The sequence below is a fragment of the Punica granatum genome, chromosome 8 (assembly GCF_007655135.1).
Source record: "Punica granatum isolate Tunisia-2019 chromosome 8, ASM765513v2, whole genome shotgun sequence".
NCBI classification, from domain to species: domain Eukaryota; kingdom Viridiplantae; phylum Streptophyta; class Magnoliopsida; order Myrtales; family Lythraceae; genus Punica; species Punica granatum.
In genome coordinates this window covers 19,987,896-20,058,023 of record NC_045134.1, presented here as the reverse complement: position 1 = coordinate 20,058,023, position 70,128 = coordinate 19,987,896, and the positions used below count along the sequence as shown (strand labels likewise).

At 39.5% G+C, this 70,128-nt stretch overlaps 5 protein-coding genes and 2 pseudogenes across 6 annotated transcripts; 6 read left to right on the top strand and 1 right to left on the bottom strand.

Moving 5' to 3' along the window:
* Window positions 1–20,132: 20,132 nt before the first annotated feature.
* On the top strand, window positions 20,133–21,079 carry LOC116188825. The gene is made up of 2 exons (XM_031518291.1): window positions 20,133–20,432; window positions 20,951–21,079. Exons 1-2 carry the CDS (start codon window positions 20,133–20,135, stop codon window positions 21,077–21,079), a joined length of 429 nt encoding a protein of 142 aa, XP_031374151.1.
* A 5,695-nt stretch (window positions 21,080–26,774) lies between these two features.
* LOC116186995 (GDSL esterase/lipase 1-like) lies at window positions 26,775–28,945 on the top strand. Its single transcript, XM_031515566.1, has 5 exons — window positions 26,775–27,161; window positions 27,262–27,383; window positions 27,655–27,885; window positions 27,990–28,239; window positions 28,537–28,945. The coding sequence occupies exons 1-5, from the start codon at window positions 26,891–26,893 to the stop codon at window positions 28,791–28,793; spliced, it is 1,131 nt and encodes a 376-aa protein (XP_031371426.1). The 5' UTR covers window positions 26,775–26,890; the 3' UTR covers window positions 28,794–28,945.
* A 7,034-nt stretch (window positions 28,946–35,979) lies between these two features.
* LOC116215827 (GDSL esterase/lipase 1-like) lies at window positions 35,980–38,107 on the top strand. Its single transcript, XM_031551600.1, has 5 exons — window positions 35,980–36,313; window positions 36,418–36,539; window positions 36,811–37,041; window positions 37,146–37,395; window positions 37,700–38,107. Exons 1-5 carry the CDS (start codon window positions 36,043–36,045, stop codon window positions 37,951–37,953), a joined length of 1,128 nt encoding a protein of 375 aa, XP_031407460.1. The 5' UTR covers window positions 35,980–36,042; the 3' UTR covers window positions 37,954–38,107.
* Window positions 38,108–40,305: 2,198 nt separating this feature from the next.
* Window positions 40,306–43,665, top strand: LOC116188824 (annotated as a pseudogene).
* A 17,838-nt stretch (window positions 43,666–61,503) lies between these two features.
* Window positions 61,504–64,798, top strand: LOC116188651 (pre-mRNA-splicing factor 18). Its single transcript, XM_031518138.1, has 2 exons — window positions 61,504–62,412; window positions 64,172–64,798. The coding sequence occupies exons 1-2, from the start codon at window positions 61,567–61,569 to the stop codon at window positions 64,565–64,567; spliced, it is 1,242 nt and encodes a 413-aa protein (XP_031373998.1). The 5' UTR covers window positions 61,504–61,566; the 3' UTR covers window positions 64,568–64,798.
* A 1,381-nt stretch (window positions 64,799–66,179) lies between these two features.
* LOC116188507 (COMPASS-like H3K4 histone methylase component WDR5B) lies at window positions 66,180–69,167 on the top strand. Of its 2 annotated transcripts, none has more exons than XM_031517918.1 (3): window positions 66,180–67,004; window positions 67,724–68,040; window positions 68,713–69,167. In XM_031517918.1, exons 1-2 carry the CDS (start codon window positions 66,330–66,332, stop codon window positions 68,015–68,017), a joined length of 969 nt encoding a protein of 322 aa, XP_031373778.1. In that variant the 5' UTR covers window positions 66,180–66,329; the 3' UTR covers window positions 68,018–68,040; window positions 68,713–69,167. The 2 variants fall into 2 exon arrangements, with proteins under 2 accessions (XP_031373778.1, XP_031373779.1); XM_031517919.1 differs by having other exon boundaries at window positions 66,186–67,004; window positions 67,727–68,040.
* A 592-nt stretch (window positions 69,168–69,759) lies between these two features.
* LOC116188508 overlaps window positions 69,760–70,128 on the bottom strand; it is a 3,460-nt pseudogene continuing 3,091 nt past the window's right edge.

Here is a 70,128-nt window from a genome sequence, read left to right as displayed (position 1 = left end):
CTCACGTGCGTCCGTCGCGCGTCCCCGGGAAGGTGGACACTCCCAAGCCGCGTTGCATTTAGGTCCGCGCATGCGTGCCCCGACGAGACGAAATTCGGGTGCGCACATCGATAATTTTCCCGAGTTTCAGAAAATATCTGGTCGGACTGATTAGAGGAATGGAGATGGGCCGTGTTGGATTTGTGCTCCAAGTGTTAAGCCAAGTTATGAGGAATCCAATTGCAGAAAGTCCAGCAAGGTGAGCCATGGTGGAAATTAAATGCATATATGCAGGTGTGTGGGCGTGGCTTCCTGCCCAGAGGCGGTGGGAAATTTTATTTGGCAGCCAAGCAATCTTAGTGATCAAGCATGTAATCTTCATGCAATATCTCGTGTTATCTCGTGGCCGTGTAGACTCGAATTTCGTCTCGTCTGGACCTGCATGCGCGCGCGCTAATCACACGGCCTGGAAGTGTCTACCTTTCCGAGAGATGCGCGACAGACACTCATGAGAAGAAGTCATCACTACCTGCTTACGATCCGAAGGTCGAGGGTCGGTGAGTTGCCCGGGACTAGAGGTAATAGAGACACCTAGTTTGCTAAGGCATATGGTCTTGCGGAACTAGGAGTTCCGAATTCGGGAGTTTTGTTACATGCGGGCCTATATTCCACATACCCTATCGGTATTCTAGTTTGTCTAAGGTTTGTCATTTTTAATTTATTTACTGCGTTGATTAGGTATCGCTCATTTCACTCATTTTGACATCGTAAATTTCTGGAAATAATCGATTCGGTTTGAGGGAACAAAAGAGAAGCAGATCCTTGGGTCAGAGGGTTGGTCCACCGTTCTCACATCTCGGCTAACCAGACTGTGATGGTCGGCTCGCTGTGTGGACCGTACCTGCGATTCGTGTGGCCACGCTTGTCCCAGGGACACATAAACCGACTCGATTGATTCCGGCTCTCAGACTCCACGCTTGTTTACCAAAATCGTTACATAAATAAATGCACAAATAAATACCTCACAATGTACTCTCAAATAATAAATACAAATTACAACAAATGGATCATGGTTGTCTCATGTCGACCAATATTTCGCTCGCACTCACTATGAGTTTTAGAAAGACCGAAATCGAAATTAACGCGACGTAGGCTCATGAGAGCCGAGGGTCGGGGTCCAACGGAACTAGCGAATCCCAGCGAAACCAGTAGATTTCAAGATAGCCGTGGGACCGATCAAGCTCTCGAATGATTGTCTAATCCCATTTCACACATCCCGACCTGAGTCGTCCTCCGTTTGGATGCCACTAGAGTTGGAACGGTGACTCAAAGATAGACCCCCACGCATTCGGTGTGTGGGGGCGTTGGATCCCATGATCGATGATTAGGGCATTAAGCCCCCTGTAAACCGTATCCTATGAGTTCAGGCTTGAACCATTATAAAATAAACAAAAACAAAAGAAAATAGATAAAAACAGATAAAAACAAATGAAAACAGATAAAAACAAACAACTTGCGTGTTAATTGTCAGGTTTGCGTGATTATCAATTTATGAATTAAGGTTGCTTAACAATCGTGTTTTCACTCTAAATAGACAAAAATAGAGCAATTTTATGTATGGTGATAATCGGTCATGGACTATCCTGAAAAGGGTATCTAGCATTCGACTTTTGCTCAAGAAGGGCTTAATAAGGTTTTGACCCGCCTGTTTCCCTGTGTTTGACTATGCTGAGTGCCTGATTCGTACAATTTTGTGTATTATGAAAAACAAACTCATTCTAAGCACAAACTTAGGAAAGTGGGAACATGAAACACCACGGAGGTGCCAAGGTCTCTGCTCATGCCCATTGGAGGACCAAACAACCTTTCACGGGCCGTCCCTAATCGCATCTCTCGTCCACATTCCTAAGCGTCCGAATCTATGCTAGAATGACATAAACATGTCGGTCAGACAAGTATGGCCAAGCAGATAAAACCTGCGTCTGCACGGGCTGCCTTTCTTTACCCATTGCCCGGAGTGTTTCAATCACTCTAACCCTAGGATTGTCACTAAATCATAAACCGATAATCTTGCCCTTGAGACATAAAAATTGATTTGCAAAAATGAGACTGCGTGATGCAGGCCATCTTGGTATATAGCCGGTGTTGACCAATCCCCTGAATCCACCAAGGCCATATGTAAACTCTGAGGGAGCCGAAAGACCGATTGGTCTGTCTGGAAGTAGTCTAAGAAAGAACTCATGTGCTCTGACCTAAGCCGCCTAAAATCGGGCCCATACTCGAGTCGGGACACGTGGGTCCTTCCAAGGTATCCATGATACACAAACCACACATCTTGATAATTATTGGTTTGAAAGGGACACGATTATCAGTTCGTGATTTATCGACTCGATTACAAGTTATTCACTAATTCTTGTAATTCATTTAAAAGTCGAGTGGATTAATTAGCCAAGTGAATCATTCTAAATACTACATGTGTGGAATCAATTAAATTAAGTGGATCACTGAACACTTTTGTTTGCGGGTTTCAAGCCATCAAGTCGACCATTGATGGACCGCTCGATGGGAGCTCTAGTTCCCAACCGTCCCAGATTTAAATCCAATTTTAATCCAACTTTACGTGATTAATCTGAATTTGGGCGAGGTTTTAATTAAAATGACAAGTAATACATCCAAACACACAAATCACAAGAATACAAAATCACATCAGCATTTAATATATCGATTTTATGCTCAAGTGGGTCAGTTAAGCCGGTTTTGACGTGCTTGGTCAATATTATTCTTTAGTCCCGAATGTGCATGGGATCCATTCATGTCGGTTCATTCTCATTTCAAACAACCGATTTTATGTCCGATCCTTTTAAAATATTCAAATTCGTGCCCATATCGATTTTTATCACGCATCCTGTTATCAAGAGTCGTATTTAATTATTAAACCAAATCATGCCATTTTCATTTAAGGCATGCATTTCACGATATCGTCATCAAAATCCTCGAGTCAATAAATAAGAAGAGCCCTAGACATACAACTAGGTTCGGGAAATCATACTTCTCCCGAGCTAATGTCTGAAGGAACTCGAGAAGCTTCAAAACTCCCTCAAACCCAAGCTTAAACGGACCGCTTGGCTCACCACAGAAACTGGACAGTGCAGCCACAGCGGGAGGAGACCCGTGACATGGGGTAAGCAGCTCATCAGCAGCTTGGAGAATACGGTAACCCGGGAAACAAATCAGCAACAACTGAGTCGAAGTGTGTCTGAGAAGCTTGGACCTGAAAAAGAGAGTGAAAGAGCAACAAAACAGAGGTAAATGGGCAAAGCACGGATAGCAAAGGAGAAAAATTAAACTGGTACCGGAGGCTTAGCTCAGGTGCAGGGTTATTGTTGTTAGCATAACGACATGTATGGAGAATGCCGCATCGTTTACAGCCAGTGGTATCATCTGTCCATAGCCATACTTGTCATAATGTTGCCCCAAAATAGCAGCACAAGAAACTAAAGCTGTCCATCCCTGAACTTAATATGTGATCTCCAATGGAGTCGAGTTCCATGAAGCAGCCATCTCTCTCTCTTCCTGCCTCCTGCTTCTACGTTAAGCGGAAAGATGAAGAAGAGCAGCAGAAATTGGACATTAACAAGCATTCGTGTTTTGTCCCTGTATTTAGCCAAGAGAAAAAAAATAGAAAAAAGAGGGAGAGATAGATGGTTTGGTGATTGCTGGTGAAGAATTAAGAAAGAAAATGAGAAGATGTCGAAAACTGGTCAGAATTGAAAGCGAAAAGACGTGAGGAAGGATCATTTGGTGTCTGATGGTTCTTGTTTTGTGGTGGGTATGTGCTGTGTAAGTGAAAGGAAGGAGCTAAGAGAATGAGTGAGATTGAGAGTGAGCTAGCGAACTGAGGGAGAGTCCGTGAGGTCAAGAGGTCGAGAGGGAGCTAAGGGAGAAATGAGATCAAGAATGAGCTGGGAGTTGAAGTCGAGAGTAAGCTAGAGCTGAGGGGCAAGAAAAGAGCTGGACCGAGATAGAGAGAGTTAAGGGAAAGTTGAGAGTGAGTGAGTGAATAAATGAGCCGAGAATGAGTCGAGAGAGTTGAGGGAACGTGAGGGAAATGATCGAGGTGATCGAGAGAAAAAAGGGGGTCGTAATGGAGATGCTAGGAAGTTGAGATGTAGGGAATTGACCGAAATGGTGATGGTGAAGTTAAAGATCAATAGAGACCTCCTAGAGCCGAAAGGGTGCGCAAGCTACACTGAGATGAGCTCCAAGGGAGTCAGGGTGAGTGAGCTTGAAAATAAAAAAACTAAGTCCAGAGAACGCGGGAGCAGCCGAGATCATTTCTGCAGAAATGGTGACAACTCAGGATAAAGCAGTGTACCCAAGAGAGAGAGAGAGAGAGAGAGAGGAAGATGATGAACATGGCGTGAGCTTTCGAACTTGCAGGTTGGCGCTGAAGTTCTTGGTAGGCGGCTAGTTCAAATTGCCTAATTGCAAGAACGAAGAGAAGAAAAAAGAAAAGAGGAAGAAGAAGAAGAAGCAGGCAACAGAAAATGGGCCGACCTTTCTGCCACATGGCACCCTTTTCTTTTTTTACTCATACTCACTTCTTCGGGTGAAATTCGATTTCTTAGGATCCGCCGAAAATTTCGGAACAAAAACTTTGAAATTGAGAAATTCGAAAAATAATCGGCTTCATGAGAATTCCAATTTGCATTTACAGAGATCAAATCTCAATAAAAATCGACATCAAACCTCTAACACGTGTCAATCGTAATTGCTTGATTATTTTCAAAATCCAATCTTTCCAACCGAATATCTGAAAAATATTTCGCGACCCCCATTGTGTTAAAAAAAATTCGAGAATCGATATTATGCTGAAAAATATTCTCGAATTTTGAAAAAAAATTGAAACTGATGCTCGAAATGCCTAAAATTCTTGTCTTTTTGAACCGGATATCCAAAAAATAATCTGGGATCACAGTTGTGTTCATAAAAATTCGATGATCAACATTGTGTGGAAAAATATTTTCAATCACAAGTATCATCTCGAATTTTTTGAAAAAATCGAAATTAACGCAAGGCCTGTAATTCTTGTCTTTTCAACCGGACATCCGAAAAATAATATAAGACCACCATTGTGTTCGGAAAAATTCAAGGATCGATGTTACGCAAAAAAATATTTTTTAATCCCGAGTTTTATTTTGGATTATGAAAATCGAATTTGGCGCCCGTAAGGCCTGAAAACGTCCTTTAGAGTATTTTTCTGAAAATGTAAAATCAAAGTTAAATTGAAAAAATGGCCTGATTTCAAAGTAGTGAGTGGACCAAAACGTTAGTGGACCAAAACGAAGGACTGACAATGACATATGAGTCGGATATGTTTTCGATTTTCGATGTATTTTACTTTTAGGTGGGCTATGAGTTAAATTCCTATTTGAATTTTATCTCGATATCGTATATTATGGCGTATCCAATTTAGAGATATTTTCTAGGGTTTCATTGTAAACGCCTATATATATATATATATATGCCGTCTTGTTCGATGTTAAGTTACAAACATCAATCAATCAAACCCCCACTTGTCATTATATCTTTTGTTTATCGCATTTTACTTTATTGCACTTTATCTTACTTGCACTTTCATTTATCACACTTCGTTTACCATACTTTTCAATTCTCATTCGTTTATCCTTCAAACGATTGCCTGTGAATCAAAATTATCATCATATTTGGAGTTTCCGATCATCAAGACAGGATTTTATCATCCTTCGGTACCACTTGCCGAAGTCTACTTAAGTTCGGGTTCACTTGCATAGGTGAACTTGATCGATCTTTGGCTCGGCTTTCTAAGGTTGACTTGCCGGCCGAATATTGGTTAAGTGGGCTGCATATCTGCTTGATCGTTTTCGGACTCGTGCTCATGTTTGTGCGTAAATTGGTGGAGAACCCTAATGATGCGGACCTCACGAAGGATTGTGAAACCCGATGACCAACTTGAATCGATTCCCAGATCGCCAAACTCAGATTTAGATAAAGAGGATTATTGACCCGTTGTTTATAGAGAAACAAGAACCAACAATATCAAGACAAGGATTATTGACCCGTTGTTTATGAAGAAACAAGAACCCATAATATCAAAGTGTACCGAACAATCACAAGCTGTCACACTTGTTCGTTCGAAGGAGTTCAATGAAGAACAAAGGAGAAAAATCTCACCAAAATACCAGAATAGTCTGCCCTGATCAGCTACTCAGCCTCCTTTATATAAGTTTAGGAGAAACTGGAAACTAACAAACTAGGCAACTGGAATATCCTTAGTTTCCTAAAGCCAGAAATAACAGATGAAACTAAATAAAGGCTATCTAGAATAGTTGGCAGTCTTTTATTCCATTTTCAGCATCTCATGGCAAGTCAAGTGAATAAAGGCCTTTGAAGACCCAATTGAATTAGACTCCTCTTGGCTCAAAAAGCCTATCAGCAAGCTCTCCATAGCTTGTTGGATTTGTTTGGCCTTCGCCCGTGTGATTGGCCCACTCGAAACATGCAAGCCTCCAAGATCTTGTGCTTCAGCTCCCTCTTCAAGAGTCCGACTTCCAAGCTCATGTGCATCAGCCTCATTGTCATGCCCATGATCCTCATCATTCTCCCGCTCTTCAAAAGGATTCGTCCTCGAATCGAAACCTACATCAATCGGAGAAAGATCAGAAACATTAAAAGTTGGGCTAACATTATACTCACCTGGTAAATCTATTTTGTAGGCATTATCATTTATCTTGGCCACGACTTGGAATGGTCCAATTCCTCATGGACTCAATTTGGATTTCCGTTGGTTTGGAAATCTTTCCTTCCTCATATGAACCCACACCCAATCTCCTGGTTCAAAAATCACTTTCTTCCGTCCCTTGTTGGCACGTTCAGCATATTGTTTATTTTTCTTCAAGATATGTTGCCTCGCTTCTTCATGAATCTTTTTCACCATATCTGCCTTTTTCTTCCCGTCAAGACTAGAAATCTCACTTATAGGCAAAGGGATTAGATTCAAAGGTGTTAATGGATTAAAACCATACACAATTTGAAATGGTGAGAAGTTAGTAGAAGAGTGTACTGTACGATTATAAGCAAACTCAATAAACGGTATGCAATCTTCCCAAGATTTCAAATTCCTTTTTATGACTGTACGAAGAAGAGTGGACAATGTCCTATTAACCACCTCGGTTTGCCCATCCGTTTGGGGATGACAAGTAGTTGAAAATAACAATTAAGTTCCTAACTTTCCCCACAGGACGAGCCAAAAATGACTCAAGAACTTAGCATCCCGATCACTAACTATGGTCTTAGGTATCCCATGCAATCGCACTACCTCCCTAAAGAATAAATCAGCAATATGTGTGGCATCATCAGTTTTGCAACATGGAATAAAATGAGCCATCTTAGAAAATCGATCAACAACTACGAAAATGGAATCTCGTCCTTTATTAGACCTAGGCAATTCTAAGATGAAATCCATGGATATATCAGTCCAAGGCTCATTAGGAACAGGTAAAGGCATATACATTCCATGAGGTTTGACTGTTGATTTCGCCTTCTTACAAGTAATACATTTAGAGCAAATTCTCTCCACATCTCTCTTCATATGCGGCCAAAAGAAATGTTCTCTCAAAATATCCAAAGTCTTAACCACCCCGAAATGACCCATAAGACCTCCCCCATGCGACTCAAGCACAAGTAATTCACGCATAGAAGAATTAGGAATGCAGAGCTTATTCTCCCTAAATAAGAATTCGTCATGCTTATAAAACTTACCAAATGCAGCCTTTTCACATGCACTATATATAGCACCAAAGTCAGAATCTTGCATGTACAACTCCTTAAGATGTTCAAACCCAAGAAATTTAGCATTTAGAGTAGAGATAAGTACATACCTCCGTGATAATGCATCAGCTACCACGTTTTCCTTTCCTTGCTTGTACTGAATCACGTAGGGAAACATCTCTATGAATTCGACCCATTTGGCATGTCTCCGATTCAGCTTGTTTTGCCCTTTCAAATGCTTCAATGATTCGTGGTCCGTGTGTATGACAAATTCCTTCGACCACAAGTAGTGCTGCCATGTCTCTAAAGCGCGGATCAAAGCATAGAGTTCCTTGTCATATGTAGAATAATTCAAAGCGGCTCCACTTAGTTTCTCACTAAAGAAGGCAATCGGCCGTTTTTCCTGCATCAAAACAGCACCTATACCAATCCCGGAAGCATCACATTCAATCTCGAAAGTTTTCGAAAAATTAGGTAAAACCAATAAAAGTGCAGAACAAAGCATTTCCTTAATCAAATTAAATGCTTGCTCTTGCTCTACTCCCCATTTGAAACCTATATCTTTCTTAACCACTTCCGTCAATGGAGCAGCCAAAGTACTAAAATCCCGCACAAATCGCCTATAAAAACTGGCTAGACCATGAAAACTTCTTACCTCGATTACGGATTTCGGCGTCGGCCAATCCTTAATTGCTTTCACCTTTTCCTCATCAACCTGAATACCCTTGGAACTAACAACAAATCCCAAAAACACCACTCGATCCATGCAAAATGTACATTTCTTCAGGTTAGCATATAATTCTTCATGTCTCAATGCCTGAAGCACGCATCGCAAATGATGAATATGATCCTTCAAGCTCTTACTATACACCAAGATATCATCAAAATATACAACCACGAATTTTCCAATGAAAGCACGCAAAACATGATTCATGAGCCTCATGAAAGTACTAGGCGCATTAGTTAACCCGAATGGCATAACTAACCACTCATACAAGCCATGTTTTGTTTTGAAAGCCGTTTTCCACTCATCACCCTCTTTCATCCTAATTTGATGGTATCCACTTTTCAAGTCTATTTTTGTAAATAACGTGGAACCATGCAATTCATCCAACATGTCATCTAATCGAGGAATGGGATGTCGATACTTTACCGTGATTTTGTTTACAGCGCGGCAATCAACACACATTCGCCAAGTACCATCTTTCTTTGGCACCAGCAACACCGGGACCGCACAAGGACTCATGCTCTCACGGACATGCCCTTTAGCTAAAAGTTCGTCCACTTGCCTTTGAAGTTCCTTTGTCTCCTCCGGATTACTTCGATATGCTGGCCGGTTCGGAATTGCGGCTCCTGGCACAAAGTCGATTTGATGCTCTATTCCCCTTATTGGTGGCAAACGATTGGGTAACTCCATGGGAAAGACATCCCCAAACTCCTACAAAAGAGAGGTAACACAACTTGGCAAAGAAGAATTAAGGTTAGAGAAATAAGCCTCCTTGTAAACAAATAAGATCATTGGGCGATTAGCTTTGAATGCACTCTTGATCTCTCTTTCTTTTGCATAGAAACTCATTTTTTTCTCTTTTCTCTCAACTAACTCTTTCCTCTCATCTATAGCTAAACTCTCTTTCTTTTTACTATCCCGAATTTCTTCCTCTCTAGTCTTACCAGTTTCCTCTCTCACTTGCTCACTCTCTTTTTTTTCTTTCAATCTCATCTTCTACCCCACTTTTCTCACAAATTGATCTCTTGATTCGGAGCTGATCCTCATACACCTGATAAGGTGTCAATGGAACAAGTGTCACCTTTCTACCATCCTTGACAAAAGAGTATCGATTCTTATATCCATCATGTATTGCCTGTCTATCGAACTGCCATGGCCTCCCAAGCAACATATGACTAGCATGCATGGGCACTACATCACAAAGAACTTTGTCGTTGTATCTCCCAATTGTAAAGGAAACCAGAACTTGCTTGTTCACCTTCACTTCTCCACTTTCATTCAACCATTGCAGCTTATATGGCCTAGAATGCTTCAACGTACGCAATCCTAACTTATCAACAAGTAACTTACTAGCCACATTCACACAGCTACCCCCGTCAATGTTCAAACTACATACCCGATCCTTCACTTGGCATCTAGTGTGGAATATATTTTCCCTTTGCACATCATCTATCTCTTCTTCCTTAATTTGTACATTCAGTGCTAGCATGATTACTAAGGCATTCCCCTCAGCAGCATATTCATAATCACTACTAGAATAATCTTGTGTTGGCATTGAATCACTTTCCTCCTCTTCGGTTTCAATTTCCTCACTATCCAGCATGATCATTGCCCTTTTATTTGGACATTGAGAAGCAATATGCCCAGACCCCAAACACCGAAAACATTTGATATCTCTATTCTTTTGAGGTTGGGATGTAGAGTTACCTCTCTCCTTGTTGTCCCCTTGGCCCTTGCTCATGCTCCTTTCAGCATTCGATTTGGGTTTCTCTGTTGGTCTTGAGCTGGCACCCCATTTTGACTTCCAATTTGAAGATCCCGAATAAGAACCACCCTCATGCTTGGCTGGTCTCCCTCTCTTGAGTTGCCGTTCTACTTTCGTGGCCATGCTAACCATCTCTTCTATCTCCACATAATATTGCAACTCCACCACATTAGCAATTTCTCGGTTCAAACCACATAAAAACTTGGCCATAGTTACCTCTTCATCTTCTTCAATGTTTGCCCGAATCAGAGCTATTTCCATCTCCTTGTGGTAGTCTTCCACGCTCCTCGTCCCTTGCATTAGACTTTGCAATTTTAAATGCAAGTCCCGATAGTAATACGAGGGAACAAATCGCCTCCGCATGACAGTCTTCATCTCCTCCCAGGTCTCAATAGGTCTTTCATGGTTCCTTCTTCTTTCCTTAACCAATTTGTCCCACCAAACGATGGCATAATCAATGAATTCCACCGCTGCAAGCTTCACTTTCTTCTCTTCCGAGTAATTGTGGCAATCAAATACAAGCTCCACCTTCCTCTCCCATTCGATAAAAGCGTCAGGGTCATTCCTCCCTTGAAAATGTGGTATCGTCATTTTAATACTCCCAATATTCCTATCTACTCCATCTCTAATTGCTTGATCTCGCCTACCATGTCTTCGACCCTCATTCCTAACTCTTCTGGCTCTCCTCACACTTCCCACGGATGCAATTTCATCATATTCCTCATAATCTTCATCTTCTTCATCGTGAGGATTCGCTGGCTGGCGGATTAGTCTCCTTGCATTGGGAACTTGCACATGTTGCCTGGGTTGCTCCCTCTACATTTGATCAATTCATTGATCTTGCCGGTCCATTCTATCACGGAAATCTCCAAAAACAACTTCCAATCTCTCGAATTGTTGCTGCATGGCTTTCAAAGTAAAAACAACATCTTGCTGGCCGGCATTACTTCCATCCCCGGTTGTAGATTCATTGCCTTTTCCTGCGAAGCTCATGTTTGCACTATGAAAAGAAAATTGGTGTTAGGACCTCACAACCACTCACTCACGTGTTTGCCCTCAAATTATCGTCACTCAACACTCGTGTTTCGCTCAGTTCAATGGCTTTTTCCCTCTGATACGCTCACCACTCTTGCCTTTTTCCACTCTAATTTCCTCCTCAAAGTTCTTTAAAGAACTCAGCAACTCACAAATCAAAGGTAACTAGCTCATAATAATTCAAAACAGCAATTAATATATTGGCCCTAACTTGGACACAAACTAACAGGGAAATAAATGGTTAAAGGAAAGTTAACCAAGGAAAGATTTTGGGAATGAAGAAAGGAATATCAGAGTAATATATGGATGGAAAGATATGGAGGATGATATAGGGAAGGGAATATGGAAGATCAGGTATTGGGTAAATAACAACTTTAGAATGATCTGATGCAAGGAATCCAGATCAAATTCACACCGACGGCTTCTTTCTTTTCTTTCTATCTTTTTTTTTCCAGCTCTATTTTTTTTTGGCCGAAATTTTTTTTTTTGCGCTCTTTTTTCTTTGCTCTTTTTTTTTTGCTACTAATCAATCCAGAACGAACAAGCTAGATGGAATGAAATTCAACGAATTGAAACGTAAAGGATAGGATAAACCTGATTTGGAGCTTGATGCTTTGATACCAAAATGATGCGAACCTCACGAAGGATTGTGAAACCCGATAACCAACTTGAATCGATTCCCAGATCGCTAAACTCAGATTTAGATAAAGAGGATTATTGACCCGTTGTTTATAGAGAAACAAGAACCAACAATATCAAGACAAGGATTATTGACCCGTTGTTTATGAAGAAACAAGAACCCATAATATCAAAGTGTACCGAACAATCACAAGCTGTCACACTTGCTCGTTCGAAGGAGTTCAATAAAGAACAAAGGAGAAAAAATCTCACCAAAATACCAGAATAGTCTGCACTGATCAGCTACTCAGCCTCCTTTATATAAGCTTAGGAGAAACTGGAAACTAACAAACTATGCAACTGGAATATCCTTAGTTTCCTAAAGCCAGAAATAACAGAGGAAACTAAATAAAGGCTATCTAGAATAGTTGGCAGTCTTTTATTCCATCTTCAGCATCTCATGGCAAGTCAAGTGAATAAAGGCCTTTGGAGACCCAATTGAATTAGACTCCTCTTGGCCCAAAAAGCCCATCAGCAAGCTCTCCATAGCTTGTTGGATTTGTTTGGCCTTCGCCCGTGTGATTGGCCCATTCGGAACATGCAAGCCTCCAAGATCTTGTGCTTCAGCTCCCTCTTCAGGAGTCCGACTTCCAAGCTCATGTGCATCAGCCTCATTGTCATGCCCATGATCCTCATCACCGAAGTGATCAAATCCCCAGACCGTGAATCGTCTAAAGCATACTATAATCTTGAAGACCTAAATCTAGCCGCCAAGCGATCCTGTGGACTTCTAAGGCCGTGGCACATGCTTAGTTTTGGTGGGGCCGACTAATGAGACGTGGATATACTTGGAACTACTTTCAGGCGGCACACCCTGAATTTTTCCATCGTGTTGTCAATTAGGTGTCGAGCGTATTTAGTGTGAATAGTAAGTTTCAAATGGTGCGGAGCCTCCAAGGAACAAGAAAGAGCTCTAATGGTTTCTCGGCCAAGTTAACTTCCTCCAGCTTTTTATTTCAAGCTTGGCTGGTCGAACCAAGGCTTTCTCCCCCTTTCTGAAGAAGTCAGTGGCTGGAACATTCGAATAGTGATAGGAAAAGCAATGTGCGTTCGAAGAAATTAATGTTTTACTCGCCAATCCACCAGTGTTCAATCTGCCTTGGCGGCCAACCTCTTGTCTTGTACTTACCGGCTATCGAGAATTCTTTAGGATGTTTGTTAGCTCAAGAGAACATCGCAGCTTACGAACGGGCCATGTATTATTTAAGCTTACTTATGAATGACTCCGAACTAAATTATCCATCAATAGAGAAGTTGTGTTTAGCCATTTACTTTGTTGTTTGCTATGTTGTTACATGTTACAACATGAGGTTATAGTTCGGTCGAAGACCGATGTTCTTAAATTCATGCTTTCTCGACCCTTTTTAAGAGGCTGAGTTGGTAAGAGGGCGTTGGCCTTGACCGAATTCGTTTTGAGGTTTCGGCACCGAACTTCTATGAAGGGTCAAGCCGTTGCAGACATTTTGGCCAATCATCCATGCTTGGATATTTCAGACTCATGGGATGAGGACTTTGAAGTGTTGTATAATGAGTTGAGATGTTGGCATTTAGCATTTGATGGATCGAGCTCATAAATGGCCCCTGGGGCCGGGGTTGTTCTTACTTCGCCCGAGGGGCACTCTTATTACTTTTAGCTCTATGATCATTTAACCAATAATTAGGCCGAGTATGAGGGTGTTATTATGGGTCTTGATTTGTTTCTTGAACCAGAAGAGGAAGCCATTAAGATCGAGGGAGCCTCCGAGCTATTTGTGAAGCAAATCATGGGTGAATACAAGTGTCTTAGCCCAGCTTTGCTCCGGTATTACGCCGTTGAGAGTGTCCCGATATGCCATATGCCCTGCGATGAGAATACTGAAGCAAACGAGTTTGCCTAGCTAGCTTTGGACATGGAACCGCCGAAGGAAGGCCGAGTAAGAGGAGTTGGGGTTGAGAAACGTGAACTTCCAGCTCTCAGCTTGCAAGGGATCCAGATTGCATGCAATTCGGCTTTAAACATAGCTGAATCAGATTTGAGGAAGCCGTTGTTTGACTACTTGCATGACCCGAACGTCAAGGCCAATTATTGCGAGAGAACACTTGGATACATATTAATTGATGAGTTTTTATATAAGTATGGATCTGACGGCCTATTATTGCGATGTATATCGCCGATGAAGCCATGTACATGATGGGAGAAGTACATAAAGGCATATGCAGCACTCATTAAACTGGCATTACGATGTGTTGACTAATTCGAACACACAGCTATTATTGGCCGTCGATCCTCGGGGTTTGCATCGAGTAAGCTAAGGGATGCAAACCATGTCAAGAGCACACTCCCTTACATCGAGTTCCGCCTTCCCAATTGCACTCTATTGTCAAGCCATGGCCGTTCCGAGAATGGGCTAGCGACACAGTCGACAAAATCTATCATGCATCTTCAAAGGGGCATAGCTTTATCCTCTTAACGATCGACTATTTCACCAAGTGGATTGAGGTTGAGCCACTAAAGAAGGTAGAATAAGGAGAAGTCTTTAATTTTCTTTGGGATATGATCATTCTGTTGGGGTTAGGGATGTACTCAACCAAACAATAACGCAGCGATTAATCTTCCTCCCCTTCTAGTGTAATCGAGATAGGAACTAATCAAATCAACCAACAAGCAGTAAAGTAAAACAACACCAAGAATTTTACGTGGAAAACCCCCAATGTGGGGAAAAACCACGGGACCAACTCCGAATCAACGATCCACTATGAAGGTTATACAATGTCTTTCATCAAGGGTAAACCCTTGGATCACCAAACTCAAGAGAAACACTCTCTTGGATCACCCAAATACTAAATTCGTCACCCACACCGGGTGGTTCACAAAATCAGCTGAAACAGCACCTACAGAGCTCGAATAGAAATTCTGACCGTTCAGAAGTTAGCCCCACGTGTTGTGAAGCTGCTGTCAAAATTTCGTCCCAATCGGAGTTCGTTTGATGTCCCGATCGAGGTTTGATCTCCAGCTGCGCGCTGCCCCTGCTCTTCGAATTCTGCTGTCTGCTCTTCCCTGGTTTTGTGCTGCTATGCTGCTGCACTTCTGCCGCTCTACTCTAATCTGCAGCTGTTCTGCTGCTATTTATACCTCAGCTGATTTGCTGAAACAAAAACCCTAATAAAATGGGTTCTTGGGCTTATTAAGGCCCGATAAAAGCCCAATACAATTTGAGCCCAACTTCCTCCAAATTGGAGGGATACCCAACAAACTCCCCCTCCCGACTATTTGGAGGCTTCAAGCATACCGGCTATACTTCGGCAAACATGAAGTTTCTCCCTAGCGAGAGGTTTTGTCATCATATCAGCTCTATTCTCATCAGTGTGCACTTTGTCTAGCTTCACCAGCTTGGACTCCAACACATCTCTAATCCAATGAAACTTGATATCGATATGCTTCGACCTCGAATGGAAAGTGGGATTCTTGCAAAGATGAATGGCGCTTTGACTATCACAGTGTAGAACATACCTTTCTTGCTTCAAGCTCAACTCCTGCAAAAACTTTTGCAACCACAACATCTCCTTGCAACCTTCGGTCACCGCAATGTATTCGGCTTCCGTTGTAGACAAAGCGATGCATTTTTGAAGCCTTGATTGCCATGAGATAGCTCCCCCTGCAAAAGTCATCAAGTATCCCGAAGTGGATTTCCGGGAATCGATATCTCCTGCCATATCTGCATCCGTGTAGCCCTCTAACTCCGGCTTACCAGTGCCAAAGTGTAAACACACCTTGGATGTTCCTCTGAGATACCTCAGGATCCATTTAACCGCATTCCAATGCTCTTTCCCCGGATTGGAGAGAAAACGACTAACCACACCAACAGAATGAGCGATATCTGGTCTTGTACAGACCATGGCATACATCAAACTTCCTACAGCTGATGAGTAAGGAACTTTCTTCATCTCTTCTTTCTCCTTCTCACTTGTAGGACATTGCTTCGAGCTAAGTTTGAAATGAGAAGCAAGTGGTGATGAAACTGGTTTAGCATTACCCATGTTGAACCGATCCAAAATCTTCTCGATGTACTTCTCTTGAGAAAGCCAAAGTTTTCCACTTGATCTGTCACGAGAAATATGCATCCCAAGGATCCGCTTTGCCGGTCCCAAATCCTTCATGGCAAAGGACTTGCTGAGCTCTTTCTTCAACTCTGCAATCTTGCTCATATCATGACCGACAAGCAACATATCATCCACATATAACAGTAAAATGATAAAATCACCATCAGAGAATTGTTTCACGAACACACAATGATCTGAAGTTGTCCGTGTGTAGCCATGGCTCAACATGAAAGAGTCAAACTTTTTGTACCACTGCCGAGGTGCTTGCTTAAGCCCATACAAGCTCTTTCTCAGCCTGCACACCAAATGCTCCTTACCTTTAACTCGGAATCCTTCAGGCTGCTCCATATATATTTCTTCCTCCAAGTCACCATGCAGGAAAGCTGTTTTTACATCGAGCTGCTCGATCTCCAAGTTCAGACTAGCTGCCAGTGCGAGAACAACTCGGATCGATGACATCTTGACAACGGGCGAGAAGATCTCCTCGAAGTCAACTCCTTTCTTCTGGTTGAAACCTTTCACTACCAGTCGTGCTTTGTATCGAGGTCGCGAGTTCTCTGTCTTCAACCTGTAGACCCATTTGTTCTTCAATGCTCTCTTACCTTGCGGTAGCTTCACTAGGTCATACGTGTGATTTTCAGACAAGGAGTTCATCTCCTCATTCATCGCCTTCAACCAGTGCTCCTTGTACTCATGTGCCACAGCTTCATCATAGCACTCAGGTTCTCCCCCGTCAGTCAGTAGCACATATTCATGAGGCGGATATCTTGTAGATGATCGTCTTATTCTATCAGATTGTCTAGGTAGATCTGCAGGCTCTAACTGTAACTGCGAGCCTGTATCATCCGTAGTCACATCATCATCTACCTGAGGAATCTCACCCCCAGTCGTGGTTTCTTCATACTCATCAGGTACCTCTTCCATTGGATGCTCTACATCAACCGGTACAGGAATAGAGATCTCGTGAGGATTGCCTACACTGGCCTTCTCTAACTTTTGCAAATCCTCGATTGTCTGGTCCTCAAAGAAGACAACATCCCTGCTCCTGATGATCTTCTTGCTATCAGGGTCCCAAAGCCTGTACCCGAATTCTTCATGTGCATAACCCAAGAAGATGCACTGTTTTGCCTTGGCATCAAGTTTTGATCTTTCATCTCGAGGAATGTGAACAGATGCCCTGCACCCGAATACTCTGAGATGCTTGTATGATACTTTCTTGCCGGTCCACACCTGCTGGGGTACATCTCCATCAAGTGCAACTGACGGTGTAAGATTAATAAGATCAACCGCTGACCTCATTGCCTCGCCCCAGAAAGGCTTAGACAGTTTCGCTTGAGAAAGCATACAACGAACTCTCTCAACAATTGTGCGGTTCATCCTCTCTGCAAGCCCGTTCTGTTGTGGTGTCTTCGGTACCGTCTTCTCAAGTTTGATACCGTGAGTCCTGCAATAGTTCTCGAAAGGACCTCTATACTCACCACCATTATCAGCTCTGACACATTTCAGCTTCATGCCTGTTTCTCTTTCCACTGCTACATGGAAGTTCTTGAAAATCTCAGTCACCTGATCTTTAGTTCTCATAGGGTAAGCCCAAACTTTCCTGGTGTGATCATCTATAAATGTCACAAAATAGAGAGCACCACCAAGAGATCTATCCGACATAAAACAAACATCTGTATGCACAAGATCAAGTATATGATGGCATCTAGAGGGACGACTTCTAACAAAAGAAACTCTCCTCTGCTTACCAGCTAAACAGTGATCACAAGTGCTCAAGTGCATACCTTTAACGGGCAAAGACTGCTTTCTAGCAAGAATTTGAATACCTTTCTCACTGATATGCCCAAGTCTCCTATGCCATAGCTCGATAGGATAATCCTCAGCAACATTAATTTGACCGGAATTGTGTCTGGCACGCAGCCTGTAGAGAGTGTCGGTCTTCTGACCCCGTGCCACAATCAACGAACCCTTGGAGAGCTTCCATCTCCCATTGCTGAATTCATTACTGTAGCCTTCATCATCAAGTTGACCCGTCGAGATTAGGTTAAGGCGAATTTCTGGAACATGCCTCACCTTCTTCAAAAACAACTTGCAGCCAAGCTCGGTCTCTAGACAGACATCACCAATACCGACAATCTTGCATGATTGTCCATTCCCCATTCTCACATAACCATAGTCCCCGGTAGTGTAAGATGAAAAGAAATCCCGATGAGGAGTGACATGAAACGAGGCACCTGTATCTGCAACCCAGGTAGAGTCCTGACATGTGAAATTCACATAAGCTTCATCACAAATGATGTAGGTCTCTCCATCACATGCCACTGCTGTAGTGCCTTCTTCCTTCTTGCTCTCACCGTTGCCATTCTGATTTTTCTTCAGAGCTCTACACTCCCTTTTGTAGTGTCCCTCTTTTCCACAGTGATAGCAAGTGACCACTTTCCTCGTCTTCGACTTTGATCTGCCCCTCGATTTGCCACGTGAGTTACTATGCTTGGAAGAGAAATTTCTGCTTTGACTTCTCCCCCGTTGTTCAGTAACCAAAGCTTCAGACTGAATGGAAATTCCCGTGCCTTTCCTTCTAGTCTCCTCATTAAATAAACTGTCTGTCACCGTAGCCAACGATAGCTTCCCGTTTGGCGCAGAATTGCTTAATGCAACCACAAGTGTGTCCCAATTATCCGGTAGAGTCCCTAAAAGTAGACAGGCCTGCAACTCATCGGGTAATATTATCTCCAGGTTCGTCAACTGGTTAATAATATCCTGGAAATTACTCATGTGCGCAGCCATATCACCTCCATCCTGGAAACGAAGATGAACCAGCTTCTTCACGAGGAATGCCTTATTTTGTGGTGTCTTCCTCGCATAGAGATTTGTCAATTTATCCCACAAAGCTTTCGCATTTGTCTCCTGAGCAACATGATGATAAATACTATTGTCTATCCACTGCCGAATCAAACCAATAGTCTTCCGATTTGTGCGTTCCCAAGCCTTGTCATCCTTATCTTTGGGTTTCGCGGAATCCCCTTCAATAGGATCGTACAAATCCCTGCAAAATAGAAGATCCTCCATCCGAGACTTCCATATAGAGTAGTTGGTTGCATTCAACTTGAACATATATCCTGTAGACTCCTCCATCTCGAAAACACCGAAAAACTCAAACTTCTCTAACCCGAAGCTCTGATACCACTTGTTGGGGTTAGGGATGTACTCAACCAAACAATAACGCAGCGATTAATCTTCCTCCCCTTCTAGTGTAATCGAGATAGGAACTAATCAAATCAACCAACAAGCAGTAAAGTAAAACAACACCAAGAATTTTACGTGGAAAACCCCAATGTGGGGAAAAACCACGGGACCAACTCCGAATCAACGATCCACTATGAAGGTTATACAATGTCTTTCATCAAGGGTAAACCCTTGGATCACCAAACTCAAGAGAAACACTCTCTTGGATCACCCAAATACTAAATTCGTCACCCACACCGGGTGGTTCACAAAATCAGCTGAAACAGCACCTACAGAGCTCGAATAGAAATTCTGACCGTTCAGAAGTTAGCCCCACGTGTTGTGAAGCTGCTGTCAAAATTTCGTCCCAATCGGAGTTCGTTTGATGTCCCGATCGAGGTTTGATCTCCAACTGCGCGCTGCCCCTGCTCTTCGAATTCTGCTGTCTGCTCTTCCCTGGTTTTGTGCTGCTATGCTGCTGCACTTCTGCCGCTCTACTCTAATCTGCAGCTGTTCTGCTGCTATTTATACCTCAGCTGATTTGCTGAAACAAAAACCCTAATAAAATGGGTTCTTGGGCTTATTAAGGCCCGATAAAAGCCCAATACAATTTGAGCCCAACTTCCTCCAAATTGGAGGGATACCCAACACATTCATCGGTTCGATATTTCCGAGTCGATTACCACCAGTCAAGGGACAATATTCGCCGATACTAGAGTTAAAGACTTTGCCGAAAAATTGGGAATCAAGTTGATTACTTCGACTCTCTACTTAGCCCAAGCTAATGGGCAGGCCGAGACTAGAAACAAGGTGATTATCAATATCATACAAAAGATGGTAGAAGAGAACCCGAGAGCTCACGAGAAGCTTTCAGAAGCAGTATGGGTGTATCGAACTTCCAAGAGAGATCTAACTGGCGCTACTCCTTTTTCTTTGACATGCGGGCATGATGCAGTTTTGCCCGTCGAGATTAACGTAAGATCAGCTCGCATCGCATATCAACACAGTCTTGTTCATGGGAACTATTTGGAGGCGATGCTAGTCAAACTTGACGACTTAGACATAAAGAGGGTGCGGGCACATCAACACATGCAAGTGCAAACGAGACGTGTCGTGAGGGCTTATGACAAAAAGGTACGCCCCAAGTCCTTTAGTGTCGGCGATTTAATATGGAAGTCTATTCTTCCACATGAGAGTAAAGACGAGAAGTTCGGAAAATGGTCACCTAAGTAGGAAGGGCCATTCGTTGTTCATGAAGTTTTACCTAACGGGGCTTATTGGCTTGAGGATTCGGGGACTCGGGGTCAATCGAGATACAACAACGGCCAATACTTAAAGAGATACTATCCGACCATATGGGAGACATGAGATCGGACACAGGTCGAGTGCATCCCGGCCATAGGCCAAACCACGGCCTTCAAGGCGTTGTCGTTTAGATCGGCCTCATAGCTGTGAAGTTGGATGCACTTCAGTTATTTAATGAGATAGCTGAATAGTTGAGGTTCGGTTACAGTTTTCTGTGGCGCGCGATTTTACGGGAATGTCCATAGCTTCCTGTACAGAGCTTGGCTTTCAATGATTCAAGTTTCTCTGAAAAGCTAACTTCGAGATCTAAAACTTTTGTGTTTCAAGATTTACCCTGCTCAGACTAGAAGATGCTCGGAATTGAGGTTGAAGTGGAGCTGAAACAGAGATACATAATTGCAAGTGTTAGTGCCAAGATTTTCAGCTTATTGCCTTTGCTCATATCGTCCAAGTCTATAACGGCTATTCAGCCGTGAGGTGCGCTCATTCCTTCATCCTTTTCCGTGTTTATTGTGAGTTTGTGTGGCAAATTATACATACATGTCAAGTCCTGTTCAATTTGATTTCGCGCGACTAGACATGCGGGGATATTTTTTACGCCTACTTTCCATAATTCATGAAAATAGTCGAGCCGTGACATTTGTGTAGTATTTCGAAGAGAGCCCAGCAAGGTGAGCCCATGATGGAAACTAAATGCATATATGCATGTATAAGGGCGTGGCTTCATGTACAAAGGCGGTGGGAGATTTTATTTGACAGCCAAGCAATCTTGGTGATCAAGCATGTAATCTTCATGCAATATCTTGTGTTATCTCATAGCATATGAGTCAGATATCTTTTCGATTTTCTATGTATTTTGTTTTTAGGTAGGTTAGTTGTTAACTTTTTATTGATATATACGTGTCGTCTTATTCATTGTTACACACACTCAATCAATCAATCCTGCATTTTTCATTATTTTATTTATCGCACTTTACTTTATGCCTCTTTACTTTACCCGCACTTTCGTTTATCGTACATTCTTTACTGCGCTTTTCAATTCTTGTTCATTTATCCTTCAACCGATTCCCTACAAATTAAAATCATCAACGTTTTTGGAGCTTCCGGGCATCAAGACGGGATTTTATCATCCTTCGATACCACTCACCGAACTCTATTTAAGTTCGTGCAAACGGGGTGAACTTGATCAATCTTCGGCTCGATTTTTTGAGGCTGAGTTGCTGGCTAAATATTGGTTAAGCAGGCTACATAGCCGCTTGATCGTTTTCGAACTGGTGTTCGTGTTTATGCGTAAGAAATTGGTGGAGAAATCTGAACAGTCAAATCCCCGAACCGTGAATCGTTTAAGGCACACTTTAATCTTGAAGACCTAAATCTAGCCGCCAAACAATCTCGTGGACTTCTAATGTCATGGTACACGCTTTATTTTAGTGGGGCAGGCTAGTGACACCTGGATATACTTGGAATCGCTTCCTGACACACCTTGACCTTTTCATCGTATTGCCAATTAGGTGTCGAGCGTATTTGGCGCGGACAGTAAGTTTCAAATGGGTTTCTATTAGTGATTACAACAGGTATACTATATGTGTGCAACTATCAACTCAGCTTAATTTTTGATCTTATATTTAAGGAACTTTGCCCATACTTTTGAAGATTGCAATTGATTTTCCAAGTTGATCGACAATATTAAAAAAATTATTTTTACTTAATATCATTGGGTCTCAGCCCCCTGATTCACCACAAAAAAATGTTAGAAAATTATCGAAAATAAAATCCTTTGATTTCGAAAAGTTTTGCAAAATAAACTACTGAAGGACAAAATTTATTTTTCCATAAATTTGATCGTTTGTGGTGTCTGGCGAAACATAATCAAAATAAAAGCTTACACTTCAAAGTCCAAACTAGTGGATAAATTACGAAATTACACAAAAAATTTATTAGTGTATTACTTTACTATAAAAACAAAAAAAAATTATAACAATGTGGTACCCAATTTATTTATGAGAGAAATATAGTGAAAGTCCGAAAAGTTTGATATTTTTGTCAATCGAGTCCTATAAATTATACTTTGAATTTTTTAGTCTTATAACGTTTGCTCCATTAACACTTTTGATCCAAAACATTCCTTAGCATGAACGGTTGATGATATGGACATTAATACCGTTAAATATTTTTCAGGTGTCTATTAAATAAATACATGGGATATATACAAGTATTAAAAAATATTTTCGAAAAGCGTAACATTAAAAAAAAAAGGCAAAAACCCTTTTCAAGGGCTGGATTGCTGCCGGGAATGGGGGACTTGCCGGCGACCCCCAACCCCAGGAATGCGGTCGGCGATCAACCATGAAGGTGTCAGCTCTTCCCATAATTGGGGCCATTGGTGAGGCCTGTGCCTTCGACATCAGAGATCCATGGGGGATCTCTGGAAACCATAAAGGAAAAAGGAAAAAGAAGAAGAAGAATATTTCATTCTTCTAGAAATCTACCAAGGAAACTCACTCGTCTCTCAATTGAACCCTCAATAAGTCTAACAAGAGAAATTGGTCAAATTGCAAATCAATCAGCAATTGGAGCAAAAGTTGAATGATGCATGTAGGTGATGAAATCAAAGGGAAAGCTGCAAGTGGGTGATGGTTACTTGGGAGAATGAGATTGGGAGAGAGAATCGTAATTGTTGGTGCTTGAGCTACTCCTCATTCGGAGCTTCAGTGATTTGGATCGATCAATAATCGACCTTCATAAGCAACCGGTCAGTGCAGCATGCATAAATCACGGTTCCCCGTGTGCATCGACTTGCTTCTGATCCGCTAGAAAGCTTCAGATTTGGCTGTCGATGTGGCCTCGCCGGCAACAACCCAGCCTCGACAAGGGGCTCAGGCTGGTTTTCCTACGCCTTTTTTTATGTTATGTTTTTTGAAAACATTTTTGAAATATTGTTTTAAATTCCACTTGTATATATAATGGACATTTGGAAAATATTTAATAGTGTCAAAGTCCACATCATCAACGGTTAGTTCTCAGTAACGATACGAATGAAGAGTGTCGACAGAGCAAACATGATAGGACTGAAAAATTCAAAGTAAAACTTATAGGACTCAGTCGACAAAAAAGCCAAATTTTTAGGACATCCGCTATATTTCTCCCATTTATTTATTATGTAACAATCAAACCTTATATTTGGGGTTGATGTGGTTATCTATTGATGACGTGTCTCCATGACATTTTTCATGCTAAAAACATTTTTTGGAAATCTTTAAAATAAGATAAAAATAAATAAAAGTTTTGGGAAAAGAGAGAGATATCTCGCCAATCTACCATTTGGAATAACGTCAACCGTTGAATTCTTGCTGTCCAAGAAAAGTTATGCTACATCAATTACCAAAAGTAAGCAAAACTAGTGGTACTTGGCAAAATGAGACAACGATATGGAAATTGGAAAAAAAAATGTTCTATGGTTCAATAATCATGTGAGACTTTTTCATGCCCCTTTGGGTCATTTTCTTTATCCCTTACAATTACTAGTCCCCGTCACGAGCCCCAGAAAAAGCGGAGGTAAGAGTAGTAGGGCTAATTTGATATATCTGCCCGTCATTTTTTTTTTTAATAATGTGCACCACATTATTAAGAAATTTAGTGGACTCTAAATAATATAACTTTTTTTTCGGTGTGAATCCCCCTATCTAAAAGCCTAATTGGGCATCGACTAATCCAGAGCTCGGTCTGCACATTAAGATGTAAAGCTCTTCTAGCGTTGATTTTTTACATTCATAATGACTTTAAGATATTAATTTAAGCGGAACAACCGCCGAACCGCTTGAACCAATCTACATTAGTCTAAATAATATAGTTTTGATCAGAATAGATTCTCTATTTATATTTTATTTATTCATAAAATTTGAACCCGAAATCTTACTCAAGGGAAAGAGGTGACGCTGAACGCCATAATCAACCCACGATGGTCTTATCTGGCAGATTACTCCTTTCAATTTTCGTTTTTCTAGTCCTATTACATACTTCGTTACATTTTGTGTTGCTTAAAATCCCTATTACAGACTTTTGGAGGAAAAAAAAGAAAAATCCCTATTACTAAAACCTATGCATGATATGGAGAATTTAACACCCGCCTCTCATAGGGAGTTATAAGTTGCTTACAAATGTCAGTCGTGATTATATTTCGAGTCGATCATCAACTCGAATTATATAAATAGCCGTGAGATATTCATTCATTTTTCTCACGTATCCTTAAACCTCTTCGATGCTGCCTTAGAGAGGATCAGCAATCCTCAAGAGTATTGTAAGTCACCTACGGAAATACTATCAACTATTCTGCGACTAGCTTAAAAAAATTAATCTTGTGCAATCATTAATGAACGAATGTTGGGCGATGATTTAATTAAAAACATTTAATACTTAATGGTTGCACAGCTCATAATAAGTTCCATCGATGTTCACATGATTTATGGTCATGTGTTATGTGAAGGCTGTAAGGAAAGGGAAAAACCGCGTGCTGGGGACGGGTCCTTATTGTAGGACGTTGAGTTGGGCAGGGAAGAGAGGGCCAAGCGTGGTACGATCTCTCTCGGGATCCATCCGATCATGTCATTTTCGCCTCAGGAAATCCCTCCGAGAGGGCGAGTGTGATCCTCCACAACTCAATCGAATGCCGACTTGGCGGAACCACTCCGAAAATTCCCCTAAACACTCTCGAGCCTACTAGCTCTCTTAATGTGTGGAGGAGGTGCAACTGCTGGATTATCGAAAGTTGCCCCAAAACCCTCTTCACATAGAGGTTTCGCACCATGGGAGGTTAGAGTGGAATTGATTTCTTGGAATTCAATTTCGGGAACTACTAGACAAGTCGATATGGTTGCTTGGTTATAATTTCTTTATCACTTTTACTGACTTGACTGTTATTTGAGAAATCTTCTTTGATCCCATATATTTTGATTTAGAGGAAATTACACCATATAACTTAACGTTAACACTTATTCCTAAATCTATTCCAACCTTGATTTTTTTTTCCCGAGGTATCATAACGTTAATAGTTTGGTTTCAAATCTATCCCGTCATTCCGTCCATTTTTAACCTAAATGGTGACGTTTATCCCAACCAATTTATTTCTTTTCAATTTTATCCCAATCTTTTACTATTTTCTCACTTTATCCCAACCAAATTTGAGAAATTATGAAAAGATTGGGATAAATTTGAGAAAAAAAATTAGAACAAAAATGAAAAAAATTTAAAAGGTTGGGATAGATTTGAAATCCATACACTTTTCATGTAACGGGCCACGTCAGCATTCCGTAAAAAATGGATGGAAGTTTTACGGCAAGATATATTTAAAATTAAACTATTAATGTTAGGATAGCTAAAAAAAATTAAGGTTGTGATAGATCTAAAAATAAGTATCGACGTTGGGTTATATGGTGCAATTAACCCTTTGATTTATAAAAATGAAATGGATGAATTATGGTCCTTGAATGACTTCGCCAACGGCTCTCAATTACTCCCATTGGGCTGGGTTTGTCAAGCCCATCAAGGGTGGCTTTGGGCCAAACTAGGCCCGAATAATTTACAAGAAGAAGAATAATAATAACATTATTATTATTATTATTATTATTATTATTATTATTATTATTCTTTTGACGTAATTTTTTTTTATTATATAAATGGCATTTAGTTAGAAGAGTCTTAAAGAATGTATACGCTAGTTCTGGTGTTCCGGTTCCCTGTGAAATAAATCGACTTCTTGGTTCATATTATCCTTCCTCTCGCGAAGTTAAGTGTACTCTTTGGTCCTGTGGTTGCATTCTATCTGGATAGAAAAAATGTCATGTTCCAAATACCACATACGTTTATAGTCCGTAGTAGTCTAATGATCGACTTGAAATGTAATCATTATCGCCGGTCGTAGGCTGTTTCGTCACGGAATTCAAAACCTATCACCAATAATTGCTAAGTTCCTGGTTGACCTCGTAAAGTTGCCTTATCTCTTTGGAGGCAGGGTTTAATTTTTTTTCAACTTTTCTTTTGTTTTGTGTTATTCAGTTTGAAAAGTATAATAATTGACTGATTGTATTACGTACCCTCTTAAGTCTTGCACTTCTTCAATTCTATTACGTACTCTCTTCCATCTTGCACTTCTTCAATTCATGAGCAAACACGAACCAATTTAATTATGACCTTTGGTTTTGAACTTTGACAGCAGGTATCATTATAAATAAAAACCCAGAACTAAGAAGATGACGCTCTCTAATATTGAAAACATAGTCTAATACGACCAGATGAGCCATCGAAACATGTCAGTTTCTATTCATTTCCTTACAATCCTTGTGGCCCTCTTTATCGCTCGGGCAAGTTGTAGAGCTCTGCTCTGGCACCCTGAGAACCGGACTGCGCTCTTCGTTTTCGGGGACTCTCTGTTCGACCCTGGAAACAATAATTTCCTCAACACGACATCGCAGTACCAGGCAAATTTCTATCCTTACGGAGAGACCTTCTTCAAACATCCAACTGGAAGATTTTCCGATGGCCGTATTATACCTGATTTTATAGGTAAACAAGGAAACTGACTCTTATTTTTATGTGAAAATAATTCGGTATTTGGCAAGAGCTTTATGAATGTTTCAATTTTTTTTTTTTTTGGGTTCCGTAGCTGAATATGCAGGACTTCCGTTGATTCCTCCATACCTGCAGCCTGGAAAGTACGAGTTCATGGGAGGGGCAAACTTTGCATCTGCCGGTGCGGGTGCTCTTGCTGAAACTCATTCAGGATTCGTAAGTTTCTAATCTACAAATCTTTTAAAATTCAGCAGAATCGTTTGCAGCAAATGCCAATAAAAAGAGTACTTTAGTGCCAATATTACCGTGTTACATCCGAAATTACAGAGAACAATTCGGTTATTGTTCTCTGTAATCACGTGAAAGTAAAAATTCAACTCCTCGATCCAGTCTTGTTCGATTTTGTCCGTTTAACAAACCGAATGGTCCTTATATTGCAATTTCTATGTTCTGATCTCCGAGTTCGTGTATTTGATATCTCTTATAGGTGGTCGACCTGAAGTCGCAGCTGAGGCAGTTCGAGAAAATAGAGAAGCAGTTGAAGAAGAATTTTGGGGATGAATTGGCTGCGAAAACAATATCGGAGGCTGTTTACATGTTTAGCATCGGAGGCAACGATTACGGCTCCCCTTTCTTCACGAACTCCACTCTGTTCCAGTCCCATTCTCACGAACAATATGTAGCAATGGTGATCGGGAATCTTACTTCAGTGATCAGTGTAAGTATTTTGAAGTACACTCGATCTCCTGTAACTGCTGCTCCCAATGGCTCGGCCTGAGAACCAAACAACAAAGTTTCCATTTTTGTTTTTCGGTTTAATAGGGAATACACAGCAAAGGAGGAAGGAAATTCGGGGTCAATAGCTTAGGGCCACTCGGTTGCCATCCCGTTATGAGAGCCCTAGAAGGCACTGGGGCTTGCTCAAAGGAACTCAATGAGCTAGTGAAGCTCCACAATGGAGCTCTTGCGAAAGCCCTCCAGAAGTTGGGGGCCAAATTAGATGGATTCAAGTACTCGAACTGCGACCTTTTTTCCGTTGTCATGGAACTGATTGACAACCCTCCCAAATACGGTAAGTTGCAACACTCATGCTATCTATCTAGCCTATTATGCGGGAATCTTGCGTCAAGGGCTTGCTTTGGCTCGTCCGTGACACTTGCCTATATAATAAATCGGTACATTGAGTGCCTTGAGGATTCGATCCTAGATAAACAACTCCTCCAATGAGATCTTTCTATTGAAATGACATAATTTTTTAGCAATGAAGTTCGATAATATTTTTCCTCGAAAGTATAGAGTGTAGCAAAAAATATCGCAGCAAATTGGCTCGGTACGTTAATCTTCAAAATGTGTAATGTTCTGTGTGAAGGTTTCAAGGAAGGCAAGGAGGCATGCTGTGGTTCAGGTCCCTACAGGGGAAGGACAAGCTGTGGGGGGAGGAGAGGGGAGACCGAGTACAAATTGTGTCCGAACCCCTCCGAGCACATCTACTTCGACTCCAGTCATCCGCCAGAGAAGGCCAACCAGTACTATGCCGAGTTGATGTGGAGCGGAAGCATCAATGTAACTGGACCGTACAATCTGGAAGAGCTGTTTAAGCCTATACATAGACAAACAAAAAATTAATTATTGCGTTGTGACAAGTCAAGCTGTTCGGTTTCTACTTAAAATAATTAAACTGAATCGTGAATAAATCGATGTTTACTAGGTTTTTGGATATCAAGTACTGTTGACTGAAAAGGAAAAAGGAAAAAGCGAATAGTACTCCATTGTCTTGATAGATTGGTCGGTTGGGTTTTTTTTTTTTAAGGAAATATTAATAGATAGTCACGTGTCGCGCGATAATATTTATCATTTTTCAAATAATCAAACGTATATAATTAATCCATACGATGCAAATAAATAGAAAAGATTAATTGAGTAAAAATATCATTATAAATTGTAAGCGAAAGACAAAATAAATGAAAAAATAAATATTTACTTACTTTAATTTTATGAAAAATGCGAATGACATATATAATCAACCCATAATAAGTATAAAGTTATTAGAGAGATCTTAAAAATACCTCTTAATGATTCAATTACTTTGGAGGGCCTGAGGAGATTCATGCGGTAACAGAGGCAGCAGATATGAGCCTCTTTTTCTAATGATTATCATTTGACGTCTGATTTAATAATATTATATTTAGGGTCTAACTTAATAATGAGTTTTATTTGATTTTGAGGTTAGTCTCCATGGGCCGGGCCAACGCCTGCAAGGCCTCGCGCACCCTTGTCCTTTCCGAATTGGGCTATTCGGTTATACATAAATTACGACAATGTACAAATAGCCGTTAACTCGGGTAGATTTTGAAATAGACGGACAACGGTCCAAACAGCGTTGTCCACTGCAACGGGGAACACCGATCAACAAACAATTATATGTATGCACGTACATTTACATACTGCAATCCGACTCGATTCTCGGATGAAAGAAAAGTTTGTATTATATAGGAAGATATATGCGGTTCTATCTCGGTGCCGTAAGAGGTTGAGAATATCCAATCTCGCTGGAAGCGGATTCATTACCTCGAAATTGTGCCATGTTTCACCAATTCACGCCCATGTGAAAACAGCCTAATTGATACCAAATTTGGACAAAAATCGCAAAAACTAGATGAAAATAACGACCTTTCTTGAGCTATCATCATCACATGAATAAATTGGAAAAATTTATCATGAGCAACTGCCGTGAACGAAATTAGGAAAGAGTCCACGTAAGCCAACAAAACCCTGATCGCTGATCCAAAAATTAAAACAAACCCTAGCTAAATAATGCTTCATGATGATTGGCTAAGTGGCCAGCGAGTGATCAGATGTGTGTGTTTACAGCGTTGATGATCACTCGGCTTCGTGATCTTGTTCCTTAAATTGTGCGCCATGGTCAGAGCGAGACAAAGTTGCAACCCGAGCTGAAACAACCACACTTGAACAATATCGCCCTCCTTGAGGTCATTCCGCGCCACTACATCATTCCATCCCGTCTGTCAGCACGTATGCGACCATGGAGGACTCCCCGTGCATCTTCTTCATCTCCCACATCCTTAGTCCCATATCGCAAATCTTAAGTCTGGGGTCGAGCAGCAGAACCCGTATGTCAGTCATCTTGCGTGTCTTGAGGAACTCCTTTTCCATCATCATGCGGGAAAGAGGGCGACCATCTGATGATCGACTTGGGCATCAGAGACGGTGCAAAAATTGTTAACTTCAGCATTGGTAAGATGCTTCTCGCACACGCAGAGAATATCTTTTGCTCCCAGGCCTCAATGTGGTTCTCGACGTCCTAAGGGATCTTCCTTTCCTTTGTCTCCCACACAGAGTGTTCAGGAAGAGGGTCGAAGAGTAGATCGGAAAGTGTGGTCAGAGGCGTGAAGATTACTTTCATTAAGGTGATTATTGCCCCCACTACGAAGAGTTTGTCACGGTAACCTTGATTGAAATATCATCCCTAAGATACAACACGACCACTGAGATTTTTGTGTAATAAGAACGAAGATCTCTTCTTGAGACTTCTCGTAAGAGTACAGGGACAAAATGGGTTTGATATTGTGTTGTTATATTTGTTCATTCCTTAGAAGGTTGTAATAGGAGTAATCGTGCCCTTTCGAAAGATCATGTCCCTGCAACCAACGTTCACAACTTTCAATTGGTAACCACCGTTGTGCTGCATCATCGATTTCGATGCTGCAATGTCGACTAAACTGTAAGACTTGATAAAAAAAAGTCAAACTTTTAGGACTTCCATTATATTTCGCCCATTTATTTCTTATGTAACAATCAAACTTTTTATTTTGGGCCGATGTGGTTAACTAGTGATGACGTGACTCCCATGTGACATTTTTCATACTCAAAATAATTTTTTGGAAATCTTTAAAATAAGATAAAAATTAATAAAAATTTTAAAAAGAGAAAGAGATCTCGCCAATCTATCGTTTGGAATACCGTCAGCCGTTGAATTCTTACTGTCCAATAAAAGTTATGTTACATCAATTACCAAAAATAAGCAAAGCTTGTGCTACTTGGCAATAAGCAGCTGAACAAAATGAGATAACGATATGGAAATTGGAAAAGAAATGTTTAAAGGTTGGATAATCATATGTGAGACTTTTTCATGCCCCTTTGGGTCATTTTCTTTATCCCTTACAATTACTACTCTCTGTCATAAGCCCCAGAAAAAAGAGGAGGTAAGAGTAGTAGGGCTAATATGATACATCTGGGCGCCATTTGTTTTTTTTTATAATGTGCACCACAATATTAGGAAATCTAGTGGATTCTAAATAATATAATTTTTTTTTCTGTGTGAACCCTGATATTCGAAAATCCAGTTGGACTTCGACTAATCCAGAGCTGAGTCGACACATTAAGGGGTAAAACTTTCTCAACCTGAATTTTATGCATTCACAAATGGCTCGAATTCTGAGACCTTATTTAGACGGAACAAGCGTTGAACCCCTTGAATCAACCACGTTAGTCTAAATAATATAGCGTTGATCATAATAGATCCACCAAGGAGTAACACTTTCTCTATTTATATTTTATCTATTCACAAAATTTGGACCCGAAATCTTGTTTAAGGGAAAGAAGCGATGCTGAACACCATAATCAATCCACGATGGTCTTATCTAACAGTTTAGTCCTTTCAATTTTCGTTCTTCTAGTCCTATTACATACTTTGTTACATGTTCTGTTGCAAAATCCCTATTTCTGACTTTTCGAGGAAAAAAGAAAAATCCCTACCACTCAAACCTATGCATGATATGGAGAATTTAACACACGCCTCTCATAGGTTGCTTACCAATGCCAGTCGTGATTATATTTTGACCGATCATCAACTCGAATTATATAAATATCTGTGAGATATTCATTCATTTTTCTTACGTATATTTAAACCTCTTCGATGCTGCCTTAGAGAGGATCTGCTATCCTCATGAATATTGTAAGTCACCTACGGAAATACTATCAACTGATCTGCAACTAGCTTAAAAACTTAACCTTGTGCAATGATTAACGGACAACGAATGTTGAGCGATGATTTAATTAACAATATTTGGTACTTAATGGTTGCACAGCTCATAATAAGTTCCATCGATGTTCACATGATTTATGGTCATGTGTTATGTGAAGGCTGCAAGCAACTTACAACTCCGTATGATAAATGAGTCAAAATTCTCCACGCCGGTCGTAGGCTACTTCCACGGGATTCAAAACGCATCACCAGAGCTGCTGAGTTTCTTGTTAACCAAGTAAATTTGCCTTATTTCGTTGGAAGAAGGGTATTTTTTTCAACTTTTCTTTTGTTTTGTGTTATTTATTTTGAAAAGTATAATTGACTGATTGTATTACGTGCGCTCTTACGTGCTGCACTTCTTCAAATCATGGGCAAACACGAACTAAATTTATCGATGACTATTGGTTTTCAACTTTGACGGCAGGTATCATTACAAACTAAAAACCCAGAACTAAATAATCTTCAAAATGTGTTATGTTCTATGTGAAGGTTTCAAGGAAGTCAAGGAGGCATGCTGTGGTTCAGGTCCCTACAGGGGAAGGACAAGCTGTGGGGGGAGGAGAGGGGAGGAATACAAATTGTGTCCAAACCCCTCCGACTACATCTACTTCGACTCCGGCCATCCGCCGGAGAAGGCCAACCAGTACTATGCCGAGTTGATGTGGAGTGGAAGCACCAATGTTATTGGACCTTACAATCTAGAAGAGTTGTTTAAGCTTATACATAGACAAACAAAAAATTAAGTATTGTGTTGTGACCAGTCGAGCTGCTCCTTTCCTACTTGAAATAATTAAATTAAATCATGAATAAATCGGTGTTTACTAGATGCTTGGATATCAGGTACTGTTGACTGAAAAAGAAAAAAGAAAAAGCGAATAATGGACTATTGTCTTGATAGATTGGTTAGTTGAGTTTTTTATTTTAGGAAATACTAGTTGATACTCACATGTCGCGCGGAAATATTTTATCATTTTTTAAATAATCAAACGTATATAATTAACACATACGATGCAAATAAATAGAAAAGACTAATTGAGTAAAAATATCATTATAAATTGTAAGCGAAAGATAAAAGAAATGAGAATTACATTGATAAATAAATACTTACTTTTCCGGTGAATAAATAAATATTTACTTACTTTAATTTTATGAAAAATGTGAATGACATATATAATCAACCCATTCATTAGAGAGATCTTAGAATATAAACCTGAACCAATGGGTGGCACCTATTCTCTTGGAATAATCTCAAAGAGTGGTTAATGTTAATGCTGTAATGATAAATATATTACATTTGAATTATAAGAGCATATTATTAACTAACAACTCTTTCGAAGCCAATTAATTAATTTATAAAGAAGGGGTACAACCTTAATTGTAACGAAAAGTCAATCATGTAGAGGATGTTGTGGTTGACCCATAATCTAATCCAGAGAGTAAAAGATAAACACTTAGTCAAGAAAGAAGAGTTCATATACATTGAATACTTTTGAAGCAACCCCACGGGACATAAAAGTCAATATCACCAGTGTTATCCAAGTCATTACCATTCAATAATCACTAATTTGGCAGGAATCTGCCGGAAATCTAATTAATAAGTGAATGACAATAGAAACATTGCTTCTGTTCCAAGCGATAATTCCTCAAATTTAAGTGACCTCAATGCATGAACAATTCTCATATTGCGGCAGAACAATAGAACATTCAGATAATACCCGACAAGCCTAGGCTTAGGATAAGCAGCTACTATAACTTCTTCAGCTTGTCCCTATTTCACTCACCTCAACCAAATCCAACAAAAAAAAACTTCATATCATCTGCAAGAGCTCCAATTAAACCAAGAATCAAAATTTGAACCTCGCGTGAATCGGATAAAAAACCTATCTTACTTGGAGATCATTTTGAGTTTAAAACTGGATGATGCCCTTAGCAAGTAATAATAAACACGATTAAGATTAGTCCAAAGTTGTGCCTCAAGGTAATTGACCGTCAAAAGCAGAGCTCCCACATAGGCTACCTTATGATCATCGATTTCATCTTGTTTGTAATTTCAAAGGATAACAGAACAGCAAGGCTCTCAAACAGATGTAAACCCGCTCCTATAACAGTTTCACCATTCTAATGCTTCAATTTGGATATTGATGTTATAACTAAGAGCTAGGAATTGTACTTTCGGTGGCTCGGGTTTAATAGTAACCCACGTTGTTTCCTGTCCTCAGATAGAGGTAAGAATACACGTAGAGAATGGTAACCCTTGCTCTCTCTCTCTCGCCCTGCCTCTTTCCTTCGAACCCACCAGAACCCCCAAAAGCCCGAACAAGCTAAACTCAATAAATTAGAAAAAAACAAAAACAATAAAGAGGCGGTGGAGAAGATAACAGAGGGAGAAGAGTGGATTTGGTGTGGCAAGTTCCACCATTAAAAGGCCAGCACCCTAACCAAATCATTATTTTGTTTTCATTTCTTTTTATTATTATTATTAATATTTTTTCCAATTGTTCTAAACTAAAGCACTTGCAGGAAAGAAACATAAATATATATATATATATATATATTACATTCTATATAAATATATATGTTTGAAAATGCCACCTATAAAGCAAATATGATTTATGTAATAATATATATATTTTGTGTATGTGTGCGAAATTTGTCGCGTCTCACATTTCTCTCATTTATTTATTATAATCAAACTTTGTATTTGGGGTTGACGTGGTTAACTATTGATAAAGTGTCTCCCATTTGGCATTTTTCATTCTCAAAATCATCTTTTGGAAATCTTTAGAATAAGATAGAAATAAATAAAAATTTAAAGGGGGAGAGAGAGATCTCGTCGATCTATCATTTGGAATAATGTCAACCGCTGAATTTTTGCTGTTCAAAAAAAGTCATGTTCCATCAATTACCAAAAGAAAGCAAAACGTGTGCTACTTGGCAATGAGCAGCTGAACAAAAATGAGACAACGATATGGAAATTGGAAAGGAAATATTCTAGGGTCGATAATCATATGTGAGACTTTTCCATGCCCCTTTGGGTCATTTTCTTTATCCCTTACCATTACTAGTCTCTGTCATAAGCCCCGGAAAAAAAGAGGAGGTAAGAGGAGTAGGGCTAATTTGATATACGTGACCGCCATTTTTTTTTTTTAATAATGTGCACCACATTATTGAGAAATCTAGTGAATTCTAAATAATATAACTTTTTCTTTTCGATATGAACCATAGTATTCGAAAGTTCAATTGAACCCCAACTAATTCAGAGCTGAGTCGGCACTTTAAAAGGTGAAACTCTCCTAGCGTGGATATCGAACTCAAGATTTTACTTAGCCGAATAAGCGCTGAACCTCTTGAACCAATTCACATTAATTTAAATAGCATAGCTTTGATCAGAATAAATCTACTAAGGAGTAAAACGTTCTCTATTTATATTTTATCTATTTACAAAATTTGAATCCGAAATCTCACTTAAGGAAAAGAGGTGATGCTGAACACCATAATCAACCCACGATGCTCTTATCTGGCTGTTTAGTCATTTCAATTTTCGTTTTTCTAGTCCTATTACATACTTTGTTACATTTTGGAGGTAGGGTTTAATTTTTTTTCAACTTTTCTTTTGTTTTGTGTTATTTATTTTGAAAAGTATAATTGACTGATTGTATTACATGCGCTCTTACGGGCTGCACTTCTTCAAATCATGGGCAAACACGAACTAAATTTATCGATGACTTTTGGTTTTCAACTTTGACGGCAGGTATCATTATAAAATAAAAACCCAGAACTAAGAAGATGACACTCTCTAATATTGAAAACATAGTCTGATACGACCAGATGAGCCATCGAAACATGTCAGTTTCTATACATGTCCTTACAATCCTTGTGGCCCTCTTTATCGCTCGGGCAAGTTGTAGAGCTCTGCCCTGGCACCCAGAGAACCGGACTGCGCTCTTCATTTTCGGAGACTCTTTGTTTGATTCTGGAAACAGTAATTTCCTCAACACGACATCGGAGTTCCGGGCAAATTTCTATCCTTACGGAGAGACCTTCTTCAAGCATCCAACTGGAAGATTTTCCGATGGCCGTCTTATACCCGATTTTATAGGTAAACAACGAAACTGACTCTTATTTTTATGTGAAAATAATTCGGTATTTGGCAAGGGCTTTATGAATGTTTCAATTTATTTATTTTTTTTGCTGCTTCCATAGCTGAATATGCAGGACTTCCGTTGATTCCTCCGTACCTGCAGCCCGGAAAGTATGAGTTCACGGGAGGGGCAAACTTTGCAACTTCCGGTGCCGGTGCTCTTGCTGAAACTTACTCAGGATTCGTAAGTTTCTAATCTACAAATCTTTCGAAATTCAGCAGAATCGTTTGCAGCGAATGCCAACAAAAAGAGTGCTTTAGTGCCAATATTACCGCGTTACATCCGAAATTAAAGAGAACAATTCTGTTTTCTGTTTTCGTAATCGCGTGAAAGCAAAAATTCATTTCCCCGATCTGGTCTTGTTCGATTTTGTCCGTTTAACAAACCGAATGGTCCTTATATTGCAATTTCTATTTTCTGATCTCCTAGTTTGGGTATTTGACATCTCTCATAGGTGGTCGACCTGAAGTCGCAGCTGAGGCTGTTCGAGAAAATGGAGAAGCAGCTGAAGAAGAATTTTGGGGATGAATTGGCTGCAAAAACAATATCGGAGGCTGTTTACCTGTTTAGCATCGGAAGCGGCGATTACAGCTCCACATTCTTCACGAACTCCACTCTGTTCCAGTCCCATTCTCACGAAGAATATGTAGCAATGGTGATCGGGAATATTACTTCAGTGATCAGTGTAAGTATTTTGAAGTACACTCGATCTCCTGTAACTGCTGCTCCCAATGGTTCGGCCTGAGAACCAAATAACAAAGTTTCCATTTTTGTTTTTCGATTTAATAGGGAATATACAGCAAAGGAGGAAGGAAATTCGGGGTCAATAGCTTAGGACCGATCGGTTGCTCTCCCATTATGAGAGCCCTAGAAGGTACTGGGGCTTGCTTAGAGGAACTCAATGAGCTAGTGAAGCTCCACAATGGAGCTCTTGCGAAAGCCCTCCAGAAGTTGGGGGCCAAATTAGATGGATTCAAGTACTCGAGGCTCGACTTTTTTTCCGTTGTCATGGAGCTGATTGACAACCCTTCCAAATATGGTAAGTTGCAACACTAGCACATGCCATCTATCTAGCCTATTATGCGGGGCTCTTGTGTCAAGGGCTTGCTTCGGCTCTTCCGTGACACTTGCATTTATAATAAATAGTTACATTGAGTGCTTCGAGGATTCGATCCTAGATAAACAACTCTTCCTCCAGTGAGATCTTTCTACTGAAATGACATAATTTTTTAGCAGTAAAGTTGGATAATAGTTTTCCTCGAAAGTATAGAGCGTAGTAAAAAATATCGCAGCAAATCGGCTCAGTACGTTAATATTCAAAATGTGTTATGTTCTATGTGAAGGTTTCAAGGAAGTCAAGGAGGCATGCTGTGGTTCAGGTCCCTACAGGGGAAGGACAAGCTGTGGGGGGAGGAGAGGGGAGGAATACAAATTGTGTCCAAACCCCTCCGACTACATCTACTTCGACTCCGGTCATCCGCCGGAGAAGGCCAACCAGTACTATGCCGAGTTGATGTGGAGCGGAAGTACCAATGTTATTGGACCTTACAATCTAGAAGAGTTGTTTAAGCTTATACATAGACAAACAAAAAATTAAGTATTGTGCTATGACCAGTCAAGCTGCTTCTTTCCTACTTGAAATAATTAAATTAAATCATGAATAAATCGGTGTTTACTAGATGCTTGGATATCAGGTCCTGTTGACTGAAAAAGAAAAAAGAAAAAGCGAATAATGCACTGTTGTCTTGATAGATTGGTTAGTTGAGTTTTTTATTTTAGGAAATACTAGTTGATACTTGCATGTCGTGCGGAAATATTTTATCATTTTTTTAAATAATCAAACGTATATAATTAACACATACAACGCAAATAAATAGAAAAGACTAATTGAGTAAAAATATCATTATAAATTGTAAGTGAAAGATAAAAGAAATGAAAATTACATTGATAAATAAATACTTACTTTTTCCGGTGAATAAATAAATATTTACTTACTTTAATTTTATGAAAAATGCGAATGACATATATAATCAACCCATTCATTAGAGAGATCATAGAATATAAACCGGAACCAATGGGTGGCACCTATTCTCTTGGAATAGTCTCAAAGAGTGGTTAATGTTAATGCCGTAATGATAAATATATTACATTCGAATTATAAGAGCATATTATTAACTAACAACTCTTTCGAAGCCAATTAATTAATTTATAAAGAAGGGGTACAACCTTAATTGTAACGAAAAGTCAATCACGTAGAGGATGTCGTGGTTGACCCATAACCTAATCCAGAGAGTAAAAGATAATACCCGACAAGCCTAGGCTTATGATAAGCAACTACTGTAACTTCTTCAGCTTGTCCCTATTTCTCTCACCTCAACCAAATCCAACAAAAAAAACTTCATATCATCTGCAAGAGCTCCAATTAAACCAAGAATCAGAATTTGAACCTTGCGTGTATCGGATAAAACACCTATCTTACTTGGAGATCATTTTGAGTTTAAAACTGGATGATGCTCTTAGCAAGTAATAATAAACACGATTAAGATTAGTCCAAAGTTGTGCCTCGAGGTAATTGACCGTCAAAAGCAGAGCTCCCACATAGACTACCTTATGATCATCGATTTCATCTTGTTTGTAATTTCAAAGGGATAACAGATCAGCAAGGCTCTTAAACAGCTGTAAACCCACTCCCATAACAGTTTCACCATTCTTCGAACCCACCAGAACCCCCAAAAGCCCCAACAAGCTAAACTCAATAAATTAGAAAAAAAACAAAAACAATAAAGAGGCGGTGGAGAAGATAACAGAGGGAGAAGAGTGGATTCGGTGCGGCAAGTTCCATCATTAAGAAGCCAGCACCCTAATCAAATCATTATTTTGTTTTCATTTCTTTTTTTTATTATTATTATTATTATTATTTTCCAATTGTTCTAAACTAAAGCACTTACAGAAAAGAAACATAATATATATATATATATTATACATTCTATATAAATATATATGTTTGAAAATGTCACCTATAAACCAATATGATTTATGTAATATATATATATATTTGTGTATGTGTGCGAAATTTGTCGGGTCTCACATTTCTCCCATTTATTTATTACAATCAGACTTTGTATTTGGGGTTGATGTGGTTAACTATTGATGAAGTGTCCCCCATTTGGCATTTTTCATACTCACAATCATCTTTTGGAAATCTTTAGAATAAGATAGAAATAAATAAAAATTTAAAGGGGGGAGAGAGAGAGAGAGAGAGAGAGAGACAGATCTCGTCAATCTATCATTTTTGCTGTTCAAGAAAAGTTATGTTCCATCAATTACCAAAAGAAAGCAAAACGTGTGCTACTTGGCAATAAGCAGCTGAACAAAATGAGATAACGATATGGAAATTGGAAAGGAAATGTTCTAGGGTCGATAATCATATGTGAGACTTTTCCATGCCCCTTTGGGTCATTTTCTTTATCCCTTACCATTACTAGTCTCTGTCATAAGCCACGGAAAAAAGAGGAGGTAAGAGGAGTAGGGCTAATTTGATATACGTGGCCGCCATTTTTTTTTTTAATAATGTGCACCACATTATTGACAAATCTAGTGAATTCTAAATAATATAACTTTTTCTTTTCGATATGAACCATAGTATTCGAAAGTTCAATTGGAGCACAACTAATTCAGAGCTAAGGCGGCACATTAAGGGGTGAAACTCTCATAACGTGAATTTTCTGCATTTAGAATGGCTTGAACCCGAGATTTTAATTAGGCGGAACAAGCGCCGAACCCCTTAAACCAACTTACATTAGTCTAAATAATATAACTTTGATCATAATAAATCCACTAAGGAGTAAAACCTATCTATTTATATTTTATCCATTTACAAAATTTAGATTCAAAATCTCACTTAAGAAAAAGAGGTGATGCGGAACACCATAATCAACCCACGATGGTCTTATCTGGCTGTTTAGTCCTTCCAATTTTCGTTTTTCTAGTCTTATTACATACTTTGTTACATTTTCGAGGTAGGGTTTAATTTTTTTTCTACTTTTCTTTTGTTTTGTGTTATTCAGTTTGAAAAGTATAATTGACTGATTGTTTTACGTGCGCTCTTACGTGTTGCACTTCTTCAAATCATGGGCAAACACGAACTATGAATATGACACTTTAATATTGAAAACATAGTCTAATACGGTCGATGAGCCATCGAAACATGTCAGTTTCTATACATATCCTTACAATCCTTGTGGCCCTCTTTATCGCTCGGGCAAGCTGTAGAGCTCTGCTCTGGCACCCAGAGAACCGGACTGCGCTCTTCATTTTCGGAGACTCTCTGTTTGATTCTGGAAACAGTAATTTCCTCAACACAACATCGGAGTTCCGGGCAAATTTCTATCCTTACGGAGAGACCTTCTTCAAGCATCCAACTGGAAAATTTTCCGATGGCCGTCTTATACCCGATTTTATAGGTAAACAACGAAACTGACTCTTATTTTTATGTGAAAATAATTCGGTATTTGGCAAGTGCTTTATGAATGTTTCAATTTATTTATTTATTTTTGCTGCTTCCATAGCTGAATATGCAGGACTTCCGTTGATTCCTCCGTACCTGCAGCCCGGAAAGTACGAAATTCAGGATTCGTAAGTTTCTAATCTTCAAATCTTTCGAAATTCAGCAAAATCGTTTGCAAGTATTAAATTTCCATTGGCTTATATAGGTTTGGGTCCATATTCACTTAAAAGTTGAAACTGATAAGTGATGATACCCAAACAATATATTAACCCATAGGTTTTCCTTTTTTTTCCGATGTGAGATTTATCCCATTTTACTTATCAACACCTGCTTTTTATGTACAACGTGTGATCTATTTTTGCCTACACGTTGTCACGTGCCCTTAAACACCCGTCCTCAACAATTGACCTCGAGCCTGGCTAATCTTCCGTGCTCGGGCGAGGGGGGACACTAACACAAGACGCACTCTTTGCTGCACTTGACATATTGGGCCTGGCGTGGTGTAGGTACGCACACGCACGTAGGTGCGCATACACATAACCCAGGCTCTGATCCCATATTAAATTTTCATTGGGCTTTTACAAACCTAAGCTCATTTCCACTTAAAAACTCAAGCTGATAAGTGGTGGTACCCAAGTCTCATATAAATCAATGGATTTTGATACATCTTTTCTATGTGGGATTAATGTCCTCAACACTCGCCCTCAAGTGCAACGTGTGGTCTATTTTTGCCTACACATTGTCACGTGCCCTTAAACATCCGCCCTCAACAATTGACCTCGAGCGAGCTCTTCTTTCGTGCTCGGGCGAGGAGGAACTAACACGATGCACACTTTGGTTGTACTCGACATACTGGGCCTGACATGATATGGGTGCGCACAAGTGCGTAGGCACGCATACGCGTAACCTGGGCCCTGATACCATATTGAATACGGGCCCAGGTCCGTATAAGCCCAATGAAAATTTAATATGATATCAAAGCGGGTTACGCTTCCGTATGCTCACGTGGGCCCATACTACGCCGACTCAATATCAAGAGCAGCCAAAAGAGTGTCTCGTGTTAGTCCCCCCAGCCCAAGCACAGAAGATGAACCCGACTCGAGGTTAGTTGTTGAGGGCGGGTGTTCAAGGGCACGTGACAACGTGTAGGCAAAAATAGACCACACATTGCACGTGAGGGCGGGTGTTGGGAATTATAATCCCACATTGAAAAGATGAAATAATAATCATTGGTTTATATGAAACTTGGGTACCACCACTTATTAGCTTGAATTTTTAAGTAGAAATGGGCGTAGGTCCGTATAAGCCAAATGGAAATTCAATGGCAGGGAATGCCAACAAAAAGAGTGCTTTAGTGCCAATGTTACCGTGTTACATCCGAATTTACAAAGAACAATTCAGTTTTCTGTTTTCGTAATCACGTGAAAGTAAAAATTCAACTCCCCGATCTGGTCTTGTTCGATTTTGTCCATTGAACAAACCGAATGGTCCTTATATTGCAATTTCTATGTTCTGATCTCCGAGTTTGGGTATTTGATATCTCTTATAGGTGGTCGACCTAAAGTCGCAGCTAAGGCAGTTCAAGGAAATGGAGAAGTAGTTGAAGAAGAATTTTGGGGATGAATTGGCTGCGAAAACAATAACGGAGGCTGTTTACCTGCTTAGCATCGGAGGCAACGATTACGCCCCCCTTTTCTTCGCGAACCCCACTATGTTCCAGTCCCATTCTTACGAACAATATGTAGCAATGGTGATCGGGAATGTTACTTCAGTGATCAGTGTAAGTATTTTGAAGTACACTCGATCTCCTATAGCTGCTGCTCCCGTTGGCTCGGCCTGAGAACCAAATAACAAAGTTTCCATTTTTGTTTTTAGGGTTAATAGGGAATACACAGCAAAGGAGGAAGGAAATTCGGGGTCAATAGCTTAGGGCCACTCGGTTGCATTCCCGTTGTGAGAGCCCTACCAGGAACCAATGGGGCTTGTTCAAATGAATTCAATGAGCTTCTGAAGCTCCACAATGGAGCTCTTGCGAAAGCCCTCCAGAATTTGGGGGCCGAATTAGACGGATTCAAGTACTCGAACTTCGACTTTTTTATCGTCGTCACGGAACTAACTGACAACCCTTCCAAATATGGTGAGTGCTTTGAGGATTCGATCCTAGATAAACGACTCCTCCAATGAGATCTTTCTACTGAAATGACATAATTTTTTAGCAGTAAAGTTCGATAATAGTTTTCCTCGAAAGTGCAGAGCATAGCAAAAAATTCGCAGTAAATCAGCTCGGTATGTTAATCTTCAGAATGTGTTATGTTCTATGTGAAGGTTTCAAGGAAAGCAAGGAGGCATGTTGTGGTTCAGGTCCCTACAGGGGAAACTCAACCTGTGGGCGGAGGATAGGGGAGATCGAGTACAAATTGTGTCCGAACCCCTCCGGGCACATCTTCTTCGACAACAATCATCCAACAAAGAGGGCCAACCAGCTATATGCCGAGTTGATGTGGAGTGGAAGCACCAATATAACTGGACCTTACAATCTAGAAGAGTTGTTTAAGGTTATGCATAGACAAACAAAAAATTAATTATTGTGCTGTGACAAGTCGAGCTGTTCAGTTCCTACTTAAAAGAATTAAACTAAATCGTGAATAAATCGATGTTTATCAGATTTTTGAATATCAGGTACTATGTATTGACTAAAAAAGAAAAAAAAGTAAAAGTAAATAATGCACTATTGTCTTGATAGATTGGTTAGTTGAGTTTTTATTTTTGGAAATACTAATTGCTAGTCACATGTTGCGCATAAATATTTTATCATTTTTTAAATAATCAAGCGTTTATAATTAACACATACTACGCAATTAAATAAAAAGACAAATTAAGTAAAAATATCATTATAAATTGTAAGGGAAAGATAAAAAAAAATGAAAATTATATCAATAAATAAATACCTACTTTTTCCAGTGAATAAATAAATACTTAATTACTTTAATTTTATGAAAAATCGAATGACATATATAATCAATCCATTCATTAGAGAGATCTTAGAATTGCCTCTTAATGATTCAATTACTTTGGAGGGCCCGAGGAGATTCATGTAGTAACGAATGCAGCAGATATAAGCCTCTTTTTTTCTAATTTAACAAAATGATTTATCATTTGAGGTCTAATTTAATAATATTATTTTTGAGGTCTAACTTAATAATGAGTTTTATTTGATTTTGAGGTCATTCTCCATGGGTCGGACCAAGGCCTGTAAGGGCCTCTAGCACCCTTGTCCTTTCCGAATTGGGCCCTTTTTTTCTTCTTTTTTTTGGTTGTATATAAATTACTACAATGTATAGTAGCCGTTAACTCGGGCATATTTTGAAATTGATGGACAACGGTCCACAAATAGTGTCGTCCACTCCAACAATGATAAGCTCACAAACTAGAACTTGATAAGAAAGAAGGGTGGATAATAGAACCAACTAATCTCACTCGATAAGATAACTCGCGACGAGTAAGAAAAGTCGTTTTGATTGCCACGCTCAAGGATGAACAATAAAAATCGGGGTTTTCGCTACTAAACAAGAAACTTGTTTAGATAAGAAAAGAGAAGAAACGCTCTAAGCAATCTCATTCAAAAATATTCATTCATAGTCTCTGATGTACTCTTACAATAAGGTACATATTTATATTTTGGGAAGACACCTCCCTTGACTCTAGAGTAGAAAACTGATATCTAATCTCATCTATATTATTTTCCTAAAATAGAATAAGGTAATAATATGAAATAGGAAACTTAAGAACTCTAGACACAAACTAAAATAGGAAGTAATATCTAATTCTCAATATCTTTCTACCTAAATAAAATATACTACCTAATTAAAATTATATTATTCCTAATTTTATAGATCAAGACATATCATCTTTCTTTTCCACATCACGATAATATTTTCTTGATATGTCCAAGATATGATTTTTTGGGCATGGGCTTGTTGAGAAGGACATAGGCTGAAATCTAAAGCACATCAAACAGAGAACACCGATCAACAAAGAATTATATGTGCACACATGCATATACACACTGCGATCCGACTCAATCCTCGGATGAAAGAAAAGGTCCTAATATACAGGAAGATATATTCGATTTTATCTCAATGCCATAAGGGTTTGAGAATATCCAATCTCGCTAGAAGCCAACTCCCCACCTCGAAATTATGCCATGTTTCACCAATTCACACCCATGTGAAAACAACCTAATCGGTCCCAAATTTGGACAAAAAATTGCAAAAACTAGAAGAAAATAATGATCTTTATTGAACTATCGTCATCACATGAATGAATTGGAAAAATTTATCATAAGCAGCCGCCATGAACAAAATTAGGAAAGAGCCCACATAAGCCAACAAAACCCTAATTGCTGATCCAAAAATAAAAACAAAACCCTAGCTAAATAATGCTTCATGATGATCAGCTAAGTGGCTAGCTGGTGATCAGATGTGTGTGTTTACAACATTGACGATCACTCGGCTTTGTGATCTTGTTCCTTAATTGCGCGCCGTGTTTAGAGCAAGACAAAGCCGCAACCCCAGCCGAAACAACTACACCTAGACAATATCACCCTCCTTGAGGCCATTCCGCACCACTGCATCATTCCACCCATCCGTCAGCACGTATGCAACCATGGAGGACGCCCCATGCATCTTCTTCATCTCCCACCTCCTTAGTCCCATATCGCAAATCTTGAGTCTAGGGTCGAACAGCGGAACCATATGTCATTCATCTCGCGTGTCTTGAGCAACTCCTTTTCATCATCATGCGGGAACGAGGGCGACCATCTGATGATCGACTTGGGCATCACGAGACGGTGCAAAACTTTATTAACATTGGCATTGGTGAGAGGCCTCTCGCACGCGAAGAGAATATCTTTCCCTCCCAGGCTCTCAATGTGGTTCTTAATGTCCTGAGGGATCTCCCTTTCCTCCGTCTCCCACACAGTGTTGAAAAAGAGGGTCGGATAGGATCGGAAAGTGTAGTCAGAGACGTGAAGATCACTTTCCTTAAGATGATTATTACCCCCACTACGAAGAGTTTGTTGCGGTAGCCTCACTCCTTGGATACAATAGGACTACTGAGATCTTCTTGCGATAAGAATGACGATCTCTTCTTGAGACTTTTTTTAAGAGTACTGGGGGAAGAAGAACAGAGAGAATGAGGGGAGAAAATGTATTTGATGTTGTGTTGTTATGTTTGTTCATCCCTTAAATGCTTATTTATAATAGGAATAGTCGTGTCTTTTTGAACAGTCATGTCCTTGAAATCGACATTCATAACTTTTAAATGGTAACCACCGTCATGCTGCAGCATCGATTTAGGTGCAGCAAAGCCGATTGAATTGAAACATGGTAATCGCCGTCATGCTGCAACATCGATTTCGATGCAGCGACATTGACCGATCTGGAAATCAATAGTAACTTCAGTGCCGTAACACTGGAATTACGGTACTGTGGCACCAAGTCATCTATTAGCTGCGCAATAAATTTTGACTGATTATTATTCTTTCATATGAACTCCGATTCGTATCTCGTTCGAAGCATTGGACTCATGAATCGAAGAACTTTTCATTGAGAATTAATTTCACATATTTCTTGGAGTTACTCCATGCATGTTTCCTCTCACAAATCACAATCTGCCTATTATAAATTTACCACATTCCCTCACTTAGATTATGACTTTGAGCAATATGACAATGTCATGCATACAAGAAGTATCTTTCGATTTAAACCTCAAATTAGTGTAGGTATCTCAAAATCTCAATGAAATCAATGGTGGCTTTGTGCTTAAATCACGATTCCTAGTGTCACGATCAAAAAGACCACACACACAAGAACATCTTGTTTTCTATGGGAAGCTCATAAATTATACTTAGCACTTTTTCTAGCCTTGTGCTTCATCCTAGTTTTCATGAACATTTACAAAAGTAAAACATAACTTTTGCTAGAAGCGGCACTGCTTCCAATGTCCATATAGGTGAGGTTTATGGGTTATGCCATGTCACTAAGGCCACAAATTTATTTCAACCTCATTAGAAGTACATATACTGGTCCTTCCTTAACCATAACAGTCAATCCAGTCACGCCTCAGTAACTTGTTATTACCTATTAAACCTTTAAACAAGTTGTAGTGCTCGAGAAAAAGTCGGGTTCCCATTATTAGTGACTCTTCATAATATGGGTTTCAATCCCATTCCATCCAAGGTAGATCTTATCATGTCTCTTCCGAAACCCTTTGTAAACGGATCCGCCAAATTCTTACTTGATCTAACATACACAATCGTGATTGTTGGGAATTGGTGTATGTCCCAGAGGCAATCTATCATCAATTCTGTAATATGATATGTATTTCATTATAATACGAGGCATTTCTGTTATTGTGTAGATTGCGCTAAATATGATTTTACACAATAATATCCTTGGAATAGTAGGTTCAATAGGCATCAAGTGTGACTTGATTGTAAGATCTTATAATTACCGAACATTATTCCTAAATGTCCATAGTCAAAGTATTATCGTTAATTAAGACAGCGATAATACAGTTAGACTAGTGTGGGTGTTGATTGATGACCAAGTCTCACAAGTCATGGATATGGAGATATCAAGTCACACCACATGTATACATTAAGAGTAATGTGTATTGGACTGACCCGCCATGAGATTGCTACATGGGTTGTTACGTGACTGTCATTAGCATATCTCAAAGTGACTATAGTGTAATGGTCCTTTGACTTGAGGTTATCATGGATTCCTACATGTAATGTCATATACCTTAATACTATCAAACGCCACCGTAACAAGCTGGTTATAAAGACAGTTATTGGGTATACCACAGAGCATGGAGAGGAATGTGAGTGACCAAGATAGGATTTATCCCTCCTACGAAACAAGAGCGATGTCTCACGGCCACTTGGTGGTTAAGTCTAAAAGTGTATGCATACCCAAATGAGTCGATATAACGATATCGAGCTCATTTGTTCTGATAGACTTACCCGGAAAACCAAGAAAGAGAGATATTAAGCCATACAAGGATGTCATTGACCATGCCTTGGGCTCAATAGAGATATAGAGGACAATGGATTATATTACACGGTAATGTAGGTCACGAGGTTCGTCGAGAAATTGACTTTCTGATTACTTGAGTAACAGTGATGCATTGCTAGATGCTGCTCACTGTTTGTAATATTGAAATAGAGATTTCGATATTACTATCAACGTAATTGGGAACCTACAGGGTCACACACGATGATTAAATCGACGGAATATTTTGAAACAACAAAATCGTCTAATAGAGATTAGATGATTTATGGTGCGACCAATTAATCGGATATTTAATGAGATTAAATTTGCCGATTAATTAGATCCGATTTATTAGATTTAATGGTGTGCTAAGTGGTTATTTTCTATGGAACCATTTGAAGCCAATTATAGAAAGACACATGGGCCAATTGTATGATGACACTTAGCCATACACTTGGCTCTTGGAAATCTCATTTTTTCCTTGTCCCACACCGGTGGGATGTTGAATTGATCCCTTCCCTGTTACTTATAAAATGGGGTAGAGGGAGACATATATTATATATATAAAATGTGTATGCTTATATATATATACGTGTATGCATATGAGTTTATATAAATATAATTTGGGTTGAATTATTCAAACTCAAATTGGTCCATTAGTCTAAAAATTTCGGGTGTCGCATCGGTGTTTCTTTCGAGTGTTGGTCGCTAGCACCGCCGATCTCGAAGACTCGTCGACAAAGTCGGTGTGGATACCGGTAGAGGCGTCACGCGTGGAACGCTCGGTCGACTGTTTAAAAGATTCCAGATACGCTTTTATTTACTCTTATTCTTCTAGTAGGTCTTGGAATTAGTTTCACGGGTAGGAAATTTTTGAATTTCTGTTCCTTTTCGCTTCCGTTGACCCCGTGAAACTAGCAGTGATTACCCCCTCGAACAGTAACTGCCTAACATATGCATTTCTTAGGCTTATATGTCTAGATTTTTCATTTTAAATCTTGCTTAACGCCCCAGACATCATAGCTTCGTTGTCACAATTCAATGAGGTGACTGACATCATTCGTGGTCATAACTTAATATAAAAAAATAAATTCCTCGCCATTCTGCTTCTGTACACGTTGCAACAAGAGCTACGAACTCTGACTCCATTGTTGAATGCTTAGTACACTTATGTTTCTTCGATGACCATGACACAACCGCACCTCTTAGGGTGAACACTAGGGGTGTGCATGGGTACAGGGTAGACCCGGAACCGATTGGACTCTACCCTAACGGGTAGGTTATGGGTAGTTCCAATTAGAAACATGATAGGGTCTGGATAGGAAAATTGAGAATCGGTGAATTCTGGTTCCGATTCCAGTTCTCACCTACAGGGTATCCAGAACTGGAACCGGAACCGGAACCGGTACCCAATTACTAATTAAAAAAAAAGTCTGAAACTATAACCTAACCCCTCTGCCTCCCTTGTCGTTCTCACTCTCTTCGCTCTGTCTCTCCTCTCCATTCCCCTTTCTCGATTTTTTTGAGCTAAGCTATAATTCAACCCAGCCGTTTGCATATTCTCTCTCTTGATCTCTCTTCTAAACTTTGGCCTCCTGCTCCGTCCCCTGCGCCAAGCCAGAGCATCTGCTACGCTCTGCCAAGGTAAAGTTTTGTTTTTTTTTGTAGGTTTTCATTTTTCGGCGTTTGGTTCTTCGATCTGATGGTCGCCCTCAGCTAGTCTGGTTGCAAGGAGACACCTCTTCAATCTCCTTCAGGTATTCTGAAAATTTGTTCTAGTTTAGCGTCAATTAGAAGCGGTAAAAAGGTTCATGCTTTCTGTGTTAGGAGAGGTTATCTATCAAATGCTTTCTTGCTGGGGTTGTAATCCGATTCCAATGGCTTCTCACAATCATATTGATAATGTGAGTTTCTCTACTCTCCTTCAAATTCGTAATTTTTTTTTGGGCTAGGCGCTGATTCTTGATGGTGTGTTTCTGCTCCAGGACAACGATTTTGGGGGTAACTTCTCGGGGGCCAACGGTGCTTGACTCTCAGGTTTACATTCTGTAATTTGAAGAATACAATTGGGTCATTGAAGTTCAGTCCTTTCTGTCCTGTGCTCGAGTTTACTTCAATTTTTGTGTGGAAATGTTAGGTTTCCAAGAACTTTTTTTTGTAATCAGTAGAAATTAGAATATCCTTGTTTTGTTGAATAATGTAGGAGAAGAAGCGAAACAAGCTGCTGCTGTCTCAAAGTCTTGAAACCTTGGAGTACGTAACTCTTTATGTTTATTTGTTCACTATTTATATCACCTTCTCTCTGTATTCGTCCGTTGACTTGTTGGTATATGTTAATCAATCGAGAGTCATCTGTTTTCAAGAAGTACAAGATACCAGAGACTGCCTACTCAATTTTGCAATCAACACGGAACATTGGGCAGGTTTGTGTCCTTGAAAAGAATGTTGTGTGTTTCGGATGAGTTGTTTCTTGCCTGTCACTCAAGCCAATCAACCACTTGTTACAGGTTGAAACTAAATGTGAGAAACGAAGTAAGGTTGTGCAGTTTTCTAAGGCCAGTCTAAGAGCTCCATATGATCAAAATTTTGGTAGTAGGGATGAAGATGATGAAGCTACTTCAACATCCGAAACAATATGCAACAATGTTCATGCAAGAGACGGGTAGGATCGTGGAGAGAAGAAGGGGAAAATTATGACCACTCAAGTTCCAGTCTTGCCTATTACACATGTTGTCCACAACGTCACATCTGCACCTGCTGATACATCAAATCCCTCACCAATGCTTCATACTCTTGATGTGAGAGACAATGATGGAGCAAAGGTACCCCTCATCCTTGGACTTCTTCGGCTCAAAGAAGGTTAGTTCTTTTCTTCTTTTTCCCTTTGTTTCATATATCTATAGTTTTTGAGAAACTGAAGCAAAGGTAACGCGTTGTGTGCATAATATGCTGCAATGGTGATAACTGATATGTATACGAAATATGGCGAAACCGATGATGGTTTAGGATTATTTAATAGCTTGCTAGTGAGGGACACTGTGTGCTGAATTGGGATTATTGTTGGTTGTGGGCAAAATGGAAAAGCCCACGAAGCTGAGATTATTCCATGAAATGAGAGGAACCGGACTGGATCCAAATGTAGTCACATTCTTGGGTGTTTTAGCTGCCTGCAGACATTTTGATCTAGTTGAACAGGCGAGGATTGTATTCAATTCCATGGAAACAAAAAAAATTTACAGATTCCAATAGGGTATCCGGAACTTGTGGTATAATGCAGGTTCCAAGTAGGCTCCGGTTCCAAGATTTAATAGGGTAAGGTCCGGTTCCAAAACCTTGGAACATGTACCTTATAGGGTAGGGTCCGGGTATTGTGAAAAATGCAGCGTACCCGGACCCGATCATGCGTAGTGAACACCTATCTAAACATTGACTTATCATCATTAGCACTAATTATCCACCTAGCATTAGTGTATCGTTCCAATACTGTTGGAAAATCACCGTAGAAAAGTTAATGTTCATAGTTCTTTTCAGATAACGAAGTACATGCCTAATAGCCTTCCAATGTGTGTTACTCGAGTTACTCGTAACCTTGAAAATTTGCAAATTGTAAATGCTATATCAGGCCTTATGCAATTCATTGCGTACATTAAACTTCCTATAACACTTGCATATTCCAACTGAGAAGTTGACCGACCTCCATTAATCATTAATTACATGAGGCATCAAATGGGGTATTTGCTTCTTTGATTCCCAAATGCTTATATTTGTTCAATAATTTTTCAATATAGTGGGTTTGACAAAGGGCACAACCCCCACTGTGTTTCCTAGCTTTAATCCGTAAAATAGTATCTACTTTTCCACGATCCTTCATTTGAAATTTTCTTGTTAGACACTTCTTGGTTGCCTCTATACCCTTCATGTCAGTACCAAATATAAGCAAATCATCCACATATAGGCATATAATCATTATGTAGTCCTTAGTGAACTTAGATAAACACATTATCAGCATTGTTGTGCCTAAAATCATTTGATAAAATAACTGAATCAAATTTTTGATGCTATTATTTTGGCGCTTGTTTCAATCCGTACAAGGACTTATTTAACTTGCTAACCTTCTTTTCACTTCCGGACAAAACAAATCCTTCTAGTTGCTCCATACAAATTTCTTCATCCAAATCACCATTCAAAAAGGCTATTTTCACATCCATTTCGTGCACTTCCAACTTGTATATCGATACTAATGCAAACAACACTCTAATGGATGTTATTAGAGCTACCGGTGCATATGTATTAAAGTAATCAATTCCATCTTTCTATCTAAATCCTTTAGCGACCAATCTAGCCTTAAAAGCTCTAAAGGATCCATTAGAATTAAAATTTTCTCCAAACATCTACTTACATCCAATAAGCTTTGACTCGAGAGGCAATTCAACTAATGTCTAAATTTTATTAGACAATATTGAATCCATTTCATCGTTAATTGCCTCTTTCCAAAAGGGCGCATCTCTTGATGCCAATGCTTCCCTCAAAGTCATTGGGTCATCATCTGAATTTAAGTAGATGGGTATCCTATTTATTTCTAAAATTCTATCGCCTTCAACAAGAAAAATGATAGAATCGTGAGATATAAAATCCGGACCCAAACATTTTTCTTCCTTTCCCTCTTGCTTCTCCTAGGTTCACTAGAAGATTCCATGATTTTTCTTTTCTCGAGTGGAGCTTTCGGGTTAGAATTAGTGGGTTGCGCATTCTGATGTGATTCAGAGTTAATAAATTGATTTTTAAAATTTCACATCCCTTAATTCGATAATTACATTCGAATCTAAATCCAAAAGCCTGTATGCCTTCAAATATTCCTCATAACCCACAAAAATACTTCCTAGAACTTTCGGTCCTAACTTTGTTCTTTTAAAATACAGAACTCTATAGTATGCTAGACATTGCCATAGTCTAAGATAATTAGGTTGGGTTTTCTCCCTCTCTATAATTCATATGGAGAAACTTTCGACTTCCTTGAGGAAATTCGATTATGCACATGGCAAGCAATGATAAGAGCCTTGCCCCACAAATTTATTGGAAGTTTCGCATTTATAATCATAAAATTTGTTATGTCCGCCAGTGTTCGATTTTATTTTTTCTACCAAACAATTCTGTTGAGTAGTATATTGAACATTTGTTTGATGAATAATTATATTTTATTTTTCAGAATGAAGAAAAATCCATGGAGAAAAACTCTCCACCTCTATCACTACTCAAAACTTTAATTTTTTTCTCGGTTTGATTTTCAATAGTTGATTTGAAACATTTAAACATTTCAAAAGCCTAATCTTTATGTTTCATCAAATAAATAAATGTATACCTAGAGAATTCGTCAATGAATGTAATAAAGTATATATTTCCTCCTCTAGTTAACATGTTGTTAAGTGCATAAATATCTTAATGAATTAATTCAACTAACTCAATATCCCTTTCAGACTTAGGAAATGGTTTTCTTTTCATTTTTGCTTGATTGCAGATTTTATATTTTTTTTATCATCAGACTTATTTTAAGAAATTAGTCGATACTTTGACATAAACTTTAATGATATAAAATTAACACGTGCTAGTCTATTATGCTAGAGTGTGAAAGATGAATCAACAATATAAGCAGAAAAGAAATTGTTTTTATTATTATTGTTGCACATACATAACTCGAACATCCTATCACAACAGTACCATTTCTCGACAAAAGCCCCATTCTTAGACAAGATCAACTTATTGGATTCTAATACAACATTGACACCTTTTTTAGACAAGAGAGAAGTGAAAACTAGATTCTTTCGAATCTCTGGAACATATAGCAAATTAAAAAGTATCAATTTCTTTCGGGAAGTGAATTGGAGCTCCACAGTCCCTTTGCCAAGAACCTTTGCAGCATTTTGATTTCCCATCATCACAACATCATTTTCGACGGCGTCTACCAACTCCTTGAATTAAGATTTGTTGTTGCAGGCATGAATGGACGCACTCGAATCATACCACTAATCAGATGATTTTTCACTTCGGCCATGTGGACTTCACTTATCATGCTAATATGCACTTGAGAAATCATAGCAACAATTTTCTCCATGTCTTGTTCGACGTTGTTGACATTATTGTTGTTGTCATTTTGCCCTTTATTTGACTTTAGGAATATGCAATTCCTCTAAAGATGGCCTTTCTTGCCACAGTGATATCATGCTAATCCTTTCTTCTTCTTGGCATTATTGTTATTGCTTTTGTTGGATTCACTGTTGTCGACCTCAGAGAACTTTCTCTTTCCCTTTGACTTATAGGTGTTATTTCCCAAAGAGACCAAATTCACTTTAGAGTTAGAGGTTTCATTGCTTTTTCTCTGCAAATTGCGAGCTTCATCCTCAATTTGCAAATGTTTAAGAATTTGCTCTACTGTGAATTCTTTGGTGGTGAGAAGTTGTTTCTTTAGGTAATCATGCCAATTGGAAGGCAACTTCACAATTATTGCTCCCACTTGCATTGATTCAAAACATCCACATTCACATTTTTCAATTTGGACACAAGCACGAGTAAATCGTGCACTTATCCCATCATAGACAAATGATCTTCCATTTTGCACTCAAGGAACTTTGTTATCAGAAATTTATCCGCACCTTGCTCCTCAGCTTTGTACTTATTTTCAAGCCCTTGCCAAATCTCCTTTAGGGACGTCACAGAGGTATAGAGATCGTAAAGACGATCTAACAAGGTGTTGAGAATGTGACCCCAGCATAAAACTTCATCTTCTTCACGCTCCTTTCGTTCAACTTTCACTTGTTCGGTGTCGTTGTCTTGTGGTGCAGGAACTTCTGATAGAGATGGATCCAGCATGTAAGAAATCTTCAGTGCATGAGAAAAGAACATCATGTTGTCCTTCCAACGAGAATAGTTCGCCCCATTGAACAGACCCAACTTGACGAAGTCCTGGTTCATCATCTTGAAAGCAGTTTCCAATCTGGTCTCCATCACCATAATCACCTTAAGATTGTTGAAGAAGAAAGTCGGAGAGTAGATCGAAAAATGTGGTTAGAGGTGTGAATATCACTTTCTTTAAGGTGATTATCGCCCCCAGTATGAAGAGTTTGTCGTAGGAACTTTGATTGCAATATCAATTCTAGGATACAACACGACCACTGAGATCTTCGTGCGAAAAGAACGGAGATCTCTCCTTGAGACTTCTCTTAAGAGTACCGGGGGGAAGAACAGTTGAAAATGAGGGGATAAAATGTTTTTGATGTTGTGTTGTTATGTATGTTCATCCTTCACAAGTTTATTTATAATATGAGTAGTCGTGTTCTTTCGAACGGTCATATCCTTGAAGCCAACGTTCTCAACTTTTAAACGGTAATCGCCATCGTGCTGCAACGCCCACTAAATTGAAACACGATAACCGCCGCCGTGCTGCAACATCAGGTTCGGTGATGCGGCATTTATTGATTTGGAAATCAATAATACCTTTGGTGTTGCAATACTGGAACTATAGTGCTAGGGCACCAAGTCATCTATTTGCTGTATAATAAATTTTGACCGATTATTATTTTGTCATACGAACTCCGATTTGTATCCCATTTGAAGCGTTGGACTCTTGACTCGAAGCGCTTTTCATTGGGAATTAAATTCACATATTTCTTCAAGTCACTCTGTGCATGTTCCCTCTCACAAGTCACAATCTACCTTTATAAATTTACAACACGGAGAACAACGTCAACTCCTCAACAACGGGACAGCAATAGCCTCCTTGATCACTCGACCTTCGTCTTCCTTGACCACCGCCTTCTTCATTGTCGATTTCATATAGAGCATGATCGTGCGCTTGATTTTTGATTAAAAAAAAAAGACGGAGAACAGTGCTCTTAGTCTGTGCTGTATAGTGGATAAGATGGACATTGGGTATATTTAGATGGAACAAAGATACCCCACGCATATATACAGGGAAATTTGTAATTTGTTTGGTAACGGAGTAGAGTTTAATTCAATTTAATTGCACATTTTTTAAAATTTGAAAAATGACCCATAATTTTTTATTATTTTCAAAAGGTGTCCCACCTCCTTGTCCACTCAATTCCTTCTCTCTTCCCGACCTATCTGCTGCCCTTCGTCTTCCCCATGTCTGTACATTCAGCTCAATCCATCCGTCTTCCCTTTCCCATCTCCTTCCTTCCTCGATCCATCCATCTTTCTCCGTGAAAGCCACGGTCGAGCCCTGAACCATGAAAGACAAGGAAGCGACAGTGACATAGAGCTGAGACGGGGAAACCTGGTAAACCTGCTCAAGCAATTGACCCAGCAACTGGTTCTATGGATTGGTCCAATTCTCCACCTGAACCTTCCACTGTTCCTTGTTCTCCATCCTCACCCTCCGAGCTAAGAATTTTCAGCAAAAGGAACCCTAAATCTGCAACAAGAACAGTGATTAGGAGATGGATCTTCCGAGGGAGGGAGATTTGAAGAGGGAATTTGCAAGCCCTAATGATGAATTTGAAAATGGAGGTGATGTCCTTTGCAGAAGGGAGCGTGGTCTTGATGAGGAAAGGGAATGAGTGAAGAAGATGAGGGCTGAGGTGAGAAGAGAAGAATGAAGCTGCGCATGAGTGGACGAGGAAGAAGATGAACAGTGGCGGAGACAGGAAGGAGGAGGCACATTTTAGAATATCTCAAAATATTTGGGTCTTTTTGAAATTTTAAAAGTTTGTAGTTAAATAAAGTGGAGTGAAACTCCGTTGCCATAATTGGGATATTTAGGGCAGAATTCCCTATCAGAAACCGAGTTTAAAGCTTAGTTAACATAATTCAATTTCCTAATTTGAATTAAATATGAGGAAATTTCCTAATATAATCTAGAGAGTATCGGTATCCAATAACCACTTGAAGATGTCTTACGACTACGAGATTATGTTCTAAGAGCGAATATTTCTCTATTGCGTGCCAATATTTAAGATTTAGCAAGATGGGATCCAATATCAAAGACAGCACTTGATATATATATATATCTTACACAATCGGATTGATATTTTTTATTGGCAAGTCAAATTAACGTACGTTTGTTTCAAATAACTGTTTGAAATTCCTTTTTTTTTAAAAAAAAAAAGAAGTAAAAATTGAAAGTGTTGACAATATTCCGGGAAAAAAATATATCGAAGTCCATGGGCAGTATATATATATATATATTATGGTCACCAACACAGGGGGAGAGTTTTTTCTTCATCTCGACAGACATGATGGATGGTATTAGAAATAAATACAAATTTATTTTTACATCAATATATCATAATTATAGGACGTTCTTGTTCCTCCTATATATTATCGAAATTATTTCTACTGATTCGATCGTGTTCTTTCAATTACTACATATATAGGTCGATTTTTTTTTTTTCGTGGATTATATAGGTCGAAAGTTAATCAGGTCTTGGATGCATTAAACAAAAAATATCTAGAACGGTCATGACACAGTTTTACCAAATCCAAAATTAATGTTTACCCGCACGATCAGCTCCGACATCTTACATATATAATGTCTTAACCTGGATTCGAAAATGTTAGCTAACTAATGGCATTCAGTCACCACCTTCATCTCCAATTTGAATAGAACGCATATGTATTCTGAATTTTGTCTGGCTAATAATATTATTTACTTTTATGGTATGCTGGATAATAATATTGGACAGGCTCAGATGAGCCCGATCTCGTAAACAAAGTCAAGAATTATAATCTTATTGAAATACTAAGAGGATGGGCCGATATATTCGCCTATAGTGAAATTTATCTGGTTCAGTACTGTCCCGAAATAAACAGTCGACTACAAAATACAACATAGTCCATTGGAGTTTAGGGTTTTAGTCTGCAGTTCATTATGTTCATTTGGGCCCCGGACGGCCACAGACCGAGAACAAATAATCTCTCAAGTTATATATAGCAACCCGTGAAAATATATATATATATATATGTTTGTGTATAAAATCATTAAACTCAATTAGATTCTCGAGCATTTCAAGCAAAATATTAATCGTTGAGCTCAAGCTTAGGTCGCTTGACTAGCAAGCTCGCGCGGGCTCGATAATATCAAGTCTCACTCGAGCTTTCATCGAGTTGAGCTCAAACTATCCGTGATGTGTCTCATCTCATTTGTCCCTAATTTGAACTCAAATTCAAGATTCCTATAAACGGCTACCATTGCGTCAAATTAGGCCGTCAATATAAACACTTGAAGATCTCCTGTGGTCGCAATGATAGCATTGGTTCAATTGTGTCCTTTCAATTGCCACATCCGTTGATCGAGAGTTAATCACGTCTAGCTTAAACAAAAAATCCACAAATATTGGTCATATGACACCATTTTATCGAATCAAAATTTGCGTTTACTCGCACAATCAGCTTCGACGTCTTATATCGTGACTCAAACTTTTGACTAGCTGGATCCGAAAATGCTAGCTTAGCAAGCTAGGGGCATTGAGCACTACCTTCATCTCCAACTTGAGTAGAACACAATCCCCGTCTCCTTATTCCCCCGTACATTTCATTTTGGATTTTATCCGACTAATCATAATATCCTTCTTTTTTATGGTATGCTGGCTAATAATAGTCCAAGTTCACTTCACTCCTTTTTGTTTCGAGTCTATGGATGTCACGTATCTCAATGTTTGAGCACTTTTTCAATTTTATCCGTTCCTTTAAAAATTATCTAATGCATCCAAACATTTAATTTTTGTTCAAAATCTATCATGCTGTTAATTTTTCATCTAAAATTAACGGATATCATATGTGGCACTTATTTGATATAGAAAGTGGGCCTCCAAAAACGTACCACATCCAATTTTCTTTCAACTTTGGATAAAAAATTGGTGGCATAATAGATTTGGAATAAAAACGAAATATTAGGATTGTCTTAGAAAATTTTTAAAGAATAGGACAGAACTGAGAAAACTGTCAAAGTTGGGATGTATGGTCTTTCTTTCTTTTGTTTTTTTTTTTCCGTTAAGTTGTATGGTGTCAACGCAACTCTAATTGACAAGTGTTGTTAGCCAATTTAGATAATTTACCAATTTTCTCTTGATATTTATTACATATATAATAATAAAAAGGTCACTTTAGGAGATATAATATATACACATATTTACGTACGAATCAAAAATGACATTTATAGTTTCCAATTTCATATAAAACTAGGAAAATGCCCGCACCTTGCCACGGGTCTAAAATCTATGTCAAATGATTTATTAGATATATGTAATATCAAGAAATTATTATTTCTTAAATTTACTTCTTTATTAATGATGATAATATCTAGAAATAATGGGTTTAGGGGTTCCATGGATTCATAAAAAATAAAATTCTCATTATAAAATAACTATCATTTATATAATTCAAAATGTTAAAATAATCAAATGCAGAACGCAATGGACATATATATTATATGGTGGTATCATTAGTGCAAGACCCATATACTTCGTTGCAGCAGTATTTTCTTACAATTACAAAACTTTTACGAATGAGATGACATTGTAATTCATTTGACAAAATCTTTTTTTTTCTATGTATTCTTATATAATGACAAAAGATTATATCTATAATTTTATAAAATCTCCAAATGTGTTCATTTTACATAGACTAATTCAAATTTATGAAACTTTCCAGAAATATTAATGTCATCATCATTATGTAATCATTGTTTTGTAAATTTTTCATTGACAATAAACTTAAATTTAAGACTCTTCTATCTATTAAAATTTACTATAATTTCTCATACCAATTCATTTGCATTTTTTTTGTAAGAGTTTATAAGAATGGATAAATCTTATGTGGGCACATGCTCAATCTAAAATTTTAAGTTGACAGGTGATGGAACTCATTCCTCTTATGTGTCCTTGTTTTACTTAATTTATCAATACTGTAGATGTAATTATCCATATTATCATTTATGATATAGTTATTTTTATTTTATGGAGTGTCTTTTAAATACATAAAATGGGTTGACTTGCTTATAGCTTTGTCTTGAAGAGAGTGGTTGAGTAAGATTTGAAAATTTTCCCATAATATTAAGTAAAGGAGAACATGATATACTTTAAGAACATGAAGATGTTCGCATTTTATAAATTTAGGAAAAATAAATTGACAACGAAAATGATTATCATAATGGAGCCTTCCAGTATGATTGAATGAAGAAAAAGTATTACTTGTAATTCAAAAAAATATGTGTATAATTAATATAGTTCCTTAAGAAAGATGATATATAGAGGAAGAAAAAATGCATTTGTGAAAGAAAAAATAAAATATTAGGTATATCCATAACTATTTAGCAGATGGTTCGACCAAAATAACCATAACATTGGACTTGAAGAGTCTACCGGATTACCTATCACCTTATTTTGATTGGACACCAAATTAGTTAGAAAAAAAACTTTTAGGAAAGTGAAAATTTTAAAAGAATATTGAAAAAAAATAAGGAGCCCAATAAGTACTTAATAAAATAAGTACTTATTTGGTCAAGTCAAAATTATTTGGTAAAATAAGTAGCCAAAAATTAAAACTCTATGATATTATATATATTTAGCCTAATATTTTGCTTATTTACACTTTGATTCTTTTTTTTATAAAAAATTTAAAAATTTAAAAATTAAAATTAAAATTAAAAAAAGAGATCATATTGAGATTTGATCTGAGGGCAAGGGCAGTGGTGACTTGTCGGCTAGTCACCACCACTACAATTGATCTTGTCGACTAGCATAGAGCCCGTCAATGACCTCCTCGGGGCGGTGGCAGTCGGCCGACGAACCACCACTGCTCGTATCTCCTCTTTATAGAGAGAGGGAAGAGATTTGGAACCAGATCTCGATAGTGGTGGCTTGCCGCTAGTCACCATTGCGGCACTACCGCAAACGAGGTCGCCGACTGGTTCTACGCTCACCGGCGACCTCGTTTGTGACAATGACGGTAAGAGATGAGCCACCACTATCGAGATTTCGCTTCCACTTTCTCTTTTGTGAAAAATCTCGATAATGATGGCCCTATTGCCAGCGGGTCTCTCACCTTCGCTGGAAGGGTGGTGGTCAACGATTGGGCCACCATCACTAGGAATCAACGATGACTATGGGAGGGCTGAGTCACCTCTTCCATCTCTCTCTATTGGGTCTGGGTGTTGAGGGGTGAATTGATTTGCAAAAACAAAAAAGTTTAGGGGATCATTAATTTAAGTCAATTTTTATTTTGCATTACCAAACAAAAATAATTTTATTAAGTGCTCAATGATTAAATTCAACAATTATTTTGTATTATCAAACATAATCTTATTAAAAAATTCATTTACTAAAAAAAGGGTCAAAACATAATAAAATAAATGCTTAATCGAAGTAACCGTTATCAAATCCGACCTTTTACACTTCAAACTCCAAACTAGTCGACTCCGTTGTTTGTACTGGCTGAGGCAGGAAGCCACTAAATAAGAGGACTTGATTGAAATAATTGATAATTGAGTACAAAAAGTGAGAAAATTTCAAAGGTATAAGGACCAATTTCGAAAAATAAAAAATAATGCTTCTTTCTCGTCCTTCGCTCGCCTCAATCGTCATTCGTCAGTAGTCGAAATCTGCAGAGACCTTTCACGTCGAAGGAAACCCTAACGATGGATCTCCTGAAGCAGGAACTCCTCAAGAAGCGCCAATCCCTTGCCGAGGACACCGGCGGCAAGCGCTTCTTCAAGCGCTCCGAGATCGAGCAGAAGCAGATCCAAAGGCTCCGGGAGCAGGAGAAGCGCGAGCTCGAGGCCAAATCCCGGAGCCAAGCCCCCTCCTCCTCCTCCGCCGACTCGAAACCGGTCTCCTCCTCCTCCGGCGCGGCCAAGACATCGACCGCAGCCGCCGCCGCCGCCTCGTCTTCCTCCGCCGCCGGCTCCAAATCCCTCACCAACGAGCAGAACATCGACAACCTCGTCCTCCCCAGGCAGGAAGTGATCCGCCGCCTCAGATTACTCAAGCAGCCGATAACGCTCTTTGGGGAGGATGACGACGCGAGGCTCGACCGCCTCAAGTATGTCCTCAAAGCAGGGCTCTTCGAAGTCGACAGCGACATGACAGAGGGCCAGACGAATGATTTCCTACGGGACATAGCGGAGCTGAGGAAGCGGCAGAAGGCCGGGATGTTTGGCGGGGACCGGAAGCGCAAGGACAGGGAAGATGTTGAGGACCCCGAGGGCGGGGGTGGCAGAGGGGACGAGGAGCTCAGCGGGGATGGAGGCTCGAGCGGGGTCGATGCCGATAAGGATTTGAAGAGGATGAAGGCGAACTTTGAGGAGCTGTGCGGGGAGGACAAGATTTTGGTATTCTTCAAGAAGTTGCTGAACGAGTGGAACCAGGAGCTCCGCGAAATGCCTGAGGCGGAGAAGCGGACCGCCAAGGGGAAGTCGATGGTGGCCACCTTCAAGCAGTGCGCCAGATATCTGCATCCACTCTTCAAGTTCTGCAGGAAGAAGGTGAGTTTCTTAAACATTTCCACTGCTTCATTAATTCTCTAGTTTCTCAATTAGTTCATGCGTGAAAATCTTTCTATGATTGTATTGCCATTCCGATTGATCCTATTGATTGGAAATAGGACCCAATTATGTCTTTTATGAATTTTCCTCGAGTTTGGAATCGAATTACGTGGTGAATTTAGCCGATGGATGTCAGTCAAATATACGAGGATGATTACATTGTTGGGTGAATCACTTTAGCGAAACTCGGTATTGGGGAGGTTTTTGGTACTTCTTGGTGTTGTTATGAAGTGTTTAAAGAGTTCTGGGCTAGGATAAAGGTCTGTGGTTGAGACTGGTCTATTTGGCAGGAAGGGTAGGGAGGGATTTGTATGGGAATTTCCATATAAATTCCTCCATTTTTCCCTCCATCTCCCTCCCTCTCTTTCCATTTCCCTTCCTTCCTTCCAAACATAGGGTCAGAGATGTTTACTGGGCCCTGAGGGATTATGGAGAAATTCGTTTTGGTCCATATTCTTCTCTTTGGATGCTTATGAAGATTCATTTCTTTCTTAGTGAACCCAGATTCAGACAGACTGAAGAAATAGGTTTATTTCAGACAGGTTAAAATCTGGCTTATAAGTGAGTGAGTAAATATGTTGTGTTGTATTTAGATTCCAGATTAATCTGAATGATTGTGATTACCCATGGCTGATCTCCAATCCCAGACTTTCCAGTTTCCACCTTGTTATGTGAAAGGAAAGACGATGGCATTTGTGCAGGAATCTGTTTAGCAAGTTCATGACTGTAATTGGTACTTCTTATTGTTATGTTCAAGGGCTTTGCAATATGAGTTTGAATAAAGGTCAAGGGTTGAAATTGGTAGAGGTCAAAATAGTGCGGAAATGTCGCGTAGGATTGTGGAGCAATTTCCTTTGACCCGTATATTTTGTTTCTTCATGAACCTTGGACAGGAACACTGTGAAGACTAGTACACTTCAGACTGGCAAAATCTAGTTTAGCAATGAGGCTGAGTATATATTTCGTATCATGATTTGAGTTTTGATTCCATATTAATCTGATTTATTTGTAATGATGCAAATTTTGTCTGAAACAAACTAGCCCCCAATTCCATACATTGAAGAAGGAACATGGGCATATAGCAGAGGTTCTCGATTTATTCTGGAAAATAATGATAGTGAGATTATCTTCAGTGAATATGTGGGCCTTAATTGGCGCTTTTTTCTTCTGGTTAAAGGGAAAAACTGTTGGCAAATTGTCATGGGTGATCTTGGAGATGTGTTCCTCTTCTACATCTGTTTTATCTTCCTAAACCTTTAGGACAACCATACTGAAGATTTAGGTTATCTAATCTTGCTGTTGTCATTGTTCTCTGGATCATACTTGCCTTAATGCTTTAAAACTTGACAACATAAGTCAAAAGTTCTACGGGTGCAATTCTTAGTTCGATTGGATTTCTTATAGCTGGGGACCGCCGGATTCGTTATCTTTATGGTTAATTTAGTGTACTTACGTAAAAAAAAAAAAGAGTTGTGTTTGTCTTGCTCCATCATCTTGATGATGGGTTGCTTCTCATAGCATAGACACCAGATACAGCGCATGTTTCTAAATGGTGTTTCACTTCCAACTGTACCTTTGTAGAATAGAGAGGAAACCTTTCATGTATTTGTTATGTTGGCCTATAGTTTGAATGGTTGTTATGTAGTTGTACACAATATTGTACACTTGCAGATTTTAATCTTGTTCTCGGTATTGGCAGGTTCTTCCTGATGATATCCGCCAAGCTCTCCTATTGTTTGTTGAGTGCTGCATGAAGCGGGACTATCTGGCAGCCATGGACCACTACATTAAACTCGCCATCGGTAATGCCCCCTGGCCCATTGGAGTCACTATGGTTGGTATCCACGAGCGGTCAGCCCGTGAGAAGATCTATACCAACAGTGTGGCCCACATCATGAACGATGAGACGACCCGCAAGTACCTACAATCTGTCAAGAGGCTGATGACCTTCTGCCAGCGGCGATATCCCACCGCCCCCTCCAAGGCTGTTGAGTTCAACAGCTTGGCCAATGGGAGCGATTTGCAGTCACTTCTCTCTGAAGAGGGTCAACACCAGGCTTCGGAGGAGAGGCTTCGGCTAATGCCCGCTCCATAGTTAGGATAGATGGTATAAATGCCTGGGATGATTCCAAGGTGTGTGCTGTTCCTTTCATTATCTGATGATTGATGGTGCTTTTCGCATGCAAATTCTGTTTTAGAGTTGATGATCCTTGGATACTGTATGATTAGCCGTCAAAATTCTCATGATCTTCTTGTAAATTCTCTTACTCCAGCTCTCCTTTTTCCCGGTAATTCATCGCGATCAAGTTCCCGAATCTCATTCATACTTGGGACTAAGTTCCTCGGGTTGCCTGGCTTGTATGTTAAGATTGTCGTCCTATGCAGTACATATCATTTAAAGAGACTGAAATCCACATAAGCATGATCCTGATGTGTCGCGACTTCAGTTTCCTGAGAAAGATTGGGCATTTTGGCTAGAAGATTAACGATTCGTACGACTTAATTACTTGAGAGCCATCTCCCTTCCTTAGTATTGAAAATAACCTCTGGCCAGTTGATATATAACGGACCAAAAGCTATTCTGGACTGGGAACTGAATTTTACCCCCCTGAGAGGCACAAAACTATGACAAAGGTGAACTATGTCATTCAATTTACGTTCCTACGTACCATTCCCTTTTTCGAATTTAAATCAACACTCATATTTCACATTTTGAAATAACTGGGAACTGAATTTTACCCCCCTGAGAGGCACAAAACTATGACAAAGGTGAACTATGTCATTCAATTTACGTTCCTACGTACCATTCCCTTTTTCGAATTTAAATCAACACTCATATTTCACATTTTGAAATATTTGCAGAATTTTCGTCCTGCTTATTTTCGTTCACCATGAAGGAAGAACAAATGAAGAAAGATAGGAGCCAGTATTCGATTTTCATGCTGTCGAAATATATTTAATTTAGTTAGTTTTTGTTCACAATTCCAGATTATGTATATATCGTCATTTTTTACTTTTAGTCACGCGACTGCACAACAAGATGTCGACAATATATATATCTAAATAGTTATGAGAAAAACACACATTAAGCTCTCAGCTTTGGATTGTTAATCCATTTTATCCTAAATTTTTATGTCCGTTCAACCTCGTTCTTAAGATCACATGTAACGAGCGTTGAAAAGCTCAGTGGTTGTGTCCTTTCTCAGTGTTGGTGTTCACCTGCTAAACTCATATTCCTGTCTTAATTTTCCATTATTTTCTATTCAATATTCATTTTTCGCTTAAAAAATTATTGGTTCAAAATTACCATAGACTGGAAAGTGAACGATAAAGTAGCCATGTAATTGAAGACTAGATCGAATGAAATATATATATATATATATATATATGACAAAAGTGAAATAAATTACTGAAAGGTTAAGTACTAAAATGCTTCTTTTTTTTTTACTTCTTTCCAAATAGTAATAACTTCTCGATGGAAGGGGTGAATTCAGATGGTTTACAAACATTGGGGATCTTTCTGAAACAGAACAAAAATATCTGGGCCATCTTGAGCATTTTGGTAAGCTATACGGGGCTAAATGGAATTACACGTTTCAAGTGCCCTTTTGGATGTGTACCGTAGAATCCAAAAGTCATCGATCATGGCTAATTCAAATCGAGCCGAATCGACAATTAAGAGCAAATAGTGAACCACTTCAACCAATCCAAGTCGATCGTTTCACGAGCTGTTACTCTCTCGTCGTCTGCGCTAAAGTGCAGAGGTAACTAAACGAACCATTACCAATAGCAGCAGAAAGCCGCGTATACCCCCGGGGAGACGATCGCCTTCCATAGCCCATAAAGGACTGGCCACGATGGCCAACAGCGGCGCCCCCGTCCAGCCGCCGCCGCCGTCCCCCCCGAAGTTCAAACCCTACCGCCACCTCAAAACCCTGACTGGCCACAGCCGGGCGGTCTCGTGCGTCAAGTTCTCCAACGATGGCACCCTCCTCGCCTCCGCCTCCCTCGACAAGACCCTAATCATCTGGTCCTCTTCCTCCCTCTCCCAACTCCACCGCCTCGTCGGACACTCCGACGGCGTCTCGGACCTCGCCTGGTCCTCTGACTCGCAGTACATCTGCTCCGCCTCCGACGACCGCACCCTCCGCATCTGGTCAGCCCGCCCCCCCTTCGATTGCCTCAAAACCCTAAAGGGCCACGCCCACGCCGTCTTCTGCGTCAACTTCAATCCCCAGTCCGAACTCATCGCGTCGGGCTCGTTCGACGAGACGATTCGCGTTTGGGAGACGAAGACCGGGAGGTGCCTGAACGTGATCAAAGCTCACTCGATGCCCTTGACCTCCGTCCACTTCAACCGGGACGGGTCTCTCATCGTCTCAGGGAGCCACGATGGTTCCTGCAAGATCTGGGACACCCAAAACGGCACCTTGTTGAAGACATTGATTGATGATAAAGTCCCAGCCGTGTCCTTCGCCAAGTTCTCGCCCAATGGGAAGTTCATACTTGTTGCTACTCTCAATAATACCCTTGTGAGTCTCTCTCGGTCTTGCTCCCCCTGAGTTCATGACATAGGAATTGAGTTGGATTCGTTGATTTCTTCGAACCAACTTTTGGAGCAATGGTCTTTGCAAATTAATGCTTCTTTTATGACCTTAATGTGGTAACCATATGTTTGGGGACTCTGAGAGTTGTGACTAGCAGTTTGGGGCATCGAATACGGACTCGAATGTTACTTGGGTTATGCAATTTCATGAAAACTACAGAAAGGACTAGATTGGGATCCTTGGCCTCCAATTCCATGCTATTGCCTGAAAATTATGTAGTTAGCATTTTCGTGATGTCATCCTAAGAATGATCGGTTTTGGCTCTTTTTGAGTGTATATGCCGTGACAGACGAAGTTTCGAATGTTTATGTTGGTCAAATTGAAGAACAGGGAAATTAGTGGGTTTTCTAAGTGTTCAGCTATATGCCGTAATTTTGTAGTTAGCAAATGCCTCGCCATGGATCAATAAGTTAGATGACATTTGTTTTTATGTGCTTATTCAGTTATCATGCATCTTTTGTCCCTTGGCATAGTTCAAGAGCCTATACTGATTAATCCATCACTGGAAATGATGTTTAGCGATGAACTTTACCTATCAAGTAATTCCTTATTTAATATACAATGAATGTCATTGGCTTAGAATATCGGAGAGCAGTGGGAAGTTTGTGCCACTGTTTCTCACTTTTTGCTAACTCTGTGCATAGCAGAAACTGTGGAATTACTCGACGGGAAAGTTCCTCAAAATCTACTTGGGTCACCAGAACAGTTCTTACTGTATAATGTCCACATTCTCGGTGACCAATGGGAAGTACATCGTTAGCGGGTCAGAGGATCACTGTGTTTGCATATGGGATCTTCAAGGGAAGAATATGTTACAGAAACTTGAAGGGCACAAAGATACAGTTATCTGTGTCACCTGCCATCCAACTGAGAACAAGATTGCTTCTGCAAGCCTCGATAATGATAGAACGGTGAGAGTATGGGTTCAAGAGAGATGAAGTGTTCTGAGAATGACTGGCTGGTATATATCTCTTTCTCGCTTGTATCATTATTACCTGAAACAGAAACTTTTTATGTGGGTAAATGAATTGTATCTGAATGCGAAGATGTCTTAGATATGCAGGCTTCTGATGGTTTTCAGATTGGCTCATGTTCCATAGGATTGACTGTATTGTTCCTGTCTAATAAGGATTTTGATTGCTTTCAAAGATCAAATGATAAAGAGTTCTTGGAAATGAACGAGGTTCTTTCCAATTCAATAAAATTCAATTGCTTAGTGTATGGCCTAATTAATTTAAAAGTAAGGTTTCTGCTAATGGCTCAGGCAAAATCAATGTCATGATATATGGGACTAAAGCACCGAATCAGAAAAAGAAAACTCTGATGAACGTTTAAACAAAGTTTGTTGAATTCATATTTTAGGGCGATCCGTTTGGATTCAGAGTTAAAGTTATTTTGATTTTGATTTTGATTTTGATTGTGGAAAAGGACAAATGAGATGTGATTATAAATTTGACTTGGGAAACGTGTGTTTTTGTTGTGTAGTGTGTTGAGTTAAAGTTAAAGTTAAAAATTTTGAATTGGGAAATGTGTATTTTTGTTGTGTAGTGTGTTGAGTTAAAGTTAAAGTTAAAGTTAAAATCAAGTAACCCTCAATCCAAACGGGGCGTTTAATTATCTGATTCTTCTGTAGATCTTCAGAGCTAAGTATGATCAGATGGTTTTATCATGCTGGAGGACGATTTTATCCCTCTTCATTTGGTCTGTCGCTACTTCATGGAAGTCAGATACTCTCTTCAGGTTTGATAGTAGCCCAAGAAAAAAATGTCTTTGAAGCTGTACTTTATCAGAGTGAAGGAAATCTCAGAGAAGATATAACCATTGGAATTCGTCGCGGTGCATATTGATTATAAGTGTGACCTTATATTAAAGAAAAACAGGTGGAAGGAGGTTGTACTTTTGACTCTCCTATTCTTTCAGAAGCAGAATTCGTTATAACTTATGTAGCTGAGATATTAAAGAGAGATAACTTGGTGTAGAGGCTTGCTAGTTCTCCGTGCAAGCGGATCTTTACATGTAATATACATGTTTTCTGATCAAAATGCAAGTATTGGCTTGAATTGATTTTATTGATTTGATCTTCATTGATGCCCTTTCCCTATGGTTTAAAATCTCGTACTTTGTGTGTGTGTGTTCATGTTATGTTTTCATCGAGGCATTCACGTGCATGCATTTTTGTCGGTTTTTCTCTCTTGCGTATACTGTATCTGCTTATTAATGACAGTGGATCCAGCGGATGTCTTAAGCTAATGACTTGAGGATCTCAAGATATCTGTTTAAGAGATGGAATCAATTTTAGAACCTTTTATGACTTCCTCATCATTCGCGATTTAGCCGTTTCATTGTCATTTTGTCGAGTGTCAACCTGTTGGTTGCTTGTGGAAGTATCGTCTTGAAGTAATGGAACGGGGATGTAGCCAATGAAGTTTGCGTAGTTGGCATGCAAGAGTCGGTTAGTCATTTAACTGGCCTCGAACTGGTTGGATTCGGCCTCAAGAGGGTTGTGAGTCACGCCGGAACTTGTAACTTTAATCCTGATCGGAAAATAGTTCCCGGTGCAGTTCTCCTGAGAAAACTAGAGAAGTAATTTGCGTATTATAGATGTACAATTGTCTGTTGAATCAGCTGGGGGAAGACTCCCATGGCGGATGCACTTTTATGAAAGGAAGACTTTCCAGGACAATCCTGCAAGCATATTTCCTTGGTAACATTTCATGTGTTGTGGATACCATGTACTTTCTCGAGCAATGCTGTCAACGACGAGGATCGGATCCGAGGTGCGTCTAAGATGGTGCAGTTCCCTGACTACGGGACGCAAATTGGGGAGAAACAAAAGCGTGTTCATCATCCAAGAACTACATTACACGACTGCCTCCCCTCGCTGTCAATTTTTGAAGAGGAATGGCAATGTAGTGTTGTATTACTAGAACTGATGCGTTTTTCGAGAATTTAGATGTCACCATTGCATCTCCTATGGGTCCAAGCTCTTGGTACTCGATCAAGTCCAATAACCCAGACTCGACCGCAGTGATCCGCTTATTACCTTTCC

Excerpts from the sequence above, each read along its gene's own strand:
- LOC116188825 (XM_031518291.1), top strand. The coding sequence starts at position 20,133 with ATGGTAGAAGAGAACCCGAGAGCTCACGAGAAGCTTTCAGAAGCAGTA. Across the intron at positions 20,433-20,950 it reads TGAGGGCTTATGACAAAAAG|AAGATGCTCGGAATTGAGGT; the intron begins GTACGCCCCAAG and ends TGCTCAGACTAG.
- LOC116188507 (XM_031517918.1), top strand. The coding sequence starts at position 66,330 with ATGGCCAACAGCGGCGCCCCCGTCCAGCCGCCGCCGCCGTCCCCCCCG. Across the intron at positions 67,005-67,723 it reads CTACTCTCAATAATACCCTT|CAGAAACTGTGGAATTACTC; the intron begins GTGAGTCTCTCT and ends CTCTGTGCATAG.
- LOC116215827 (XM_031551600.1), top strand. The coding sequence starts at position 36,043 with ATGAGCCATCGAAACATGTCAGTTTCTATACATGTCCTTACAATCCTT. Across the intron at positions 36,540-36,810 it reads CTGAAACTTACTCAGGATTC|GTGGTCGACCTGAAGTCGCA; the intron begins GTAAGTTTCTAA and ends CATCTCTCATAG. Across the intron at positions 37,396-37,699 it reads TGACAACCCTTCCAAATATG|GTTTCAAGGAAGTCAAGGAG; the intron begins GTAAGTTGCAAC and ends TTCTATGTGAAG.
- LOC116188651 (XM_031518138.1), top strand. The coding sequence starts at position 61,567 with ATGGATCTCCTGAAGCAGGAACTCCTCAAGAAGCGCCAATCCCTTGCC. Across the intron at positions 62,413-64,171 it reads TCAAGTTCTGCAGGAAGAAG|GTTCTTCCTGATGATATCCG; the intron begins GTGAGTTTCTTA and ends CGGTATTGGCAG.
- LOC116186995 (XM_031515566.1), top strand. The coding sequence starts at position 26,891 with ATGAGCCATCGAAACATGTCAGTTTCTATTCATTTCCTTACAATCCTT. Across the intron at positions 27,162-27,261 it reads TATTATACCTGATTTTATAG|CTGAATATGCAGGACTTCCG; the intron begins GTAAACAAGGAA and ends TGGGTTCCGTAG. Across the intron at positions 28,240-28,536 it reads TGACAACCCTCCCAAATACG|GTTTCAAGGAAGGCAAGGAG; the intron begins GTAAGTTGCAAC and ends TTCTGTGTGAAG.